The sequence below is a fragment of the Malania oleifera genome, chromosome 4 (genome assembly GCF_029873635.1).
Source record: "Malania oleifera isolate guangnan ecotype guangnan chromosome 4, ASM2987363v1, whole genome shotgun sequence".
Taxonomy (NCBI): Eukaryota; Viridiplantae; Streptophyta; class Magnoliopsida; order Santalales; family Ximeniaceae; genus Malania; species Malania oleifera.
Window position 1 is genome coordinate 20,257,646 of NC_080420.1, and position 72,089 is coordinate 20,329,734.

The 72,089-nt window shown below is 35.7% G+C and overlaps 1 protein-coding gene across 2 annotated transcripts; it reads left to right on the forward strand.

Annotated features, from left to right (window-relative positions):
* Positions 1-3,819: 3,819 nt before the first annotated feature.
* On the forward strand, positions 3,820-57,518 carry LOC131153564 (glutamine--tRNA ligase). 2 transcript variants are annotated; one of them, XM_058105952.1, is made up of 23 exons: positions 3,820-4,175; positions 13,720-13,770; positions 14,025-14,096; positions 14,265-14,364; positions 23,814-23,909; positions 35,489-35,550; positions 35,678-35,779; positions 35,882-35,980; positions 39,469-39,621; positions 39,706-39,761; positions 50,312-50,402; positions 50,486-50,572; positions 51,302-51,499; positions 51,590-51,688; positions 54,437-54,568; positions 54,659-54,795; positions 54,918-55,017; positions 55,088-55,183; positions 55,415-55,515; positions 55,598-55,703; positions 55,794-55,883; positions 55,977-56,106; positions 57,251-57,518. In XM_058105952.1, the coding sequence occupies exons 1-23, from the start codon at positions 4,041-4,043 to the stop codon at positions 57,343-57,345; spliced, it is 2,388 nt and encodes a 795-aa protein (XP_057961935.1). In that variant the 5' UTR covers positions 3,820-4,040; the 3' UTR covers positions 57,346-57,518. The 2 variants fall into 2 exon arrangements, with proteins under 2 accessions (XP_057961935.1, XP_057961934.1); XM_058105951.1 differs by having other exon boundaries at positions 54,437-54,795.
* The last annotated feature ends 14,571 nt before the right edge of the window (positions 57,519-72,089 follow it).

A 72,089-nucleotide genomic window follows, 5' to 3' on the forward strand; every position in this document is an offset into this window, starting at 1 on the left:
GTTGTACTAGAAAAAAGTATTGCATATTCTACAAAGTGTATGAACTTCATTGCGTGTAAGCTATATTACTATAATGCCGAATTCTAAATTATGCATTATCTTAGGGGGAGCCTTGTTAGGCGTAACCCATTTTTGCTCATGTGTGTCATCATCAATAAGGGGGAGATTATTAGCTCTATGAGTCCAATTCTATTTTGATAATGACAAATCACTTAGTATTTGACTTGTGCAATTGAGTTTGTGAACAAGATCATGATTTAGAATGCATGAACAGTAAACTTGATATGGAAGCCATGAGGAACCTAAAGTACATATCAATTGGCTCAATCCATGACACTAGAAGAATTAAGAGGAAGAAGAAGCAAGCTTCAAGTTCAAGATCTTCAATGGGAATGAGTAATTAGAATTGAATGTATTTACATAAGTCATGATATAATTCGAAACTCAAACATTCCCTAACTGACCTAAGGACTCATGCATTTTATGAAAAATTCATTTACATTAGTTATATGTTGAATGAGTTTTTAGATGCAAGTTTTAGAGGTCTCGTCAACGAACCTCATGGCCTCGTTGACAAACGTATGAAGGTCACTTGGCGATGAATAGTTTTCTCTCGTTGACGAAAAAAATACCGAGAGCCCAAAAAGTTCAGATAGTGCTCTCATTGATGAACTCATGACCTCGTTGACGAACGAGTGTTGTACACTCGTCGACGAACGTACCCATTCGTCGACGAAGGTCGCGGGGTAGAACGATGTTTTAGCGCGGACACAGACGTAAATATGATATTTTAAATGATCCAACGACTAGAAATTGTTTAGATGATGAGATTGCTTATATACACCAACCCTAAACCCTAGAAGAATACTTTTTGCCTATCTCTTGAGAGCCTTGAACACATTGCATCAATCTTTGGCATACTTTTGACAGTTTTGATTCTTGGCTAAGAACTCTTGCCTGCAATCCAAGGAATTCATATTTGTTTGGGCATTCGTATCTTCAAGATCCAAGCGAATACACGCACATCTTCTGTTAATCTAAGTTTGATCTTGAGGTTTGGAAAAATATTTTATTGAGTATTCAATCTTTTATTAAACGATTGTCTTCTCCATTATTTGTTTATCTAAAAAGAATAAGAAACCTATTTTTCTATAGTTATTTATTTAAAATTTTTTTTGGGAATAGCATCCTAAAGCTTAAATTCTCATGACACTTAAAGTCATATATATATTTTAAATTTTTTATTCAAAAAGATTTATGTTATTGGTGCAAAAGGTACTTGAAAAATAGTGTTTAAATCTTTGTAATATTCAAGGACACATTCTTTATTCAAAGATTTAAATTTTATAAATTACTCGATAGCAATAACTTAGATATACGTCTTTATTCAAGACTATTTTTACAAGGGATCTTAATTTATATTTTTGCATAAAGTATTCTAAAATCAAACCCTAAGTTCTCCAAAGTATTTATTTATAAAAATTATTGTTTAGAAGATATTGATTAAAGGGTAAATTTATGAAGCATCTCATTCTTCATATAAAGATCATATTGTTACATACATATTGAGCTTCAAGTTTTTTTATCATATGATTATGTATTAGGATTTGCCTTGTACTCACTAGTTTTGTTAAAAGCATTTTGAGTTGTTGCAGAAATTGTATTTATTATGTTGTATTCACGGTTCGAGCTATGAACCGGGGTTGAGGAGGAAGTTACGCCTCTTGTAAGCAGTAGATTGTAAAAGAAACTTTGTCCTAGTTAAAATAGCGGATTTTTAGTGGAATCCTTGAGTGGGGTGCTCAAGGCAATGACGTAGGCTGGGGTGGGCTGAACCTCGTAAAAATCGTGTTTGCCTTCTCTCTTCCCTTAACTCTTTTTAATTTCTGCTACATTTAAATTATCTTTTTATTGTGTATGAGTTGAACATTTGGTAAGTTTGTGAGTAATTTGGTAAAATTGCATACTTAATAAAGATACACATTAAACTGATTAATTGTGAAACATTAAACTAGTTGTTAAGTGGCTTGCAAGTTTGTAATTGATAGTTTTCAAAAATAGAATTTGGAAGATTTAATTTTAAAAATACCCAATTCACCCTCCTCTTGGGATAACACCGAAATTCACACACACACACACACACACACACATATATATATATATATATATATATATATATATATATATATATCATGGTTTGTAAATAGCATATAAATAGGCTTGATTCGTGCATGTGGTCTGTGTATAGGAAATATGTATGCTAATCTTTACAAGATGTAGGTATGTGTGTATGACATACATGTGAAGGTGTATGTGCAATACCTATAGATATGCATGCAATGGTGCAAATGTGGGATTATATGCATATAAATTATGGTTTGCAAGGGCCTTATTTTTGAATATGCTCAATGTGCATGGATGTGTACGTGGTGTTGACAAATGTGGATATGCTCGTTTATATTACAGTAGTGTTTTTTTTTTATATGTATCTTTAGTTTATCTTTATTGAAAATCTAAAAAAAAATAAAAATCTGAAAAAAAATCTCAAAAAATAAAAAGTTGAGTTTAGTCCATTGGTTCTCACAACCTATTTTTGTTTGATGATGCAATAAATGGGAGAATTCTACGTTATAGTGCTTTCTCCCCTTTATCCCTAGGTATGACAGAAGTCCTAACCTTTGAGAATTGTATGATTTGGGAGGGACTAGGGTTCCATTCAACAAAATTAGACCAAACAAATCATGTTTATTTCATTTGGTGTCAACCTTCTTTTCATCAAATATATTTTCAAAAATCTCAAAAATATTATGTTTTTTGATGTTTTCCTCGATCTTAAAAGGTCGATGATGAAGTCTTAGATTTCTAAAACTTATGCATTTCACTACATTTTCCAATTTCAAATTTCACTTTTCAAATTTCATTTATTTGTGAATTTAGAAGATTTCCGATAGGCGTGAACTTGTATGTTAGCCTTGTATGATAATGTAAAACAAAGCCGAGAAAACAAGACAGAAAGGTAGTAGAAAAAAAAAATCATAGGGAATTAAACATTGTTAATCGATATGTCAACATAGTGGTGAATAGCAATATCCGAATATTTGAATGAACACCTTATACACAAATTAAAGTTATAGATAAAACACAAACATCTAGGAGGATAAGAGAAATAGAATAAAATGTGAGGGTTTTGTCGTCTCCATTATTGCACTAGTTTCATTTAGCAGTAACCTTGATCACGCATCATTAATTTATGGCAACATCGCAACGGTCATTGTTGTCTTGGGCTATGACTAAAGCAATACTGGCAACTCCTAGGCTACCTTCTCTTTAACGTGCCACCTCCTTTACCTAAAGTCTCATTGCTAAGGTATGTGTATGCTTAGGGTGTACCACCAAAAGTGATCCACACGAGTTTGGTCAAGAAATACACAAAGAATTTCGCATACATTTCAAGGAGAATTTAGTGGATCCAATATCAATGTAGAATCTCATAAATAACAAGTTCTAACTCATACTTGCATTAAAACATTACTAAAATATTAAATTATATGAATCAAATATTTTTTCTTATGAAAATTTTCACTAACCCAAAGTGCCTTTGGTGATTGTTTCTATGAACTTTTTTTTTGGTTGGGTTTGGGATATCTTTGTGAAGAGGGAGTTAGGTTAAATAATTTTTTTCCTTTTTATATAATTTTTGGTTAAATTTAAATTTATAAAATTTTAAAATTATTTAGATCCTTAAAATTTAAATTTAAATAAATTTTAATAAAATTTATATTATATTTTATTTAAATTCAATACAAATTAAATCCAAACCTGGGACATTGACTTTGTCTTTGGAGACAAACTCGATCAAACTCGTTACAAAGTATTTTTGAAAATTAATAAATGTCTGAAGAATCTTTACACCTCCAAAGCTAACATATTCTCTATTCTGAGGTTTTAGGGTTTTATGACAGTGTCTCCTTCCTCTTGCGCAGACTAATAATCCAATCCTAGGCAATCTGATTATTCGAAACTCGAAGGGATTTTCAAATATGGGGGTGAAGGATGGGAATGCCGAGGAGAACCCTCTGGACCTTTTTCTGAAGATTGGCTTAGACGAGCGCACTGCTCGCAACACCATCGCCAACACTAAGGTTACCAATAATCTTACGGCTGTCATCCACGAGGTATTTGGTTTCTTCATCGTTTCCTTACTGTTTGCTCGCTTAGAAAAAGGAGTAAAATGTGAAGATAGAAAATTTAGTACTTGTGTTTCTGTTTGTGTTGAATTGGTAGAAAAGAGACAAGGGGAAGCAAACTAGCTAAGCGTTGAGCTATTCTTCTGAAAAAACTCTGGGTTTTGAGATTTCCCGCGAACCAAAAAAAGTAGTACTTATAGGGGCCGTATGGTATCACGGCAAAAAAAAAAAAAAAAAAAGAAGGAAAAATGTAATTGAAAGCCAGAGGTGAATTAGGAACTAGAAAGAAGTTAAGAAAACTAAAACCCATTTGAACGCATGTTCATTTCTGTTCTTGGATCAGGCAACAGCTGACAAAATATGACGAACTGTGAAAATGCAGAAGAAAATGTTTAATTTTGCTTAATTACTATATGTTTAGACTCACTTTTCAGTGCTCCAAGAACAATCCTATTGTATATCATGGTTGAAGAATAATAAAAACATTTTTTTGATTGACTTCTGTTATTTTTTCTGAAACTTTATGAATTTTATTATGTTGCAGCTTAATAAGGACTGTTTTTTTTTTTGACTGGGCAAGATTGCTGGAAAAAGCTACCATTGATTCTGGCAAGCAGTTTTCCTGATTGAGTTAATTGAGTGTATTTTTTGTTTTGCTTCAGGGGGTATGTGAGGCATTACGAGTAACCATAAATTCTTAAGTCTTTTTTTTAGCGATAGAGTTAATCAAAGATGTGGAAATTTCATTTTACTTTAGGGAGAGAATGTGAGGCAAGAGAGGTTGAAGTTAGTTATTTCGTTTATTAATTTAATATGGGTCTTATTTTAAAGCTGAAAGAAGGGTATTTAACCTATATTCTTTGAAAATGGTTCTGTTTGTTTAATGTTCACAGGGAGATGGACTTTTACCTGATTTTGGATGTAAAGGAACTTCAATTGCTGATTAACCGAATGGATGCGTTCTGGTATGGGCTTTGTCATGTAGACAAAGGTTCTGGGGTCAACATTAATAAGGTTTGAAGGAGGGTTTTTTCATTCTTAAATTGTTCAATAATGGGGATCATTTGTTGTGCCTGGAAAAAATGGGATCATTTGTTGTGCCTGGAAAAAATTTAAGGAAAGAGGCACGATTAACTTTGTTAGGATACCAGATGGAAGTGAAGTGGCAGGTTGACGGAGCTTTTCGAGAATTTTGTCTGGGGTTTTGATTGTTAGGAAAGAAGAGGTGAAAATCAATGTTGGATTTTTTTTTTTTTTTTCTGTCGGGATTTTTTTGAGGAACATTGGAAGCTGTAAGAAATCAAGGTCGTTTTTTCCAGCTTATATCTTATGCTGACACTTTGTGTCATTCTCCAGTGAAGAATTTCATCGGGAGAGTTCTCTTTGAAATTTGTGGCTGCAATGGAATGATAAGGGTTTCTTACTTGATCAATTGATGTCAGAGGATGGTTTAGTTGAGAGGGTGAGTATTTAAGTTCTCGTAAAATTTTTGAGGGGTCTACTGATGGCATGTTATCTATTGGGAGATGGTGTTTTGTTTGGGCAAGAGGAAGTGGAGGATGAAAGACTTGGAAGCTCCTCTTAAGTAGCACAGGTTGGTGTTCGCCAAGGTCTTAAATTTTGATTTCGACTCAACTTTTGAAGCTCCAAAAGTGCAGAAATTTCAACAGAAATTTTGATTTCGATGTCAATTTTGATTTCGATTTGAAAAAATAATGAAATCAGTTTTAAAGCATTAATTCTTTTATGAAACTTTAGAAATGGTTAATAGGCGTAATAATATAAGTTTTAGGACTAATATATTACAAGTTAAATACATCTATGTTGTGTATGAGGTGAAAATTTGTAATATAATGCGTGCATCAAACATATTTGTAAGATAATGTGCATTACACATATTAAGTTAACACAATAAAATTCTAAATCATTTAAATATTATTTATTATACAACGAATGATAATTTAGACATGAATGGTTAGATAAAATGTTGTTGTAGGTATATTTTTTTTCATATAACTTAAAAAGTCCTCATAATAATCTTTTTGTTTCAATAAAAAAATAAAATAAATTAAGAGAGAAATTTCCCTTTGCTCGTAAATCTCTCATTTGAATTCCGAGGAATTTCATTCTTTAGTTTAAGTTTTAACAAGTTTCGCTAAAATTTTGAGATTTCGATAAATTTCAGATGATTTGTTTCAACAGAAATTATGTAAAACAGAAATTGATTGCCATTTCGATTTCGAACGTGATAGAAATAAAAAAATTGAAAGACTTTTGTGAAATTTGAGACTATGGTGTTCACCATTTGAAGATTAAGAAGACCAATTAGAACATGTGAGGCTCTTGGCCTTTATTTCTCATTTGGAACGTTGTCCTGCTGCTATCCTTACTCTGTCTGGCTCTGAAATGGATGTGGATAAGGCTGAGACTGAATCGAACATGGAATACACACAGGGCTTACATTCTGAAAAAGTTATTTTTACCCATTCCTAGCATGTTTGAAATTACTAATAATAACTTGTGCCAAAGAGAGGAATCTAATAAGGAAGAAATCTTAGCTATTAACTCTTTGGGGAGTGAGAGGACAGCCCAGACCTGCAAGAACCCTTCAAGGTGATGGGTTTAAAGTTGGTCCTTTAGGGAAGGATTTGAGTTGGTTGTCAAATAAGTTAGCTAACTCTACTAATTATGTGTATTTTTTTTTTTTGAAAGGGGGGGGGGGGGGTTGGGGTCGGTTATAGGTAAGGGGAATAAATTATTTAAAATATGAAGATAATTATTTGGAAAGTAAGGGGCTTAGGGGATGTGAGGAAGAGAGGGTTTATTAAGGAAGCTTTGGGTAGAATTCGTCTTGATAGTGTTCTCATTTAGGAAACTAAACTTGTGAAGGTATATATATTTTATTTGTTTTCCTTTGGGTGGTGGTGGTGGTTAGGGGTATTTGGGAGGGGGGATGCAAGGAGTGGGAGCAATAGGGGGATTTAATTATTTGGACACTCACTCCATTTGTAAGATAGTAGGGTTTTTTTCTTTTTTTTTCCTTTATTTGTGTTAGATATTAAATGTAGGAGTCAATGGTGGGTTACATCTGTGTATAGTCCTAAGCCAGTGTTAGGTCATATTTTTGGGATGGACTACATGCTGCTTTTGGGTTATGTTTTTAGGTTTTAATGTGGTGGAGTTTCCTTGGGGGCAAATAGGGTAGGTAGGCTTTCTTCTAGCATGATTAATTTTGACAAGGAGTGTGGTTTAAGAGACACTTTTATTTTTCTTGGTCTGTGGGTGGTGGTGGTGGTGAGTTGTCCTAGATTCTAATCTTGTGGCAATTGGGAATACGGATTTTCAAACCCTTCTCAAATGGTTTTTGTAGGCTTGTGTCATACCATTTTCCTATTTTGTTAGAGTCTAGAATGGTTAAGTGGGGTCATATTTAGGTTTGAAAATGTGTGGTTGCATATAAATATTTTCTCCATTTGGTGATGGATACTTGGGTCTTGGAATGAGGAGGATGATAGGGGTTGTATGGGTTAAGTTTAAAAGAAAGCCCAAGAAGTTGAAGGAATTCGTGAGAAGTAGAGTATTGAATTTTTCTTGGTTTTGTTGTTGTTTTGTTGTTTATCAGAATATATATATATATAGATATATTTTAAAAACACATCTTTTTGAGAGATTTGGTATTATTGGATGGGAAAGAGGGGGAAAAGGAATTTGTTGGTGGAGATGAGGTTAAGAAGGTGGGTTTAAAAAATAAGTTAAGAGGAGGTAAATTTTTTTAGGGAAGCGAGGAGTTGGAGGCAAAAGAAAAAATATAAGTGGGCTAGGGAGGGTGGTTGTAAGACTAAATTATTTCATTCTTTGGCTAATGGCGGGAGGAAGAGTGCTATTAGGTAGTTGGAAGTAAGGGAGGGAGAGGTTATTTTGATCCTGTTGTTGTAGTTATGGAGTTTACTAATTTTTTTATAAACCTTTTTTTTTAAGGAGGATGAAGGTAGGCCAATAATAGAGACATTGGAGTTGAATCCCATCTTTGTGGATCAGAAGTCTTGGTTGGACAAACCTTTTTAAATAAAGTGAGGTCAGGAAGGTTGTGTGTGGAATGTGGATGGATAGGGATAAGGCTCTATGATTTTAGTATGGCTTTTTTTTAGTATCGTGGAGATGTGAATAGAGTGGATTTAATGAAGATTTTTGAGGTTTTCTTTAATGGAGTCTTGGGGTAAGAGTATTGACTTCACTTTCACTACTATGGTGCCTAAGAAAAGTATATTTATTAATGTTGCTGATTTTCAGTCTATTAGTTTGGTTCTTAGTGTGCATAGGTGCATGTGAATAGGCTGAGTTTAGTAATAGGACATACTATTTCTCCAACTCAAAGTGCTTTTGTTGGGGAAAGGCAAATTGTGGATGCCAATTTAGTAAGCTAATGAAGTTGTGGAGGATGTGAGAAGTAAAAGGGAGGTATTGTGTTCAAATTGGATTTTGAAAATGTTTACGATTAGGTTGGTTGGAATTTTTCGATAAGGTTCTGGAGAGCCAACACTTTTTTATGTGGAAGATTTGGATAAGGAGTTGTTTGTCTAATGTTTCATTCTCTATTATTAATTGGGGTGTCTAGATCGTGGTTTAAGGCTTTGAGGGGGTGTTAGGCAAGGATATCTATTGTCCCTAGTCTTGTTTTTCTTGGTAGTAATCGTTTGAGAAGAATGATTGATAGGGCGACTGATAGAGGGTTTGTTAGAGGTATTGAGGTGGGTAGTGATAGGGTCATATCATCTTCAGTTTGATAGAGGGCTTGGTATCCTTATCCAAGGAACCACTCAAGTGTCTAACCTAGTGGAGTCTCACAACTCAACAACCCTTGATCCAACTAAGCTCATCATTGATGAAGCTGGACTCAAACGGTAAGGGAAATAACTCACATTCCACCAGCACTGAGAGTAATTCTAATCCCTATAGCATAATCGGGGTTTAAGGTGACATCACCTAATTGTATAGCCTACGACCAAGAAGGGCGTACACCCAAAACTCTAGGCAAAGAGTCTCGTGTGATCTTATTCCCAAATGGATTGTTTGTGGTAGGTCTGTATTCGAGTCGAGTTGAGTTGACATAGTAAAATACTTGATCTCAACTCGACTCGACTCGACCCGAAAATGTTAAGCTCGAAACTCGAATTGAACTTGATTGATTTCAAAATTGTTAAATTTGAACTTGACTCGGCTACAAGTTCATAAAACTCGAACTCGACTTGATTATAAATTAATATTAAATACATATATAATTGACTCACTTACACGGTTACACCCATAATCTGTGGGGCTCCCAATCTCACACAGAAGCCCAAGACACCCCTTGAGGATGTCAAGGTGCGCCGTTGAGCGCATTGGGTTGGGTGATGAAATGATCATATCATCTTCAGCTTGCTGATGGCGCTTTCTTTTCCTTCATTATTAATTTCTTGATTTTTCAAGTTTAATCTTATCTTTAATATTCCTCCATATTTGGCTGAAATTATATTTCATATATTCTATTTTATTCCTACTTATCCTAAAACCTCTAGAATCTATAGTTATTCTCCATATTTTTAACTTAGATTCTACTCTACTGCTGCTTTCAATAATCAAAACAATATCATCAGCAAACAACATACACCATGGGATCTCATTTTGGATATTCCTAGTAAGTTCATCAATTAGTAGAGTGAAAAGATAAAGGCTAAACGTAGAACCTTGATGTACACCTATTGTGATTCGAGATTCTCTAGATTCTTCTCCTGCAGGCCTAATGCTAGTCGTTATTATATCATACATATCCTTAATGACATCAGTATATCTACTGCATATTCCTTTGTTTTTTGTTTTTTTCCTAAAACCCACCAAAGAATTTATGTAGGTGCTATCACAACCTTTCTCTAAGTCAATAAAAACCATTTGCAAGTCCCTTTTCTTTTCCCTGAACTTTTCCATTAGCCTTTTTAAAAGATAAATAACTTATGTTGTTGATTTCCTGCAGTTTCATTTTTGGACACAAGTTTGTTTTTTCAGTAGTTATTAAAATTTTGAATGCCACCTTTGTCTTCTTGTATAGGTATTAACATGTTTTTTTCTTCCATTCCTTCGACTTTTTGGTTTTTACCATGATGTTGAATAGATTATTTAACTATATGTTTCCATTATCCTCTAAACATTTCTAAACTTCAAGTGGGATGTTATCCGGTCCTATAGATTTCATCCCACTTTTTTTCTTTTTTAAAGTCATCTTAACGTCAGTGACTCTAATTTTGTGAGTAAATATCATATTTTCTTTTGGCTTTTCTCATGCACTTCTAAGTTCAATCTTTCAATTAAATTTTCATTAAATGACTAATTAAAGTGTCTTCACCACCTCTCTTTTATGTCTTGTTCTATAACCAAGATATCATCAATCTCATCTTTTATACATATTACATTACCAAAATCTGTACACTTTCTTTCTCTAGTTCTAGAAAGTTTATAATGTCTCTCCCTTTCTTTTGTTTCTAGTCTAGCATATAAATTATCATAAACTCTATGTTTAGCATCACTAATGATTTTTTTTTTCGCATCTTTTTTTTGCCTCTTTGTACTTTTCAAGGTTTTTATGTTTTTTCAAATTTTCCCTTGATCATGTGAATTGGTGGAGAAGGATTCATGTAGAAACCCAACTAGTGGGACTTAAGGTGTCTTGTTATTATTGTTATTGTATCGTAGCGAGTTTTTAAAAATGTGCTTACCATTTTGCAGCTTTTTTGAGTGTTTCAAGGTTAAAAGTTAATTCAGGGAACATCGGATAGCTGGTATTAATTTGGGTGTGGGCAGCTTTTTGGAGTTGGTTTCTTTGGCAGGTTGTGCTACATTTGATTGGCCTATACGTATTTAAGGTTCCCTTGAGTGGTAATCTTAAGTTGGTGGGTTTTTGGGCCCCTAGTGGTAGAGAAGGTGGCTATGTGTCTAGATGGGTGGAAAGGTGCTCTTTTTTCGTTAGTTGGTCGTGTCACACTTATTTAGTGTTGTATTTCTGGCATCTGCTCTATTTTTTGTCCATTTCTAAAGTTCTTGTGTAGGTTGCTAGGTCTATAGAGAGGATAATGAGAGGCTTCTTTTGGTGCCAGGTGGGGGGAGTAGAAGGATCATTTGGTTTGCTGGGAGGTGGTGTGTTGGTCTAAAAAGGAGGGATGGCTGTGTTTATGGAATTTGGTATCTAAAAACATTGCCTCGATTGTTAATGGTTATGGAAGTTTCCTTTAGATGAGAACTCTCACTGGCATAAAATAATTAATGGTAAAAGTTGGGCTTAAATCATCTTTTGAGAATCCTTGGAGATGTATATCTCAATTTTATCGACAATTTGTAGTACAAAATTTTGGTGGGTAATAGGCTTTGCATTTGTTTTTGGGAAGACCCATGGTTGGGAGACACTATTCTTTCATTGTTGTTTCCTCATCTGTAGTGTATTTTTTGGTTACATAATGAGTTCCTTTCTTCTTTTTAGTTTCTAATGGGGAGAATTTTTTTTGGGATTTCCACTTTCGTAGAGCTAGAGAGGTGCTTGAGCTTTGTGAGGAAGCGAAGTTTGGAGTTTTTGGGGTTTTTTCTTGCTAAGTTCTTTGGTGGGTTCTACAAAAGAGGGAGCATGGAGTAGATATACTAAGGTCATTAAGGGCATGTATGATAGAGTAACGATTAGCGTTATGACTATTGGAGGGGAGTCTAGAGATTTCCAATCACAATAGGTGTATATCAAGGTTCTACTTTGAGTCATTGTCTTTTTTGCTTTAGTGATTAATGAACTCACTAGGAATATTCAAAATGAGATCCCTTGATGTGTGTTGTTTGCAGATGATATTGTTTGGTTGATGGAAGTAGAAGTGAAGTGGAATTTAAGTTAGAACTTTGGAGTACTGCTTTATATTTTGAAAGTTTTAGGATAAGTAGAAATAAGATAAAATATATGAAATGTAATTTTGGTAATGTTAGGAGTAGTAGTGATAAGATCAAACTTGATAATCAAGAAATTAATAGCACTAGTAGATCTTGATATCTTGGATCTATTATGCAATTGGAAGGAGAAATTGATGAGGACGTAATACGTAGACTTAAAGTAGGATGGATAAAATGGAAGAGTGCGTCAGGTGTGTTGTGTGATCATAGAATACCCTTAAAATTAAAAGGAAAGTTCCATAAGATGGTTATGAAGCTAGCTATGCTTTATGTTCAGAATGTTGTGTAACTAATAAACAACATGTACAAAAAGTAAAAGTTGCTAAAATGTGAATGTTTGGGTGGATTAGTGGTATAACATTAAAAGATAAATTAAGGTACGATATATGTACAATAAACTAAGCATAGCACTGGTTGAAGACAAGGTAATGGAGGCACGACTTAGATGGTTTAAGCATTTGAAATGCAGGCCAAGCAGCGTACTTACGAGGAGGAGTGAGTTATTGTTTGATAGTAAAAGGGGTAGGGGTAGACCTAAAATAACCTAGAATGAGGTAGTGAGGAAGGACTTAATAATTCTTAAGTTAGTGGAGGATAATGCCTTCGATTGAGTGAATTGCTGGAAGGGGTTCATGTAGCTGACCCCACCTGTTTTGAAAATTTGGGAAAATTTTCCGTTTTCCCCCCCTCTATTTCTTAGTATTTGGAAGTACAATTATCCTCTAAAAAAGGGCTTTTATTTAGTTGTTCTTAATTGAGTTAACATTGACATTTTGTTGCAGAGTAGGCGGCCTTCTAAGGCTTTATTCCCGGCTGTGTGCATTCTTTGTTTTGATAGTTCTGAATCTACCTCTCATTCATTTTTGTATTGTACTTTATCCTGGAGGAAGGGGGTAGACTCCTTGGTGTTATTAAAGAAAGTTGAAGTTTGTCTAGAGTTGGAGGATGATATGTTGGCCATTTCTTTTTCAGGCTTTGGCAATATTAAAAACAGATCATCCCTTTTGGTAGGTAAGGAACACCTCTATTTTAAAGGGAAACAAGGATTCTTGGTCTTTGGTTTGGGATAAGATTCAGTATCAACTTCATTATGGGCTGTTGCCTCTGGCTGTTTCAAGGGTTTGTTTCTTCAGGATGTTCAGTGTGATTGATGTGTTGTTTCATATTTTTTTGTCTTCCTATTTTTGCTCTTTTGTTCTTTTTAGGAGGATGTTTTTATTTAGTTATATTTTAAATTCTCATGGCCATTTTGCTTTAATTTTGTAACTAAATTGTGTATTAATGAATTAATCCCCCAAAAAAGAATTTCTGATAGTAAGTATTGTCACAACTGGTTGCCAACAACTGAAAACCACACGTTGTTATCACCTTTTTCTTCATTGTATTGTAACGAAACAGTTAGCAGAAATGATACCAAAACTAACACTTTCTTTTTCCTTCAATTCTTCATCACTAAGTGTGTGCTTTTATCTCTCTTATTAGTTAGGCTCCAATTCCTTTTTGATTTTATATGTGCTTGTTTATTATTGTATTGTCTATCCTCCTAGCCATGGTGCTTTTCATTTTTTGTTTTCAGGCAAATGTCACTAGCGGATGCAATCGGACTATTGGAAATCTTCTGTACTCAGTAAGCTGATTCAGTAATTCATTTCTTGTTGCTTTTGCTTGCTTTTGGGAAATAGGACCTGAAAGTTCTTTAATTATCATATATGATTTTTGCAATTATGGGGAAATTCTATCATTGCTTTGAGTAAATTCATTCCTTTGCCACTGAAGTTTATTTGCTTAATAGAAGAAGAACAAAATTATGTAGTATTAGCCAAGGACATTTTCTACATTTGGCATTCTTCTGTGACATTGTTGAATGACTTATGTGCGCAGGTTGCTACAAAATTCCCAGCAAATGCCCTTGTACATCGCCCTGTGTTACTGCAATATGTTGTCTCATCAAAGGTTTAGACAATAAACTTCTTAAATTGTTAATCTCTCTGTTTGGAATTGTTTGTGGTTTTTTGTAGCACTTCTTTTAAAATACTATATTGACCAGTCACTTAGTGATGCTTGTGCATTCAACTCGGGATTGTCTGAAGATCTTTTGTTCTTGTTTTCTTGTATTTGCAGATCAAAACTCCAGCTCAGTTGGAAGCTGCATTTTCTTTCTTTTCCAATACTGGTTTGGAGAATTTTAAGTTAAATGAATTTGAAGAAGCATGTGGCATAGGTGTGCTGTTGGCTATTTTAAGTTAATTTGCCCTGTGGTTATGACTTCTAGTTTATTCTGATTTCATTACTCCAGTGGCAGTTTTAATTTGCACCTGTCTTCTCTCCCTTTTGCTTGGTCCAATCCATAGTTATAGAAAATGCTGATGATGGCTTAGAACTGTATTGATATGAATGTTCTGAGACATGTCAAGTTTTTTCCTGGGTGACTAATTCTAGCTATCTGAAGTTTTAACTGCTTGCGTTTGGCTTAATATTATTGTTAGTAAAAATAGAGCATTAATGCTTTATAATTTTCCGTGAGTCATTTTTAATTTCGCTGTGGAAAAAATATTTTATAAATTTGGAAATGTCTCAACAAGCTCTTAAATATATTTGGCGTTGCACATATTTTGCTTATTGCAATTCATCTTTGGATAAGAAAGTCCCAGTCCTTAAAAACTAAGAGAAAGCATTCTTAAAAAAATTAGCATTAATTAAGATTATATGAATTAACATTACGTTATATTTGGAAATATAGCTTTGGATCTATGTGAATTTGGATTAAACTCAATGCAAATTTGTATTCCGCTTTATTTCAATCTATATAAATCCAAATCTAAGGTTCAATGGCTATGCAGCCTATGCTCGATCCCAAACACAGGATTAGGACATTTATTTTAACTAGGTTGAGACTTGATCCTAAAATATTTTGGGCGGGACTGCAATTTGCTTTATATGCTAATTAAGAATATTTTTTTTTTCTTGCAACACATTAAGTAATTTTTCATAATTAAGAAGTTTCAGTGGTTAGTTAAATTCTACTCATGTGTCCCTTTGGATATTACTCACAAGAATAATATTAAATAATTGAAGATAATTGGGTAAAATATAAACACAACTTGAAACAACTGAAATAAACAACTTCCAATCAACATGCTGCCTCACACAAGCAAATTCTACACCTACATAACAACTGAATAATTCAGTTTAAGTACACACCACTTTGTTATAAAATTATACACCTACGTAACAACTGAATAATTCAGTTTAAGTACACACTACTTTGTCATATGATTTAGTATTTTTTAATGTTAAATAAATTGAAACTATGACCTCTAAGTGGTGGCAATATTACCTCAGACATAAAAGAAAGCACAGGAAGCTGCAAATATGAGTGGAGGCAATATGTTGCAAATAATGTTAAAAAGGACAAAAATGTGGATGACAAAAAAAAACAACTGTTATGCAAATCTAAGAAGAAAAAGCCACTTACCAGTAATTCATAGGGCATAAGATGAGAAAACAAAGAAGTGTTCCTAGAATAAGGGCTAAGCTTAACAGATGAACAAAGCCCAAAAATTATAATTTTTGTTCCTCCCCACCCTTACAAAAAAAAAAAAAAAAAAAAAACTAGAGAGATAAAAGAAAGCACAAGAAGCTGCAAAATATGAACGGAGAAAAAGGTAAGTTTCTTTTGCTGCAATAGTTGGGGATACTCTGATTTCCATCAATTCACTTATGATGTTTAAATAGGTTTAAAAATTGATATGATATAAATCAAGTAAATGCTAAATTTGTCATTGTTCCAAAATTATAAATTACCTTTTGAAACAAAAGAAAAAAAAAGTATCAAACTAGAGTTAGTCTATAGAACATGATTTTGTCAATTAACTGAACTCGTCCTTAATTTAACAAAATTTGTAATTGACAATTAATATAGTATACTTGAGACTATCAGTTGAACTTGACATTACACCTATGTTACTCTCTCTCTATTAAAAAGTCTACCATTTGAAAAGACCAACATACTGAAATATTTTGTTTTGACTCATAAGAATTTAGGCATATGGTTTTGAGAGCTAAAAGGATTAAGTACAAACATCTCTCCAATGAAGTTGCTCAATTTCATGTTGACACGAGGGTTAATATTATTCCTATGCGAAATTTAAAATCTATGCGAAATAAATAGAATTTGCATGCTATTTGTATCAAAATTAATTATTTAACCTAAGGTAATCTGCTTCCAACTTGTAAAATTATAAAAATAATTTCAATAATGTAAGGAGGAGTAGTGGAGAGAAGATTAAACTTGATAATCAAGAAATTAATAGCACTTGTGGATTTCGATATCTTGGATCTATTTTGCAAGCGGAAGGGGAATTTAAAGAGAATGTAATACAGAGTTAAAGCAGGTTGGGTGAAATGGAAGAGTGCGTCAGATGTGTTGTGTGATCACGGAATATCTTTAAAATTAAAAGGAAAGTTCTAGTAAGACGGCTAAAAGGCCAGCTATGCTTTATGGTTCAGAATGTTAGGCAACTAGGAAACATAAAGCATAAAAAGTGAAAGTTGCTGAAATGCGAATGTTAAGGTGGATGAGTGGTATAATATTAAAAGATAAACTAAGGAATGAGCATATATGCAATAAACTAGGCATAACATCAGTTGAAGACAAGATAAAGGAGGGGTGACGTAGATGGTTTGAGCATTTGAAACACAGGCCTAGTAGCGCATCTTGTGATGAGGAGTGAGCTACTTACTGTTTCTGGCATGAATATGGGTAGGGGTAGACCTAAAATAACTTGGAATGAGGTAGTGAGGATGTATGTAGTAGATCTTAAATCTAGTAGAGGAAAATGCTCTTGATTGGGTGAATTAACGGAAATGGATTCATGTAGCTAACCCCACCTAGTGGGACTTTAGGCCTCTTGTTATTGTTGTTTGCTAGAAATTTGACATACAAACCATGTACATCTTATAAAATTAAATAATAAAAATAAAATAAAATTTATAATTATATTAAATTTCTATCTATTAGTGAAAAAATATAGTACATATTTATAGTACTCTTTCTTTAGTGTCTTTGGAGTGCCTTCTTTTCTTATTTTGGTGAAACCTGGGTGCCACCTCGGGCTGTGGGTGACATTTTTCTTGTGAGATTTTGGGGTTTTGGAAAGAGCAGGAAGGGAGAGGCGCTGTGGCGTAGTGCAGTGTTTCTATTTTGTGACCTTATGGATCGTAAGGAATTGTGAGAACCTTCAATGATCACATAAATTTCCTGGTTTTGTTGTGCGATAGAGAGCCCATTCTTTCTGGTATTTTAGGGGTTTGCTGCTGCCTGATCTTCCTAGGGATTGGCTTGCAGCGCTTATGTAATTTTCCCTGTTGTTTTTCATTTTGTTCTTGAGGACCATCTTGTTCTCTCTTTACTATACTATTTGCTTCATTGTTAATATGATTTTTTTCTTTTATCACAAAACTCTTTCTTTGATGAGTTAGGAGGTGTTTTTGGCCAGTGCAGTCCGTGTTTGCTGGTGGTGATAGGATTTTAATGTTATTTGCAGCTCTAGAGATAAATTGTGGGGGGTCAAAGATCTCTACGAGTATGAGGAGGTTTGTCTTCTTCATTCGGAACTGCAGGTCCAAGGACACCTTTAAGTAATGGCTAGTTTACTTAGATGGGGAGATGGACAGGCTTCCTCTCGCATTAACAGATTCTTGTTTACCAATATGCGGGAAGAGACTTTTCCACATCTAGTGCATGAGACCCTTGCTAGATCTTCCTCTGACCATTGTCCTCCACTTCTTTAGTCCAATCCAATGCAATTGGGTACCATCCCTTTTCGTTTTAAGAACATGTTGTTAATGCACCCCTCCTTTTGTGAGTGGGGAGAGTGTCAGGCTTAGGTGGGAAAGTTTTAAATTGGCGAAAAAACTGAAGCAGGTTAAGGTGAAGTTGGAACATGGAATAAAGAGATCTTTGGGATTACTAAAGAGACCAAAAACGTCATTTTCTTTGAAAATTTTGGGTTGGATAAGTCTGAGGGGTGCTGTGTGTTTAGGTAAGGAGGCAAAGGGTAGGGGGGGTCTACTCTTTGCAATGAATTGGACTATTGGAGGTGTTGAGGGAGGACATATAGTTGGTGCTAGAAAGCGAGCTTGAAATGGGTCAAGTAGGGGGCTTGCAATTCTAGAATAAAGAGACAAAAAGGAACGTAACTTGCATATTTTTTCAGTGAAGAAGATTCCATATTGGTTGGTGTGGAAGAAAGTTCTTTTTTATGGCTTCTTTGTGGTGTGTGCGCAATGGAAATTTTAAGGGGATGCATTTAATAGATGTTCAATGGGATTGGAAGTTTCTTCTAAGGGCATGCTGATTTGAATTTGCTGAATTTTTTGTGTTTCATTTTTTATGTTTTGTTTTGTTTTGGGGATTCCTAGATTTTATTAAAGTGATGTCTAATGATTTTCCTTTTTCTATAATAAAAAAGGAAAAAAACATCATTTTTTTTTTATAAAAAAATTGTTGGGTTGGATAGGTTTGAGGAGTCTGATATGTTAAGATGAAGAGAAAAAGGCGAGGACGCTTGCTCTTTGCAATGAGTTGGAGGTGGACATGAGTAGGCACTAAGGGGATTGCAATTCTGACTCTATTTTATTTTATATTTTTTTTGGCACGTGGGAAGAGGAGGAGGGAATGTTTTATTAAGGAGTTGGAATATGTTGAGAGTGCACTCTAAAATTGTGGCAAAGATTACCACTTTTTACACACGTGTTTATTGTTGAGCTCCCAAAGTGATTGAAGGTGAGGGCCCTTGATTGGAGCCCCAATTATGCTGAGTTCAGCTTAGTGTCTTTAGAGACCCCTTGAGGATGAAGAGATTAAAAAAAGGTGTTTGAATCGAGCAGGGAGATAGTGGTTTCACAATGGCCATATTCCAGAGAATTGGGAGGCCTTTCAAGAAGAAATCTCGAGGTTTTTCGAGGAGTATCGTTGTAATGGGTTGGTGGGTAATAGTGTGGATTCTACCTTCATAGCCCTAATCCTCAAGAAGGAGAGATCTGTGACAATGAGGGACTTTAGGCCTATTAGCCTTGTCACTAGTATCTACAAGTTTCTCTTGAAGGTCTTTGCCAAGAGACTGCGAGAAGTCTTGGGGGACATAGGGACCATGGTGCAATCAATGTTTTTTCGGGATAGAAATATTTTAGATGCTCTGCTTGTGGTCAATGACGTGGTGGAGAATGTGAGGAGGGGTAGAAATTTTTTTTTTTTTTTTTGCCCTTTTTAAGCTTGATTTCAGGAAAGCTTATGATATGTATGGTAAATTGGAGATTTTTAGACAAATGATGGGTTAGAAAAGTTTTAGAGAGGTGCAGGGAAAGTGGATAAGAGGTTGCTTGATTTCGACCTAGTAGTTATTGTCAATGGTCAACTTAGAGAGTGGTTCGGGGTTACTTAGGGGCTTCACACCAAATTGGTTAATCTTTTTGCTCAATATTATAAAACAATTGAAATATTGCTAAATCATCAATTCACTTGGTAAATCTTTTTGATCCGAATCTGTCAATCACAAGATATTGAACCTATTAGATTGAGTTAGACTTGGTTGGTTTGAAACCCCGAAACAACTATTATTTTATTGTTTCCTTACATGATTGCCTTCCAGTCCTCTACATTTGTTTGAGAAAGACGCTAAAGCATAACTTTAGGTCTTCTGTTGCATTCACAAAACCATTCTTCACTCTTGGAGGGAGGGGTGTAAGTCAGCTAAGGTGGTACTAGTGTTTTTTTGTGTTGTTAAAATTGTTGATTTTTTTAGTAGTTTGCTCAATTATTTCTTCTTTCTTTTTATTAGAGAAAGGATAAACATGAAATTGGATATTTTTTTTGGTTAAATTGTTAATAAACACCAAAAGTTTAGTTCTTTATTATTTTTCTTGATCCTTCCTTTAAACAACAGAGTTTAGTTTTCTATCAAATTTTCTTCTCTTCTTACCTTTGCTTTTTGTTTAGAGAGAAGATACACATGAAAATGATTTTTATTGTAAAAATTTGGAACATAGTTTACTATTTTTCTGTACATATGTTTGTATATGCTTGTCATTTGCAATTTTTTTTTGGAAATTTAAAATAAATCTTATGATTCGATTTGATTCTCGATTCTTAATTCCCAAAATTCGGATTCTGATTCAAGATTTGAATCACAATTTGACAACTATGGCAGATACCTTGAACACTCAAGCGCGTTAGGGCTTGGGGTGGTCTTAGGTCTTTGTGTGGAGAGGGAAGAAGTGGAGGTGCGTGATTTAGAGAGCTTTAAAACCAAGGTGGGTTGTGTTTTGAGTGGCTGTTTTCTTATCTTAATCTCCTTTTTGGGGGCAATCCAAACTTTGTTGCCTTGTGGTGGGTATAAAATTGGAGGGTCTAAGAGGGCATATTTGTCCTTGGGGATTGTGTCACACTCATTAGTGTCTCACTTTCCAACATCTCTATTTACTTCCTTCGCATTTTTAGAGTGCCCTCGAATGTTGCGAAGGCTCTAGAGAGGCTAATGCACAATTTTCTCTAGTCGGGTTGTGGGGAGGGAACGAGAGACTTGCTAGTTAGATAGGAGGTTGTTAGAAGGCCCAAATTTGGAGGGGGCTAGACCTGGGACTTAGCAATTTTTATCCGAAAAAATCTCTCTAATTGGTAAATGGTTGTGCAGGTTTTGTTGGAAGTTGATTCCCCATTGCGAGGTGATTAAAGGTAAATATGAACTCCATTGAAATGAGCTGGGGACTAGGGGAATAGGCATTATTTCTCATGCTTGGATGCTTGTTTCTTAGGGCGCCAATTCTTTCCTCTCACTCGTATCAAAGTGGGTAATGACATTGGGGTTTGCTTTTGGGAGGATGTTTGGGTGAGTGAGGACTCTTTTTGAGCTAATGGTGCCTTGTTTGTTTCAGTGTTCTTTTCATAATGCGCTTACCGGTTCCTTCTTTTCTTCGAAGGAGGGCTCTCTTTCGTTCGATTTCCACGTTTTTAGTAATACCAATGAAAGAGAGAATAATGAGCTTGCGCACCTTCCTTTTTTTGTGGTGGATCACTTTGCTCCTGTCAATATTGAAGATGAAAGGGTTTGGGAGGGCGATTCATCAGGTACATGTTCTTCAAAATGTTTACTTTCCTCCATCCTAAAAACCCTTTCTCCCAGTTTTTGTCCTTGGAACCACATCATTTGGAAGGTTAAGGTCCCTTTGAATTTAGACCTTCATTTGGGTTGTGACCCTGAACAGGATTAATATGCCTGATTGTTAGGGACAAGAAGGCCCTACGTGTCTCTCAATCCAGACAATCTGACATGTACCTAGAGTGGCGTGAGTCCAGAAGAACAAATTCTCACCTTTCAAGGTGGCAATCAACTTGTAAAGAATGCACTCTTCTCTTGCTTTGGTGAAACTTGCTTGTGAGAAATTGGGGTTTTGCCTTTAGATAGAAAGGGCTGCGTTTTATGGTGTGGCATGGTTTTTGCTATGCTATGGACTTCTTGGATTGAGAGGAATGCAAGAACTTTCAAGCGTCATACGACTTCTTGCTTGTTATGGGATAGATTGGTGTTTTTTGCTTCTCTTTGGGTCTATTTGTTTGGATTTTTTTGGGGTTCATCACCATCCATTGAAGGGATTGGAAGGCAGCACTATTGTAATTTTTTCAGTTGTTGCTCTTTGTTCTTACTTCTTAGAGGTCACCTTGTCCTCATTTTATTGCAAATTAATTTGGTCCTTAATAAATTTTCTCGTGTAAAAAAAATGAGTTTACATAAAATAAGATTCATTGGGGATGATTTTTTTTTATAAAAGTATACATAGAGACCATATTCTAAAATTAGAATTGAATAGACTAGTGCTACATGTTATAAGCATCATATTTTAGTTAATGCAAAGAAAAATATAATGTAGAATACTTAAATATTGTTTACTTGTAATCACTTGCAACCATGTGATGAATTTACTAGCCTATGTTGTGATAGATTGCCCCGTTCCCCCTTTTTTTGAAAATTTTGGTGGCATTTGTGCATATAGTTTATGAAACTGCATGGTTTTATAATTTTTGGCTTTTAATCTGGTTGCTCATAAGCGTGTCACAAACGGCCTGCCTTGACCTAATGGTAAGGTTGTGTTACATTCGAACCTGAAGGTCAGAAGTCCAAGCCATAGTAACAATCTCTCCCAATGTTATAAAAGGCGAAGGCGAAAGGTGAGGCGTGTTGGGCCATAAGTCTTTTGAGATTTTATTTTTAGATAAAAATATGAGAATAAATTACATATTTTAAAAACAAATAAAAAATTAAGAAAATCACAAATATAATGTAAAAAAAAAAATCAAATATAATTTGCAAACTACTTGTTGGACATTCAAGAAAATTGCCAACTTAAAATCATTACATAAATCATGAGAAGAAATAGCTATAACATTACAAAGTTCAAATTATTTTTCTAGATCTAAGATACAACTAAATTGTTTTGGAAAGGTTGAGAGTCAAGAGTTTTAGAAATCAACTCATACTATGACATTCCTTTTATATAAACATGGAGCTAATATTTTCTAGCCAAATCTTACTTGAGAATCACACACCCAAAATGCGTAAGCCTCAAGTAAAAAGGCGAAAAAGGCATGCCTTTTGTGCAAATGCGTAAGCTTCAGTGTGTAATGTGTTAGCCTTCTTGAGATTTGGTATTTTAGATTAAGCCTCAAGGCGTTTTAGGCATGCCTTGCCTTAAGGCTTGATTAAGCCTTTTAAAACATTGATCTCTCCAAGCATGGATGTAAGACTACTTACATCATGCCCTCCCTACACATTGCATGGCATGGGAGATTTTATGCCCTGGATGTTTCATTTTACGTCTTTTATCTGCTTGTTTTTGTTGGCGTGGAGCTGGAAATCATAATTTGATTGTGTTTGAACCATCATTGTCATTGGGGGCTAATTAAATCTTGCATGAAAATTTTGTTAGTCATTCATATGAAGTACATACTGATGGAGAGAACCCTAACTGCTGTTGCTTACTGGGATAAACTACCATCTTTTGATTGGTTCATATTGGAAGCTATGCCATTCCATATAGCTCACCATGTATGAGTGCCTGGGTTTTGATTTTTTCATGAATTATTTTTCTTGCAGTCTTGTAAGGTTTGGTTGTGTTGGTTTCCTTCAAAGCAAGTTAATGACTCCATTGTTTGCCTTGAAATTTTCTTTCTAAACATGAAAATATTTTGATGGTCAATTGTCTATTTATTGAGGAGATGCCTCTGCTCAATGGGACATGTTTGAATTGCTGTTGTTGGTAGTAGGGATGACGTGCCATGGAATACATTGTCACTATTTGAACATGAAACCTTCTTTTTATTAAACAATTAAATGTTAAATTTAGCGTATAAATTTTGGAAATTGAATTCATAACTTATTCGTTGCCTATATTAATTGCTGCTTTCCATGTGTAAAGTCAATTGGGTTGACGTAAGCTTGTTCTGCCTAATATTGCGCTTATTATATATAATTAGAACTTTTCATAATATGAACACTTTTTACTTTGACCTGTGGAAAAAAATTGCATCCTTGTGAATTGTGTTGGCATGTTGTTCTGTTCCCATCTAGAGTTTTATGTTCTGATAATGTGGATTTTTTTTTTATTTGCAAGCAGGGGTTGATGTTTCTACTGAAGATATTCAACACACAGTCAATGAGATTTTTGAAGAGAAGAAGAATTCAATTTTGGAGCAACGCTATCGAACAAATGGTTTGTTTGTGTGTGTACGTGCATGCGCGCTCGTTTTTTTTTTTTTTTTTCGGATTAGTGTGGAGTTGCTGCTTATAATGTTGATTGATTTTTCTTTTCTTTTTTGCTTATTTTTTATGCTTTTCGTTATACACTAGATGGTAGTTATATTTGGCTTTGGAGGTTGTTTTATTGTTATTGAAGATGATGGGATTTGGATCCTCTGATTTAATTTCATGGTTGGAGCATTTTTTGCACTTTTTTGGTGCATTATTTTTTAGAACCCTATTGTTTCTACTCAGTGAACACCCCCATATGTTTCTATATTTTTTTGTACATATGCATGTACATACAAATGTGCGTCATTATTTTTCTGGAACTTAGATGCTTATAGCCCATATGCCTGCCTATGGTTATATTAACACTTCACCTAAAAGCTTAAGCTATTAGGTTGTGGGCCAACAGTGTATATCAAGCTTTAAAAATTCTGTTAGGAGGTTGCACACTACTGAAAGTTAAACTGTAAATCCTGGTTTGATGTTGCTCGAACTTAACCAGCTGTGACTTTGCTTGAACTGTTTAACTCAATGTCTCATGCTTTTAGTCTGGATTTCCTTGTATAAATGGAAGATATTTTGAACTGGTTATTTTTTCAAATAACCGATATTTTGTTCATTCATGCATCCTCTCATTTATTATCAATCTGTTATAGAGTCCCCCTTGTCTCTCTCTCTCTCGCTCCCTCCCTCTCCCTTTCTTCCAACCTATGTGTGCATGTTATTGATACCTTAGTGATTTTCTCACTAATGCATTTGAAAAATCATGTTTGAAACCCCCTTCCTTTTTCTCCTCTTACAAGATGCTGACCTTCATATCTCCTTGAATGCTATTATTGCGCTTGCAGTCTGACTGCATTTTTATCATGATTTACTATTATCATTATTATTATATATTACTATTATTCTTATTTTAATCCAACGATAATTTTTGCATTCGGTTTGCCATGTATGGTTTTATAACAATTTTCTATGGACAACATTCTACATGGTCCTTGAGAGTTTCCCCTTCTCCCAAGGCCATTCGGTTGTGACTATGAGCGTACAAAAGTTTATAACATTTTTGTTTGGTAGACAAAGAAGAGAGATCATTAAAGAAGAAAGTATGTACAGAAAGGAAAATATAGAATCCTCCTAAGGAGAGTGGAAACTAAAAATACTATAAAATAAAGCAAATAAGGTTGATTTAATCAAATTATTAAAGGAGCTTCTATTCTTGTCTCATGATTAGTGGGGAGTGCTATCTTTATAGGATTTTTTTTGTAAGTTTGTTATTTTTATTTTTATTTTTATTTTGATAAGTTAATTGGCTTCGATGTTGTTTATAGAACAAATTCTGTGAATAGCCCCAAAAGTTCTGCCTGGCCAAACCTAATCAGGGCATAATGCTGCTTCTGAAAATTGCTCTTTTTTTTTTTGTGATTTATTATTAACATTTGTCGAGACTGGACACTTCTGTGGCATGTGATATGGTGCTCTTTCGAGCTTTTGATTGCTATTACTACTGCTGCTGCTGCTATTATTATTGATAGTAGTAGTAGATAAGACCTGGTTGGTTATTATGATACTAATGAACTTTACCTTTTCTGTTTTGACTGATTGTGTGAGAAAATCATTTTGGATTGCTACCCTTCGTGCCCTTGAATCAACCACATGTTGATGTCATTGTAATATGGACATATTTATGTGAATGTCAGTTGCAGTGCATTGACTGTCACGGATCTTCTGGTTAAACTGTTAAATTAGGATGGCTTCAGTGATCTTTGTACTTCAGGAAGGAGTTCCTTATGAGTCTATGACCCAGATGTTTTTTTTTTTTTTTTTCCATAGCAAATAGGTAGTAATTATAGGCAGTAGTTATGAATTCTTTAATGTCTCCTATTTTTAATTTCTCTCCTCTATCAAGAAGGTGGATGCCTAACCCTTCTCTTTGTTATTCTCTCACTCTCTCAATAAATCTTCTTTTTATCGCAAGAACGAAGCTCAAGGGTTCGCCATGTTCACGGAGGACGATAATCCTGAAGGTTCCTGCAGTTTTTTGAGAAAGTTTGAAGATTAACTTAGAGTGGTTGATATATGCTGTAGAATGGGGGGTTCTATTTTCTTTTTCGTAGAGTCCAAGACTTTTGAATTCTCAGTTGAGGAGGGTGGTTCTTATGTCATGTTACGCATTTTTGAGCGAAATCGACACTCTCTCCGATCAGTTTGCATGGGCAAAGAGAGTGCAAAATGTTTGCTAGATAGTGTGGAGGAGCCAATGTCCAATGTAATTCCTGGTAATTTTGCACGAACAATCAGAGATGGTGAGAAAGTATTTATTTTGCAATTGGGATCCAATGCACATGGTTGTTTTTTAATGATCTCGGAACTTATCCATGGCCGTCAGAAAGGATTTCTGGTGGTGCCAGAAGGAAAACTTGGCAGTGGGTGGAGAGGGTTTGGATTTCATCTTTGGAAAGCCATTGCTCCTAAGACGTTAGCTAGCAAACAGTCCTTAGCCAGCAAAAAGACATCCAAAATTTTTTTGTTGGCAGCGGTGGAGGGGGGTTGGAGAGACGATGGTGGTAGCAAGAATGGAAAGCAATTAATGCCATATTCTCAAAATTCAAAATTGAGAAATTATAGCCACGATATACGTGATTTGAGTACTGGGAAGGAACAGGCAAAATCAAAGGCTAATGTTTCGGTGGAACTTACTGAGAACGTTAGAAGTAACACAAATGTATCTCTGAATATAAGCCTCAGATTACATAGTGGGCCGGGTGGAGAATGGGAGGTAATATGGTCCAAAGTTACTCAAGCTCAGGAAATGGGATGTACAGAGAAGATCAAGGAAAACAATAAAAGTTTTAAGCCCAAAGCTCCCTTCAAGCCAAAGCCCAAGCCCATCTCAGTCTGGCGGCGCAAACCAACACAAGCCCTTCAAAACAATAAGACCTAGACTCCAGAATCGTCATCTTCAGCCTTGGGGAGTTCAGCAAGAAGGGGCAATGCTATGGTTTTCGATTCAAAGCGATCTGAAGTTGATCACCGAAGTGCGTCGATGCTTGCTCAGTCGATGAAATCTTCCAATGACATCAAGACTGACAGTATCAGCATCGATGAGCCCAATAATGAGCTCTTAGGCTCCGACGAGATTGATACAGAGCACTTAGGCTATGATGAGGCCGGTAAAGAGTCCCTTGGCACCGGTGAGTCAGCAAACACAGCCGATGGTGAGGAAAACTTGCAGCGAGACATCCAGTTGATTCTTCAAGAACATTCAGGAAATATTTTCAGGAAGTGGGGAAATTCTGAGCAGTGGGTTGCTGAGCTACCTAACGAGAGGGGTTTGTCACCTTTAGTAGTGGAACCACTAGCCTATTCTTTACCCTTGACTATGGAAGGACAGGAAGTTGTGGATGTGGAGAGTCCAGTGAGGGAAGTACCTTATTCCGAGTGGTTCCAAAGAAGATTTAAAGGGTTTGAAAAATTTCTGGCCATGTCCTTACAAGGTTTGGAAAATCAAGTAACCACTTTTTTGCTTATGGTTGAGGCTGAATTACACCGTAGGGCTACTTCCGAAAAAAATGCACGTGACTTGAAGAGAACTGGTGCGAAAGGTTTAAGAGAACTGAAAGGTTTATTCAGTTTGAAAGGTTTATTCAGTTCAATTAATTATGGTTCTACTTCATCTAGGGGCAGTGGAATTAATAGGGAGGGGGCTCTCTCCGCTTCTAAATGAATCTGAAAATACTTTCTTGGAATATTAGAGGATTGAATGAGGTTGAGAAGAGGCTTCAGATTCGTAATTTGTTGCGTACATGGAAACCTGATATTGTATGTTTGCAAGAGACTAAACTTGAATGGATTACTAGAGGAATTGTCCGAAGTATATGGAGTTGTCCTTATGTAGACTGGTTGTATTTGGGTTCAAAAGGTGCTTCTGCAGGTATCGTTCTGATGTGGGATCGAAGGGTAGTGGAAAAGGTGGAGGAAGCAGTGGGGTATTTTTCTGTTTCATGCAAATTTAAAAATGTTGGTGATTAATTTGAGTGGGCTTTCACAGGTGTTTATGGGCCAAATTTGAACAAGAGGTGTAGGAAAATGTGGGAGGAGCTGGCAGGGCTGATTTGTTGGTGGGATTCGCCATGGTGCCTAGGTGGTGATTTTAATATTATTCGTTTCTCATCAGAAAGACTAGGGGCTGTAAGTTATACATGGGCTATGCATGAATTTTTGGATTTTATCTCTTTTCATGGGCTGATGGATATATCTATGGAAGGAGGCCTTTACACCTGGTCCAATTCTTCCTCCGCTTCGAGAATAGATCGGTTTCTTTTCTCTCCGTTCTTGGCGGATCACTTCACTCAATTTTCATAGAGAAGGCTGTCCAGAATACTTTCTGTTCACTACCCAATTCTGTTGGAGAGGGGGTGTCATCGGAGAGGTAGAACTCCTTTTCGCTTTGAAAATATGTGGTTAAGGGTGGAGAACTTTGTTGATAAAGTGAAGGAGTGGTGGGCATCCTATTCGTTCCAAGGAAATCTTAGTTTCATACTAGCTAAGAAATTGGCAGCATTGAAGTTGGATTTAAAAAAGTTGAACGAGGAGGAATTTGGGAATGTCATTGTTAAGATACAGGAACGTTGGAACAAATTGAATGACTTGGATGTTAGAGAGGAAACTCATCCTTTAACAGCTGAGGAAAAGTTAGAACAAGCTACTCTCCGCACCAATATTGAAAAGATCACTCTTTTAGAAGAGATTAGTTGGAGGCAGAAAGTCTAGGGTGTTACATTTGAAGGAGGGGGATGCAAATACCAAAATTTTCCATGTCTTCCAATCAAGGTATGATTGCCGATTACATCACTCAATTTTTCATGAATTTATACTCTGAGCAACAAGTTAGTCGATCATTCCCAGAAGTCTTAGTATTTCCAAGAATATCCGGTGAGAATGCAGATTTGCTAGATAGACCATTTGAGGTGGCGGAAATTTTTGATGTCATACAAAATTTTAATGGTGATAAATCGCCTGGACCATATGGATTTACAATGGCTTTCTTTCAAGTTTGCTGGGGGATTCTCAAACCTGACCTTATGGCTGTGTTCCATCATTTTTTCGCTAAAGGCCAGTTTGAGAAAAGCCTGAATGCTACTTTCATCACTCTCATTCCTAAAAAAAATGAAGCAATTGAAGTAAAGGATTTTCGCCCTATTAGTCTTGTTGGGAGGGTTTATAAGATCATTGCTAAGGTTTTAGCCCCCAGACTTCGCATGGTTATGGAAGATATAATTTCAACTTCACAGAATGCTTTTGTGAGGAACAGGCATATTCTTGACCCTGTACTTATTGCTAATGAATGCCTTGATAGTAAATTGAAAACTGGGGTGCTAGGGCTACTTTGCAAATTAGATGTTGAGAAGGCTTTTGATCATGTAAATTGGGGTTTTCTTATGAAGTTACTAGAACGGGATGGGTTCTTTGCCAAATGGAGGCGGTGGATTTTCTTTTGTATATCTACAGTTCGTTTCTCCATTCTGATAAGTGGCACTCCTTGTGGGTTTTTTGAGAGCTCTAGGGGGTTAAGACAAGGTGACCCATTGTCTCTTTGTTGTTTGTCTTGGTTATGGAAGCCCTGGCGAGAATGTTGGATAAAGCTGTCGATGATGGTCACATGTCAGGCTTTGGTGTGGGGCGTATAGAGGGAAGAGCTTTTGTGGTGACTCATATTCTCTTTGCGGATGATACTCTAATTTTTTGTGACACTGATCTGGATCAGATTTTGTTTCTCTGTGTGATTCTTATGTGGTTTGAGGCGGTCTCTGGTTTAAAGATAAATTTGGGCCAGTCAGAGTTGGTTCCTGCTGGTACGGTGTTTAATTTTGATTTATTCTAGCACGTCCTTGGTTGTAAACAAGGTAATCTTCCTATGAAATATTTGGGTCTTCCTTTGGGAGCCAAATTCAAGGATAAGACAATATGGAATCCAATTTTGGAGAAGATAGAATGAAGGTTAGCTGGGTGGAAATGTTTGTACTTATCTAAGGGAGGTAGAGTTACGTTAATTAAAAACACTCTATCTAATTTACCCACTTACTTTCTATCTTTATTTCCTATTCCTGCTGCTGTGGCTAACCATATTGAGAAACTTCAAAGCAATTTTTTATTGGGTGGCATTGGTGATGAACCAAAATTCCATTTGGTTAAATGGGATACTGTTTGCTCTCCCATTTCTTCGGGTGGTTTGGGGATAAGGAAGGTAAGACAGTTTAATGAAGCTTTGCTTGGGAAGTGGTTATGGAGATTTGGGATGGAGAAGGCTGCTTTTTGGAGGCAAGTGATAGAGGTGAAATATGGCTGTGAATGGGGTGGTTGGTGTACTAGGCCTGTTAATGGTCCACATGGTGTTGGCTTGTGGAAAAATATTAGTCGGGGATGGCCTTCTTTTTCTGGCCACGTTCTATACGATATTGGAAACGGGTCTAAGATGAAATTTTGGCAAGACCATTGGTGTGGTGAGACGTCTCTTGCAGTCAGCTATCCTGATTTTTATAGATTTTGCCGAGATAAAGAAGCTAGCGTGGCTGAGCTTATGAAGTTTGATTATGGAGTCTTGTTTTGGGATGTAAGTTTCTTTAGAGGTATGCATCTTCGGGAATTAGAAGCCTTGACTGGTTTTATGGATACCATATATGGTGCATTGGTGAAGGGGTTCAGTGAGGATAAGATGTGCTGGAAATCTGATAGAGAGAAGGGCTTCTTGGTTAAAGGTTATTATGGTATTTTAATGGGCTCCAAAGATTGTGGCTTTCCTTGGAAAAGTATTTGGAAACAGAAAATTCCATCTAGAGTAGCTTTTTTTGTTTGGACTGCTGCTTTAGCGAAATGCTTAACGATTGACAATTTACGAAAAAGAAAGGTTTGGATATTGGATTGGTGCTACATGTGCAAGTGTAGTAATGAGATGGTTGATCGTCGTTTTATTCATTGTCCGGTTGCAATGGACTTGTGGGTTATGGTGTTGGATTTGTTTGGAGTGAGCTGGGTTATGCCGCAATCTGTAGTGGGACTTCTAGCATGTTGGCAAGGCAGATTTGGTCGTTGTCGAAATGGGTTTATTTGGTTGATAGTTCCTCATTGTTTATTGTGGTGTCTTTGGAGGGAGAGAAATAGTAGGTGTTTTGAAGATAAGGAAAGATCCATTTCAGACCTGAAGCTATTTTTATTTACAACTTTGATGGATTGGTTGGCTGCTTTGCGAAACCAATCATTTTCTTCTGTTTTTGAGTTACTAATTTCTGTTTTTTATTTGTTTACCCCTTGTACACTCCTTGTGTATTTGGCGTTCATTTTGTTATCAATAAACTTATTACTTATCGAAAAAAAAAAAATAATATATAGATTATAGACTGATATTTTTTCTATTCGTGTCAGGAAGCATTCTTAAAATTGCAAACATCTTTTCACTTTTTTTAATAAATAGGAATATGAAATTTTTCAAAATATTTTTTCCTTTTGGATTTGAAGGAAAGAGTGTTGCAGTGCTGAATCAGTGAAGCATCCGTTTATACTATCTAGAAATCAGTCCACTCTTTGCCTTGTTAGTTGCAACATTACCTAATAATATTGGTATCTAAGTGTCATTATTATGGTTAGTTAAAATGTGTCATTTCCTAAGTCCAAAATTACTTACAAAGTTCATTCACGAGTCACATTCCAAAGTTCATTTGTAAGGTCTTTTGAGTCTAGAAAAGTTAAAAACAGCTATAGTCATGAATTGTAATTTTCCTAGGCACGTTTAATGTGCAAAACTGTCGTTTACTTAGATTTAAATTAAGTCTAGATAACGAAGAGGGCAGTAGAGATATATATATATATATATATATATTTTTTTTTTTCATTTTCTGATCACCAATGAGCCCCGTAGTCTATTTTGATTACACATGCTACATCAAAGGGCTTGCAAATACACACTCAACTTACATTTGGTTTGTGAAATGTCTATTCGTAGGAATAGAATGGTGATAGTATAGGAAATTGATAGCCTACAAAAATAAATTGTGTTGTCATCACGACAATGCAAAAATTTTATTAATCTATAACATGGAATGGATAAGGAATAGCTATTCCCATGGGAATGTTTATTCCTATCCTATTCAATGTTGGATTGAATAGCACAACCTTTTGTATTGCTGGCTTTTTTCTGAATTATTGTATTTATATGCAATTTTTATTAATTCCTGCCTTATTCCATTCTATTCTAAGGAATTGACATTCTGCGAGCCAAATGTAACCTTCCGTGTTACGGATTTAAAGCTGGAGTGATGTTGTAAACATCACTTTCTGTGTCTGTTGTGCAGTTGGTCATTATTTACTTCAGTGTCTAGGCTGTAAAGCTATGTTGAAAACGTCATCTTATGGGTATATATGCTCAGAAATGTTATTGTCTGAGCCTCTGAGGCATACATTATTTTATTAAGGAAATCAATCTCCAACATTTTATCCATTTATACAACAAAAACAACAAAACCAAGCAGGCTATATGAATCCTTTTCCGCCAATTTATGCGATCATGGACCATTTTTTTTGATAGGTTCAAGGATATTAAATCCTTACTCACTATCTTCTCCCAAGTTATTTTAGGTCTATGCCTACCCCTTCTACTGCCCTCCACAGTAAATAAGTCACTCTTCCTCACAAGTGCACTATTTGGCCTAAGTTGCAAGTGTCCATATCATTTGAGTCGTCCCTCCCTTATCTTATCTTCTATAGGAGCTATACCTAACTTACCTTTTTTGTGAGATTTGAGATATCGTGCTTCTCATTCCAATAGAAAATTATTTCAGTGGAATATTTTTATAAATCATCAGGCCTTGCACATGAATATGGGAGTATTTTTAATAACACTTTTGTTTCTAAATCGCCAGGTATTGAATATGTTCTATGTTGTGTAAATATTCATGTACATACAGATGCACATCATTACGTTTCCCCCCCTTTCTTTCTGGTTCTTAGATGCCTATGGTTGAGCTGGAGAAGCAATTTAATTTTGTTAGGCAAAAGCGGAATCATAAATCCTTGGTTTGACTTCACTTGAACTGAACCTGATCTGACTTTTTTGCAAGAGATATATATTAGCTTAGATTGGATAAAAAAAGGATACCAATCTGATTGAACTGTTTAATCCAATGTCTCATCATTCTTTCAGTCTTGATTTTCCTTTTACTATATTTTTGGTTATTTATACATCTCTCATCTATCGTCATGTGGTTTAGTGTCCCATTTATTTCTGCATGTGTGTGTGCAACACACAACTAACTAATTTCTCTTAGTGTCCCATATATTTCTGCATGTGTTGTGTGCGTGTGTGATACATTGCTAATTTCTGCCTAAAACATTTCAAAAGCTATGTTAAATGCCCCTTTCTTTCTCTTCCCTATCTTACCAACATGTTGACATGCATATCTTCTTGAATGCGACCTATCGCTCTTGCAACCTGATTGCATTATTTTTACAATAATAATTTTTATTTTTTCAATCCAACAGTTAGAGCTTTCCCCCCTATGTTTGGTTAACATAATTTTATAACAAGTCCCCTTCTTTAAGATATTCCAGAGAGTCCTGAAGAATTTCCACCTTTTCCGAGGCCATTCAGTTGTCATTCTGTGCATTCAAGTTTATTACAGACTTGAGAGGGTAGATTACATCAAATTATTAAATAAGCGTCTAGTCTTGGGTCTTGATTAGTTTAAAGATCCATCTAATTGGTTTTTATTGTTTATTTTGATGAGTTAGTTTTTATGTTTAGAAAGTAGCTTTGTGAATGCTGCCAAAAGCTGTGTCTGCCTTGCCAAACCTAATCTGGCAGAATGCTGCTTCTGAAAGATGTTCTTTTTAAGATCTATTATTAAAATGTATGGGGATTAGACACTTTTGGGGCATGTGTCACTGTGAATATTAATTGTCACTTTTTTATTAAATGAATTCACTAACTCAGGCTCCTCTGTTCCTAGACTGATTTGCATACAAGCATATGACAATGAGGCTCAGGAATCAGGAGTTGAGATGCCTCTTACCCATTCTTATTTGGGAACACAACCACTTTTGTCTTTGAATCTAAGACACATTTTATGTGAATACCAGTTGAGGTGGCATTGACTGTTGCAGATCTTCCTGTTAAAGTAGGATGATGTAGTTGATCGTTATACTCAGGGAAGGAGTTTCTTTGAAAATTTATTTCATATTTTTTTCTGTTACATATTTTTTATCCAATTCGTTCTAAAGAAATGGAAAGTGTAACACTAGATGTATTTCTTTTTTCAAATTGCCTCATGTGCTGCTCTGGTCTAAGAGCCAATGTTTTCTCCATGGTAAAATCAGTAATAATCTTAATATTTTCTAATATATATTGGACTGTATTGTTTTTCATACCTGTGTTGGGAGAACATTTGTTAATTGCAAAGATGTTTCTACTTTTTTTAATAGAAAGGAACTCGCAAAATATTTTTTATATTTATAGGGTTTTTTTTTTTTTGGGGGGTGGGGGGGAGAGGTGAGAAAGAGAGAGCTTGTAAATTAGAATCAATGTTTTGGAAAACTTGGATGGTAAGGGAAACGTGGGAGCGGTGTTGTAAGTATGTTGTGTACTCTCCGTCTCTCATAGAGAGGATTTAGTCATTATCATTTTTGTTGTCTTTATTGTTGTTATTTTTATTTTTATTATTATTTTTGTGTAGACTGCAAAGCTATGCTGAAAATGCCTTCTTATGGTTTTGTATATCCTTACATAGATTTACAAATGTTAGTGTCACAGCCTTGAACTATTTTATTAGGGGAACAACTGCAGCATGTGATCTTTAAATTATTGATTTAAATGGTGAAGACTTGAGGTGATGCACTAGAGTTCTTTTCTGCAAGCTTGAAGATGCTTCTTGTAAATTATTTCAAAGAAGAGGGATAATTTTGAGACGGATTGCACACCGCCCTGAGGGTGTTGGTGTAGTTGTGTTAATAACTCATCTATGTTCCCATCTTTATTATAAATTGCAAATTCCTAAGGAAGTCAATTAAAAAAAAAAAAAAAAAAAAATTTACGATGGTCGGCCATATTCCTCTTCCCTTAGTAATACAGATTTATTCAAATGATTTCAATTATTGTTTGAAAAAGTATGCAATGTTTGTAGTTAATTTTGTGAACATTGAGTACTGCAAAACAGCGGCTAAGATATGATTTGTTCAGGCTGTACTTGAAAACCACTTTAACATTGAGTAAAATTTATAACCAACTCTCTATGCACTGCATTGCATTTTCCTGGAACAATTCAGGCGATGGGGGTGCCATACCCGGAGGCTGAGCATCTCATTGGCATCATACATATTATAAAACAATCCCTTGTAAGATATTGTAAGCAATGTCTGCAACCAAAAGATTTTTTTTGTCCTTGCCTGGAACATGTACAGAAAAATCTTAGCATGGTTTATTCATTTCCCATCCCAGCCTTTTTTATCATCCTTTCTGGTAGTATACCTTTATCCTTATAAGTTGACATTTTTCTGTAGTTGGTGATTTATTTGGACATGTGCGGAAGAGGCAACCATGGGCTGATCCAAAGATTGTCAAGGTGATGGTCCTCTTCTCTTCTGTCTCCACCGTTTTCATTTTTTTTAACATGAGCTATATCTGAAAAGCTGAAAAGTGTAAATATATTATTTTTGCTTCTGTTCTTGCCATGCCAATTACTGTAACAGCAACTTATTGATGCAAAGTTATACAAATTACTTGGTGAGAGGACTGCCGCGGATGATGAAAAGCTGTCAAAAAAGAAGAAGGAGAAGTCTGTTAAAGTTGAGGTGAGGCACAGTTGCATTGTCCTTAGATCTTGCCTGCACCTTTTTTAATTTATATATGTGGTAAGATTATCTTCTCCATTTGCTTGGCTTTTGTCCATTTAGGCACAAAGTGTTGCTGTGAATGCCTCTACTCCGGTGCAATCATCTGAAGAGGAACTGAATCCTTTTCTGATATTCCCTCAGCCAGAGGAAAATTTCAAGGTGCACCTTTTTCTAGTTTTCCTTTTTTGTTGTATTTTTACTGTATTACACGTTCGACACTTAACTCCTTCTATCCTTGAGTTTACTTTCTCCATGATTTTATTTTGTTCTTTGGCATCATTAATGCATTTCATTTAAATACATGTTGCATTCAAATAATTTATGATGACAAAATTGCATTTCAATGGCGTATATTGTGAGAAGCTATGTTGTGTCGCAGACCTCTGGATATTGTGCTAACATATCATCGGGCTTTAACATTTTGTCTTGAAGCCTATTCCTGTTATTATTCGCCGTAGCTTTGCCTGTATCAATCGACTAATGTTCTATGCATCTTATTATTCATTTTTATTCATATCTCCACAAGTATATTTTCATATTTTTCTATGCTTATATTGAGCCCATGCACATTCAAAATTGAAATTCCACTTTAAATTTTTGTAATTTCATGCCCAATATTTAAAACCCAAATTTGTAATTTATTGGACCTTAAAAGGCATTTTAGGCCTAAAATTAGGAATGAGCAAGCATTTTAGGCCTAAAAATTAGGAATGAATAAGTTTTCACCTAAAAAATCAAGTTTTCAAGCCTATAAGCTTCATAGGAAAGTAAAGAAGGTAGAAATGAGCAAGATTGGATGTGGAGCAGTGCAGCTCTGCCAGAGTAGTGCATGCAGCGGAGTGTGGCCCTTAGCAAGATATGAGTGTTGCTCAGTTCAGTGGATTGCGATGTGCACCCTGTTAACTTTGTGTGTGCACCCTAATTTCCTATATGATGCTCTTTCATGCACATTTGCCCAAAATGGGGCTATTGGTTTAAGAGAGCTCTAATTTTGACCCTAAAGCAATCTTTGAATTATTTTGGACCCTTTGGATGTTCTTATTTCCTCCAAGGAAAAATCTTACTCCAGTAAATTTTATTTGTCTATGAACAAAAACTTGGGTGCCTCTTTTGGTGGGGAGGGAGAAAAGGAGGGGAAGGAGTGAGGGAGAATGCTTTTGTGAAGAGTGTAAAAAATTTAGAGACTGCTGAAATTGTGTTGTAGAAAAAAAATTAAGATTTCTTTAATAAAAGGATCTGTCAAGACAAATTTCTTAAGCGAGTGTGCCCATGCTCCATGGGTTTTGATTTTTTATTTCTCATGGGATAATGGGTATGAGCATGCCTAGGATCTATTTTGATATATATGATTTGGACATGATTTTCTTTTTATTGCAATAGAATGATTGATTGCATGATTGGGGGTATATCAATTATGATTGAACTATGTGGATGATAAAAGTATGCCCTTTAATTGATGTATCAATCTATTTTTTAAAATTTTGTTTTATTTTTATTTTTATTTTTATTTTGGCCCCTTCTTTATAGGGCTTTTAAACTACTAATTGTTTGGCTCTCCATTCAAGAAGGAGATATTTTGGCTACTTGGGATTTCCCAAGTGCAAGCCCATGGCCAAATCATCCTCAAGTGTTCTAGAATTATACTTCAATCCACTTTTGATTTGATTGATTCTCCATGATTTTCTCAGCTAAAACCTTTCACATTGGCTTAGGTGTCAGAACCATGATTTACAAGTTGCTTATTTTTTACTTCCATGTAGGTTTAGGTGTCAAGCCATGGTCCAAGAATATGTGCTTAATGTACTTAAAAGTTCTTTTTTTCTTTTTTTTTTTAATTGTTTGAATGAATTTTCATGCTTGACAGATTATTATGATTACATGTCTGGTCTGGTGGTTACTGGTGATTATTTGGTGTTATTATTGGATATAGTTATTTTATATTAAGTGCTTGGTTGTTCTTTTAAAGTAATTTTAAAATATGACGACTCCATTCTTAAATAGAGGTATCTATTTCCAAAATCATTTTAATTTGGAACGATGCCTAGGTTTATAAAATTAAGTTCCATGGTTGAGGGGTAATGATCTAGTAGGATTCCTGTGACTTTGGTATATGTGGTTTTTAAGCTTGAAATACATTGTTGGCTCAAAGCCTAATAGCTTAAGCTTTTAGGTAAAGTGGTAATCTAACATGGTATTAGAGCACGTTAGCAAGAAGTCTTGGGTTCTAGTCTTGTTGCCTGCATTTAATGTGTCACATTTAAAAATTATTGTATTCCACATGATGAGTGTTATTTTTCATTTATTTATCTCTCAATGTGCTATCAGGCTGCACATGCTGGAGAGTGTTAAATACATTGTTGGCCAACAACTTAATAGCTTAAGCTTTTAGGTAAAGTGGCAATCTAACATGTTGATTTGAGGTAGTGACCTATAATGGGGGACATGAGGCTCCTACTACCAAATTTTTTGTAATATAGATGTGATAGTCCTCCACGTTGCTGGTTAATTAATTTATTGGCATTTAACTTGAATTATTTAGGAATTGTGGCAGTTATAATTTCTAATTTGCTTGGAAAGGAGTAAAAATCATTTATCCATTTTTTTCTAAAATCAATTTTCAACAATTAGAAAGATCCATTAAATGTATATTTTTCAAAATTCATTATTTTCCTAAGGACTTTTTCAAGAAAAAAAATGAAAAACAAACAATTAAAATTTTTTGTTTTGATTGGGTATGGGCAAGGTCTTAAATTTCGATTTTGACTCAAATTTCGAAGCTCCAATAGAACAGAAATTTCGACTGAAATTTCGCTTTTGATGTCAATTTTGATTTCAATTTGAAAAAATAACAAAAATTAGTAGTAAAACATGGAATTCTTTGTGAAACTTTATAAATGATTAACAAACATAATAATATAAGTTTTTGGACTAATATATTACAAATTAAATACATCTATGTTTTGTATGAGATGGAAAAGTTGTAAAATAGTAGGTATGTGTATCAAACATATTTGTAGATAATGTATATTAAACATATTCAGTTAATGCAAATGAAATTCATAAATCATTTAAATATTATTATCGTTCAAATAATGATAGTTTAGACATGAATGGTTAAATAAAATGTTACTGTAAGTTTATTTTTTCATATAAATTTAAAAGTACTTGTAATAATCTTTTGTTTTGATAAAATAAATTAAGAGAGAAATTTCACTTCACTCCTAAATCTCTTATTTGAATTCCAACGAAATTTCGTTATATAGTTAAAATTTCGACAAGTTTCGCTAAAATTTCAAAATTTCAATAAATTTTGGATGATTCATTGAGATTTCGACGGAAATTATGCAAGATAGAAATCGACTGCCATTTCAATTTTGAGGGTGACGGAAATTGAAAATTTTGACAGAAATTTCGACAATTTTGTGGAAATTTAAGACCATGGGTATGGGTGGTGTCCACAAATTCTTTAGCTTGCTTTTGATTTTAACTTGCATCTTGAGTGAGTTTGTGAGGTATTCCTTCATGGTATGCTTGCTTTTGCTTCCATCCTTGCACATTCAATTCCCCCATTAAACCCACAAAAAATGCATATTCTTATTTAAATGAAGAACTTTATGATGACTAGATGAGTTTTGTTTGGACTTTAGGTGCATACTGAAATATTTTTCAGTGATCGCCCTGTGCTGAGGGTGTGCAATTCGAAGGAAATGCTTGATAAGCATTTGAAAGCTACAGGAGGAAAAGTATTCACTCGTTTTCCACCTGAACCAAATGGATATTTGCATATTGGTCATGCCAAGGTAACTACAGCTTATTGAGTTATTGCTTGAGATCCACAATATACTCTGTTAGTGTTTGATACTCATGTGATGACAATTTTTCAGGCAATGTTTGTTAGTTTTGGCCTGGCAAAAGAGAGAGATGGATGCTGCTACCTGAGGTGAGCATTGGTATTTTGAGCTTCTTTAGTTTTATCACATGGCTATTAGGCTTCATTTGGCACCACTTACGGATAGCACTGAATCAAAAGAAATACTGAACTTAATCCTTGTCTCTGTATTATTCAAATCATGGTTGTGGCATGATTTGCCTACCTCACATAGTGGGACTTAATGCATGATAATTCAATGGTCTGCACATGTAAACACAACAGACTGAGATGGTGAAAATATGTCAAATTGCTAACCTGTGTCATCAAGCTGCATTTGAAAATCATTTTCGATATGTTTTGTTATCCTGTAGTATTTGTATTTATTATGATTTTGGCCAATGTGATAGCCAACAAATACCAGGTGGTACATGAGTACATTTGCATGACTTGAAGAAAAACTCAGTTCTTAATTTAGGTGAGGATTTAGAGTTACTGTGGCATGGAAGAACCATCCGACTCCTTGACTTTATTAGGTCTCCCTATGGTTCAAAATATAAGTCACTTTACAAGTTGGCTGAAATGTTGACGAGGAAGTGTCCTAGCTAGATAACTACTTTTAACTTTTATGAAAACACATCAAAATGCTGAGATGTCAATGACTTGTTATTTGATGCATGCAAATGGTTTCACACTATTTTTTAATGTTTTGAATTTGAACAATCTTCCAATATGTTAGTAAGACATTATGTTATACTTTAAAATCAGGGCCAGATGGCATCAAGGATTCAAAATATGATTGAAATTTTCACCATATTGACTGGAGCATAGTTGCACAAAGTGGGTGTGAAATCCTGAGTGGGGGTGCTTGTGTGCGAGAAGCAGAGAATCAGAAGAGTTGAAGGGTAGATGCATCTAGGAAGCATTTACATGAATTATCTATATATATATTTTTTGATCATAAAGGAAACTTTTATTAGAGAAAAACTAGGCACCGAGAAGAAACAACAGAAAACTAAAACAAACACACCAGTTACTGAAGCACATCCAAGAAATCAAGAATAATAGAGAAGTTCCTCTCAGGCATCCACTATGCCAGCTAGAGATCAAAGAAATCCAGTTATCTTTGACATCCTGCAAAGAAGACACTGTCCCATCGAAAGCCCCTTTTTGTTCCTTTCTTTCCAGATCACCCAAAATATAGCAAGGGGAATGAGGGAAAGGGCTCTCCTTTTGAGCTTGTTGGCGCAGATCCCTTTCCAAGCCCAAATCTCACTCTCAACTGAAGCTGCAATGATCTATTTCTGATTTGACCAAGGAAATGACCAAGTTCCAGAGTTTCCTGGTCGAGGGGCAGTGAAGTAGGATCTGATCCACAGATTCTGCTTCTTTGAGGTATAGGAAACACCTATTCATGGTAGAGAAGTCCTTTCTTTGAAGGTTATCAAGGGTGAGGATCTTCCCTAGGAGGTGGAAAAAGCCATCTTGGAGGGGGGGCCGCTGTTTTCCAAATGGGCTTCCAAGGAAAAGAGCTGATGCACTCCATTGGGCAGCTAAGGTGATTTATAATAGGAATTGACTGAAAGTTCCCTCCTTGCCCAGGGACCACTTGGGAATATTGGAGGAGGCCTGGCTCTGAATACTGTAAAGGTTGCTGTAAAAATCAATAAGAGCATCAATCTCCCACCTAAAACATACCTGATCAGGGGAATGTTCCAAACAGTCCCAAGGATTGAGTGTTCCCAGTGTTGGCAAATGATGGCATTTTTTTTTAATTGTAGGAAAGTCCATAAATAGAAGGGAATGAAGCGCTAAATTGCGAGAAAAGAAGTTCTCCCACCTGCTTCTGATGAATTTCCAGACAGTTGTATTATAGTCATCGGTTACCACTCTAGAGGCCCAGTCATTGTGGTGAAGGCCTTATTTAGAAGCAATGACTGCTTGCTAGAAATAATTTTTCTCAGACATGAACCTCCAAAGCCACTTCCCCAAGAGTGGCTTGTTAGAAGTAAGAAGGGATCTAAGGCCAAGATTCCCTTTTGCATGGGTGTTAAACAACCCCCCATCTCAATAGATATTTGAATTCCTCTCTTGTGTTCCCCCAAAGGAATCTCCTTTTATTGCCCCTTCCAAACAATTAGCAGATGATATTTGATCTTTTGTGTTCCCCCAAAAGAATCTTCTTTGAGTGCCCCTTCCAATCAATTAGCCACTGCACTAGGGATTGGAAACAGAGACATAAATGAACTGGTAGATTGGCTAAGGGGCTTTTGATAAGGAGTCTACCACCCTTGGAAGGATACCTCATTTTCCAACAAGCCAGTTTCCTTTCAAATCTGCCAATTATAGGATCCCAGACAGCACACCCTTGTCTTTAAATTTGGCTCCTAGAGGGAAGTCTAGATAAGAAATAAGGAAGCTTCCAAGATTGCAGCGTAGAATGACTGCAAGGAGGGTTCAAGGTCCATAGGGATGATAACACTCTTGCTCAAATTCGCCTTCAGACCTGTGATTGCTTCAAACCCAAGGAGGATGCATCTAAGGCTAAGAATTTGTTCAAGTTCTTCCTTGCAGAAAATAATTGTATCATCTGCAAAAAGGAGACGGGAGACTACAAAATTATAACTGCTCCTTCCAATGTTAAGCCCCACCTTCATTTGCCTTGGTTATCAGATGGATTAGAACCTCCATAACCAAGATAAACAAGAGGGGGGAGAGGGGGTCTCCTTGCTCAAATGATGTGAAGATCTGAAGAACTTTGTAGGGAAGCCATTAATCAACACAGAGAATGATGCGCTGATCCATTTACACCAAATTTCCTCAAAACCCAACCTTCTGAGGATAAAAAGCAGACAGTTTCCAATTCACATGGTCAAGGGCCTTTTCATATCCAATTTACAAGCTAGTCCACTTCTTTTCCCTCCCTTTAAATAGGTATCCACGACCTCATCTGCTTGCCAAAAAGGCATTGTGGTGCTTCCCAACCACTTATGAGATTGCCAATTTGAGCCTGGCTGCTGGAACATCGGAGAGGAGTTTATACAATCTACCAACCATGCTGATGGGATGAGAGTCTTTGATGCTTAAAGCTCCTCTTTTAGGGATCAGAAGGACAAAGCTTGAATTGTGATGCTGATCACAAATCTGCCAGAGCTGTGAAAGTCTTTAGAGACTCCAACAATGTCTTTCTTAAGAAGCTCTTTTTGCCCTTGAAAGAATGCCATATTAAAACTGTCAGGTCTTGGGGTCTTGTCCCCAATGCAGCTCTTGGGAGCTGAAAAATTTTCCTCTTTCTCAAAGGGTCTCTCATGCCATCGAGCTGTGGAGAAGTTCGTATTTTTGAACAAGATATGATTAACAGTTGGTCTCCAAGGTTCCTTCTCAGTATATGGATTTTTGTAGAAACTGCAAATACCCATTTTATTATCTCCCTCCTCCTCAAGGAGCACTTCCACCTTTGCCAACAAATTATATGGTTGGTGTGCATTAGCCATGCGGTGGGAAAAACTGGTGTTCCAGGCTATCTCTTCTGACTTAATCATGACAACAAATGCTTTTTGGAGGGCTACTTGTTTGCTCAATCTTCCGCATTTAGGCTCCCTCTAAGCTCCTGGTTGTCGAGCTCTTTTATGCCACACAATCTCATTTTTCCTTGGAGTGATATTGCCAAGGAAATTTTTGTCCACCACTTCATTTTTTATTTTATCAATTTTAATTTAGAGGCGGCCACATAATGGCCTTCCCTTCAAAAAACATGTTAAGCTACCAATTCTTAACCTTTGTGGTTAAGCCACTTGTTCTCAAAATGGAACGGGGTTGGTCCCACCCGATTCCTCCTCTGTCAAGTAAGATGGGAAAGTGATCCAAAATGGGCCCAGGGACTAAGGATTGTGGTTAGCAATATGTCGATCCTTGAGTGAGAGGTGTGATGCAGGGGCAGTATCAAGGTTTTCCAGCCATGGAGAAATTGGAAGAGAGGAAAAGGGGGGGGGGGGGGGGGAGGGGAAGAGGAGATACTAGGGGGTAAACTCACGTTTAATTCAATTCAAATTCATCAACAACTACCAAATCATGGCTTTCACACTATTTATAAGAAAGCCTCTTTACATAAATTACACATAAACCGCTAAAACTACATTGCATTCCAAATGTACCACTACTTTACACAAATATTACAAATAACCCTCAAATACACATAATCCTATACTAATTAAAACTAAACACCCTTAATAAACTACTAACTTAAACTCACAATTCCTAAATCCTACTCTTCTTAATTATTCTCCAGCAAGTATCCTCCCAAGGTCTTGCTTCTTGTCTTACATCAACTTCTACCCCAGTTAGGAAAAATTCAGCTTCGAATTTCGAATTTTGGAGGATCAAAAGGAAGTAGCAAACTTGGATTCTTTGAAAGCTAGTGCTTGAGTGATACAAGAAACCACGATCCTTTGGCAGCGTCGAGAGTTGGCATCAATAAGCATGTTGGGAATGACAAACTCTACAATAGGAATGTTTGAAGGACTTTGGTTGTCTTAAAAAACATTCATTTCCTTCCTTGTATTGTCTTCAAGCTGAGTATTTATGACTGATTCTTTGTCTTGGTTCATTGGTAGAGCGGACTTCAAAATGATTTTCTTCCCATTATAGTGAAATACGTGTTCTCATGTCCTTGAGTCACACCAAAATCATCCAACCAAGGAGTTTTGAAGGACTTTGGATGTCTTCGAACACATTCATTTCCTTCCTTGTATTGCTTTCAAGCTGAGTATTTATGACTGATTCTTTGTCTTGATTCATTGGTAGAGCAGACTTCAAAACAATTTTCTTCCCATTATAATGAAAGACATATGTGTTCTCATGTCCTTGAGTCACACCTAAATCATCCAATCGAGTACATGGCCAATCGTCATAGGTAGAATATCACAAAAAAAATTATCCAAATATTCACCCATTTGGATGGGAACCAAACATCTTTCATAAACATGTACAATAGAGTTATCAACCCAAAACATCTCATGGGGCTCTGAGCCAAGTTCCAGATGAAGCTGCATTTGAGCAACTCCATTTATAGAAACCAAATCCATTGAACATTTTCCATCAATAATGATTTTGCAAACCTTTTCTCCACATTTGTGAAAGGTGTTGAAGAGCTTGAAATTGTACCCAAGGTATGATAAAATGACATTCCTTTTTTCCTATAATTTTTCACCATGTGGTTGAATTTATGGATATATATGCTGCAACATTGATATCACCAACAACCCTCCAACACAATTTTCGACAAGCCTTACTCCCAATTTCTCAAAAACTATCTTCAATTTTCCTTGATATTGATTGTCCTGCTGAAATGAAACAAATTCACAAAAACTCACAAATTACAGCAACAAAACCTGATTTTCAGTGCTGGAGGCTGGAGTGACAATTTCTGGGGTTCTGGCGAAAAATGTCCACAATCAAAATATCTTCTTGCCGCTCAAAATATCACAGAGAAAATCTAAAATATTGTGGTTGGGCAATTTCTCGTGAGACTGGAAACAGGAGATGCTGGCAGACGCTCTCGCTCGCAGTTGCCGGCGCCTCCGGTGATGACTTTTCAGGCAAGGGTAGATCAGGGGGTGCGGAATACAGTGGTGGTGGCTTGTATGTCAAAAGAACTCCAGCAATGGTGGATTTTGAACGGGTCGGCAGCTGGAGAAGTTTGGCTGGCACATGGGGGTCCTACGGTGGTTAGACAGCAATGAAAATTTTGAGGGGAAGGGTTGCGGGGGGTTCTGTTTTTAGTGGTATGGGTGGATTTGCAGGATGGTGGCTGGAAGGTGGTGTTTGAAGAAATGAGGACACGGCTCGAACTTTCTAAAAAGTTCTGAAACTGCAGAATTGCTTTTTGGTTTTTTTTTTTTTTTTTTAATACTGAAATTTCAGAATAGAAACTAAGAGATGAGAGAGTAACTGAGAAGGGAAAACTCACATTCAATTCAATTCAAATAAACCCCTAAAACTACATTCATAAACCTCTAAAACTTCATTACATTACAAACATACCTCTACTTTACATAAATATTTGAAAAGTGTTCAATTCATCTCACATTCAATTCAATTCAAATTCATTAACTACTGCCTAAGTCATGGCTTTCACACACTATTTATAAGAAAGCCTCTTTACATAAATTACACATAAACCGCTAAAACTACATTACATTACAGACATACCCTATTTATAAGAAAGCTTCTTTACATAAATTATACATAAACCCCTAAAACTACATTACTAACATACCTCTACTTTACATAAATATTACAAATAATCCCCAAACACACATAATTCTATTCTAATTAATACTAAACGCACATAATAAACTACTAACTTTACCTCACAATTCCTTAACCCTACACTTCTTAATTATTCTCCAGCAAGGATCCTCCCAAGGTCTTGCTTCTTGTCCTACATCAAGGCGAACTCTCTTGAGTTAGACCACATGAAAGAGCCTCCGATAAGGGGGAAGTCAATGAGGCCAAAATCATTCATGAAGTCATGAAACAGCTGCATACTGGAGGAGTCCGAGGAAGTGCCACTTCATTCATGAGGATACAAAATTAAGTTGAAATCCCCGACAATAACCTATGGGACCTCCCATTTCTTCTAATTTCCATGGGCTCTTTCAAGAAGAGATGCCTGGAAGGCCCTTTGTCAGGACCACAAACCTTGGTGAAATTGCATGAGAAGTTGTCTTCCAAAGTTCTGAATAGGCAGGATACCAAGAAAGAATTAATGGAATGTTCTAATAATTCCACAACTAAAACTTCCATATGATGAGAATCCCTCCTGCTGTGCCTGCAGCTTTTAAAGCAATCCATCCACAGTTTTTTGAACCCAATAAGCTATTTACCAACCAGTGGTTTAGAGATTTGACCTTGGTTTCCTGAAAACAGATATCCCAACTCCAATCTTTGAGAAATGATCTAATAACTACTCTTTTGATCTTGTCATTTAGACTCCTCATGTTTCAAGAGATTATTTTTCTCAACATAAGTTCGCAAAATGCCTGCTGCTACTAGAAGCTTCCATTTCTGAAACTCTCTGATTTTTCATAGTTAACAGAAAATTCCAATCTTTTCAGCTCCCTATTTGTGCCTTTCTTGCTGCTGCTGCTCTGATGCTTTTTCTCACAAACCAACCCTTCATCTCTTCTCTTTTTTTCAACTTCCTCAAAGAAACACAAAGCTTTTTTATCAAAACCTTCAAAGTAAACAGCAATTGCTTTGCTCAATAAATTCATTTTGCTGAGAACCTAGTTTGAAACCTTCAATTTGAAGCTGGGACTGGCAAGATCCAGTTTATTTAAATTGGGAACTGATTGACCGGGGTCTGCAACAATCAAAGAATAAGGCTCCTCAATAGGGATTAATGCCAGCTTGTCCTCCTGATTCCAAGGCAGTCAAGGCTTTGCCCTTGGATGAACTTTGGAGGATGTACATGATGAGGGATAGGGGCACTAAAAAGTAGCTTGGGGATAAGGCCAAGAGACTCAAACTTTGTTGACTGTAAGTTGGCCAGAGAGTCACTACGAGCAGCACTCACAAAGGAGTGCTTGTCTCCACTTGTCTCCGACATCTGCAACTTGGAGATGGAAAAGCTCAGATAGACGCCGCAATAAGGTCAGGTGCAGGAAACTGGCAGCTAAGAAGGGGTGGCTTGTATTTCCAACTAGGGAGGAAGCTTCACTGAAACCTTTAACTTCTCCAAACTAGACCTGGAATGAGCAGGGGTGTCCAGGGAGATTCTTCTGCCTAGCTCCGGCATGGCAACGAAGAGTTTGAACCACTCTTTTGAGCCAAGGCTCTCTGGGAAGGCTACTGACCTCCATTGCTCATCTCTGTTAGGGCTAGAAATCTGCCAAATCTGTTCTTTTGAAGATCGAGCAGAAGGGTCTTCTCCTTTGCTCTGGTACATCTCTTCCAAGAAGAGGGAAGACCCCCCTCCTCCTTGCAGCAATCCTAGAACTTCTTGAGCACCAAGAGGAGCCATTCAATGCCCCCTCTCTTCAGGTAGATGGAAGTTCTTCTTCCCTTTTGATTCTCAGTAATCGGGAGGAGATTGATTCTACCCCCTTCAATTGCAAGGTCGAGCAACTTTCACTTGATGAAGACAGCGGCTCCCCCATATTCTCTCATGGTGATGCCTGGTGTCACCAGGCACGATGATGATGGCTGCCCTCCTGGTGGAGGAGGCACAATGATGCACGAGTCGTTGTAATATCACATTTTAACTTCCATCTCTATATATCACTAATTATAATAATTAGGCATATATCCTACCCAAAATATTTTGAGATTTTTAATTACATAAGCTAGGCTTTATTATGACAAGAGCGAGGTCCTATTATGATGGAGTGAGGTTTTACCAATGTTTGTGCTAGAACTTACAAATCAAGGTTCTAAGTTGGAAGCACCACCTATTAAGGAGGATCTACATCAATGCGCCTTTCTAGAGGGCCACGATCTGTAACGTGCAAGAGTGAGGGTGCTGAGATGTCTGAAATGAAATATATGCAAGTTCACACACATACCATTTTGTAATATGTATGTGATACTTAAGAACATAGTTCTTGTGCCTATATAAAAAAAGGCTTAAGGGCATAGTTGTCAAAATCAAATGATTCTCAATTGAAATCATAAAATTCAATTTAGTTCACTTGCCTGCCTATTTTAATCTAGTAGGTGAATCGAAGTATGCAAGAATTTACCGTTGCATGATTACCGATTCAAATTTTTTTTTTGATAAACACTGATTTGGATATGAGGTCCTTGATTCAATATGGAGCTAAGTCTAACTCAGTTCCACCAGATCTAATTTGTTGAAATATTTGAGTCAAATATGACTATTTTAACAGACTAATAAATTTTTCACTATTTTGGATAGAAAAATATTTCGACAGACTAATAAATTTACTATTTTTAGTAGAAAAATGCCTCAAAACCTTTTCCAAGGGCCCCTAGGATTTCAATAAATAACATTGTTCTACTATATTTCTTTTGATATCCATGTATGCGTGTTAAAAAAAACTTAGGTTTTGGAAACCTTTTTTAAAGATTTTGAAATTCCAGTCTCAGAATAATTTTATCTGGACTACAGATTTTTTGAAGTTTTGATATTTCAAGGGCGAGTTATTTTCACTTTTTATTTGGTTAGTTAACGAATCTATTTAGAAGAAAGATAATATAAAATGAAGAGGACAGAACATTCTCCAAGCAACCGAAAATGCACTAAAGAAAAGCTATTAGAGCACAAAATAAACGTAGCAGATATTAAATAAGTGTTGTACATTTGATAATTTGACATGTATGTATCCATATCAGGGCACATGAGACCATTCAATGTTGGCTAATATATTCCAAACTTTATTGTGTTTTTCTTGTTTTGCATGTACATGTAACTTACAATTGATGTTCAGAATTTAATAACCCTTAATCTAATAGAGGAAAACGCTCTCAATCGGGTGAATTGACTGAAAAGGATTCATGTAGCGGACCCCACCTAGTGGGACTTAAGGCTTGTAATTGTCGTTGTTATGGTTGTATCCATATCAGGGCACATGACCATTCAATATTGGCTAAGATATTCCAAAATTTAGTGTGTTTTTCTTGTTTTACATGTACATGTAACTTACAACTAATGTTCAGAATTTTTATTTGATCTTATGATTTGATTGGATTCTCAATTCTCAAACACGAAATTAAAACTTATATTCATGATTCAGATCTTAATTAGCAACTGTGCTCGAGAATCTCTCTTCAACCAATGAGTGTCAGTGACAAAGTGGGGCTGGGGGTTGGTGGGTTGTAGGTAGTGGTTGGAATCACAAGTATATATATATTGTATGCAGTAATAATTGTTAGAGATTTAAGAGTAATAGAGGCATATAATAGATCTCTTTAGCTTGTGAACATATAGTGATGTTCTGGATGATCCATGCCTTTTGACAGTTTGAGAACTGTTTGAAATCTAAGAGAATTCCCAATGTGGGTAGCGTGATATATTATTAAGTTGTTTAATGTTAATGCCTTTTATATAGGCTGGGTAGGCGTGTTGCTGGGACATCAAATTTGAAGGATGTGAGAGGGCTTAGGTTGAAATGTAATATAAAGGCAAGTTGAAGAATAACAGAGGAAGCCTGAAGGCCCTGAACAGCAAGGATATAGCAATGCAGAAAATAGTCTGAGCCAATTATACTTTGCATGTGATGCACTTTATATTTGTTTTTTGTCTTGTTTTGTTGTGTTTTTTCCTTGTTTTGGTGGTTGAAGGGCTGGGAGGCAGTTGGGGTTGTCACTTCTAAGTTAGTTGGCCTTAAAAAAACCTACCTATCTCTTATTGCGTCAATTTACTTGGTTTGTTGCTTAATGGATGGTCCAGGAATTCCTCCCATGTGCATGCAGGAAGGCGCTAACATGAGAACTGAATGTTGTAAATTAGCTTTCACCAAGAATAGGATCTATTTAGGTTTTTAATTGCAAGAAATGACTGGATTTGATATTTTAAACCACCTTTTATCCACTGTAAAAGGTAAAATAAAAGTAGTTGATGTCATGTCTGAGTAGAGCTCCACTTGTGGTTCTGTCAGGTATGATGATACAAATCCTGAAGCTGAAAAGAAAGAATATATTGATCATATTGAAGAAATTGTCCAATGGATGGGTTGGAAGCCTTTTAAGGTATAATTTTCACCGTACACCACATCAGTAGGTTGATTTTTGCCTTACCTCCTTTCAAGAATTGATCTGTTTTACTTTTGCAGATTACTTACACTAGTGATTATTTCCAAGATCTGTATGATCTGGCAGTGGAGCTGATACGGCGAGGCCATGCATATGTTGATCACCAGGTTGAACACCTATTTTCCCTACTTCTTCTGTATGCTAATTAGCCCAGAACAAAGTACTGTTTCTCAAACTCATCTACTAGTTATGTAGGATTATTTGGTAAGTGTTTATTGACCTGTCAATATTCCTGTACGTAATTTGTTTTTTTTTCAATTGTCGGTACTGGGTATTGCCCTTTTTTCATGAATTCTCTATCGTGGACACATCATTTGCCAAGATGCATATAATTTCTTTTTTTAACTGTGGGTACTGGGTACTGCACATTCTACTATATGTTATAACCCTTTTTTCATTAATTCTCTACCATAGACGCATCATTTATCAAGTTTACTTGAGGATATAGGTCACTGTTGGCAGAAAATGCTTTCTATTATTTACTTTTTAGAATCTCATTGGATCTTTTTTATTTTTTGTCATTTGGAAATTTGGAATCCTTTTGATTGTTGCTCATTTAATAATTTCTTCTTCAGCATTTATTTCGGTTCCTTTTAAATTTCATTTTTCTAGAAATTATTTTTGCAATTATTTTTGCGTAAAATCTTGGATCCAAAAATCAATTCTAATTTGTAGATTAGGCTTTTGACTTGTCGCTGTTGACCTGCTAAAACACTGCATGTGGCATGGTTGATGATATGGTTGATTACTAGTGATTGCTTTACTTGATATTATTGTGTAATGACCCTATCTGTTTGTTTAAAACTTTACTTACTCTTGTGAAGTATTTATTCTAGACACCTGAAGAGATAAAAGAGTACAGGGAAAAGAAGATGAACAGTCCATGGCGGGATAGGCCTGTGGCGGAATCACTCAAACTATTTGATGAAATGAGACGCGGGATGATTGAAGAAGGCAAAGCAACACTTAGGATGAAGCAAGACATGCAGAGTGATAATTTTAATATGTATGACCTCATTGCCTATCGAATCAAGGCAAGTCTGTATCCATAACTATATATATATATATAAAATATAAACTCAAGAAGCTTCTCATGTTCATTTTTTTGTCTTTGTGTTGTGCAGTTTACTCCTCATCCACATGCTGGAGACAAGTGGTGTATTTATCCTAGTTATGATTATGCTCACTGCATTGTCGATTCTCTTGAAAATATCACTCATTCGGTATTTTCCCCAAGTGCTCTCTACTCATTGCAGTTGTGTTAGTTGAACTTTCATTATTCTAGGTATTTGAGAATATGTATTTGTGTTTGTTAACATCCAAATGTACAAGCATCTTGCTTCTAGACTCTTAACAGATTTGGTGATTTGGGAAGAAAAGAACAAAAATTAGATCTTCCTCAAAATCACCCATTTTGATTGCATTCTATGAGAAATGGGGAGAAAGGGTGAGGAATAGGGGAAGGATGAATCTTTTAATACTGACACTGAAGATGTTCATCAAAATAAAAAGAACTATAATGGAAATACTGCCTCTTTTTTTTTTCTTAATTTTCATTCTTCTTATTCAAGCAAAAGCAGGAAAAAATACCTGTTAAAGCTTGATATACATTGTTGGCCCGCAACCTAATAGCTTAAGCTTTTAGGTAAAGTTGTAATCTAACATGGTATCAGAGCTGGTTACCAGGAGGTCTTGGGTTCTAGTTTTGTTGCCTACATTTATTGTATGGTGTTTAAAACATTATTGTGTTCCCTATCCCGTGTGTTATTTGTCGTGTGTGTTCCTCTCCAAGTGCTGTTGGGCTGCATGTGCAGGGTAGTATTAAAGCTTGATATGCATTGTTGACCCATAACATAATAGCTTAAGCTTTTAGGTAAAGTCGTAATCTAATATTACCATTCTTTTTTTCCTCACTAACGAACATGCTGTTGAAGTTACATCTATAAATTATAGCACTTCTTTTAGCTTGAGTTTGTAAATTGGTACTAGTTGCTCGTATGCCTTGGGAAGATTTTATTACGAGTCCGAGTTATTGACCTTGGTAATCCTATTTAGGTTAATAGTTGTGAAAATCACGTGGTTGGTTCACTAGCCTATTGGTTTAAATCTAATACATGAATCTTAAAAAAAAATGACCATTAATCTTACAATTTTTTATTTGAATCATCAATTAATTGAGTATTCGCATACAACCAAGATACAACAATTTAAAAATCCAAAAGTTCACATATTTTTTATTGCAAAAAAACCTCAAAACCTTTTCCAAGGGCCTTCAACATCAAAATGAACAAAATCCTTCTAATTATACCTCTCTTATGAATTGTGTTCAATTTTTTTTCCTAAACTTTTTTCCTGGGAAGAGTTTGACAATCGATGAAATCATACATAGATGTGTATGTATGTATATTAGCACTCATGATCATTCAATTTTCATCAATATATTTTATTTTAAATGTATTTTGTTTGTATGGTATATATACAGTGATTGTACAACAGTTTTAAAAATTTTTCGCTGAATACTATTTGATTTGATTCCCGATTTTTAGTTCATAAAATTATGATTTTGGTTCACTGTTTGAATCTAATTCGACAACCATGCTTAGATCATATCCAAGCCAGGTAGAAGAGTGGTTATTATTCTTCAATATCTAATCTGAGTAGAAGAGAAATGGTTATTCTAATGCTATTCATGGTTTTTGACACTCTAGATTTATTTGCTTTTCCTCCAATGAAATGAAACTAGTTAAAAATTTTCTAAGAACCCAAGAAAAATTTTCAATTTTGAGATCATTTTGTTATATAGGCTGGGTATGTGAGTGTGTGCACGTGTGATGTGTGAATGTAGATGTACATATTTGGAGGCTGTGTCTTAGCTTTGTCATTCATATTTTCCTGTGGGTAATATATCTTTAAGGTGAGTGATTTCAAATTTGACTTATCTTTGTTCAAGAAGTTTTATTATACGTTTAAGTGCATGACTTGAAACAAATTATCTTTCTGTTTGTAATTTTTTGGTTTCTTAAAGTGCTGTGAGGAATTTATGTGTGAATGATAGATGGAACTTTTGGACTGAATACTTTAATTAAGCTTAAACAAAAAAAATCTAAAATTGGAATTTCTTTTCTATTGGGTAGAACAGGTCCTTAAAGTGAAGTGATGCCTGTGTTGATCACACATTCTTTATTGAATAACAACACTTCTTGGACTCTTGTGTTAAACGTGCTTTAGTCTTGTGCCGTTGTGCATATGGTTATACATGCATGCATTTGTGGACAATCAACTGATGCTTGTGTTTGGTAAGCTTAAAACAGAGGATATATTGGGGATGTGCTTGCTGGATTGGATTCATATGTCATCTGAACTACATGGGTGTCGTCAATCAGCCTTTTGGTTTCGGCCTGTGTTTTATGACAATTATTGATATTTATTCTGTAGCATGATTTTATAATTGGACTTTTGGAATATTACAGAATTTTATATTTTGTGTGAGTCAGTTGGGCCTGGTTGTCAAATTCTTTAATTCACAAGCAATTCCAATTTTTTTCTTAGCTTGGGACTTGATGACATTGGTTGACTAGCTTCGATTGTCACAGGCAATAGAACATTTACATGATTGTGCATGCACATGCTTCATTTCTGTTTGTGATTTTTAATCCTGGTTGATTTGCAATAAATTAGAGGTCACAACTCAAAAGTGATTTCTTTTTCTTGGCTTGTAGAGAGCTCATATTGCATATTGCTTTTTTTTTTTTGCCCCCTCAGTTCAATTTCAGTTCAAGCTCATATGACATGAGACTTATAATGCCCGACCTTTTCTTTATTGAAGATTTTACTATTTTAGAATTGAGTGGAAGGATGATCCCATAAATGCACTCATTCTCCTTTTCATGCCGTGTGAGGTTACTGCCATTGATTGCATCTTGATAATTAGTAGTGCTGAGTTCCATAATTTCTGATTTGTTCTTCTGCAGCTGTGCACTCTTGAATTTGAGACACGCCGTGCTTCATACTACTGGTTGCTACATGCACTGGGCATTTATCAACCCTATGTCTGGGAATATTCACGGTTGAATGTCACTAACACTGTGATGTCAAAGCGTAAGGTGAAACAATATTCTCAATGCTTTTGTAGAAGTTTAAAGTTCAAACCTGTCTTGTGTTCTCTGATATTTGACTATGTTGTGCTATTGCAGTTGAATCGACTGGTGACAGAAAAGTGGGTTGATGGTTGGGATGATCCTCGTCTTATGACCCTAGCTGGTTTACGACGCAGAGGAGTGACCCCAACCTCAATCAATGCTTTTGTTCGAGGAATTGGTATCACTAGAAGGTAGAGAACATGTGCATGGGTGTGCGTATTTGTGAAAACCTTTGTATATTTAATTAGTATATGAAACTGGATTTTTATCACATCATAGTATTTTGATTTATTGTCGTTGCCTTGTGCTACAGTGACTGTAGCATGATACGTTTGGACCGCCTGGAGTATCACATTAGAGAAGAGCTTAACAAAACGGCACCTCGTACAATGGTTGTGATACATCCACTCAAGGTGTGTTCCTTGCTTGAATCCTTGATGCAGGAGCCAATTTGTCTGCATGACTAAAAGTTCTGTGTTTCAGGTGGTTATTACAAACCTAGAAGCTGACTCAGCGATGGCTGTTGATGCAAAGAAATGGCCTGATGCTCAAGTGGGTGATGCATCAGCAATTTATAAGGTGAGACTGATATTTATATTTGGTGTTTCAAAGTTCATTTGTCCAAAACTAATATGGTAGCTAGTGGCATGTATTGGATAATTTGCACCAGCTTCCACCGTTGGGCTTTTTCCTTGGGAATCAAATTCTTCCATAAACTTTGGTTATATTGCTGTTGCTTTCAAACCAATGCTTCTTGTAGTGTTGGACACTTATTAGTAGAGTATTTTACATTTGCTGCTATCACTTTAGGTTCCCTTTTCAAAAGTTGTATACATTGAAACCACTGATTTTCGGATGAAAGATTCAAAGGATTACTATGGGCTCGCTCCTGGTAAAACCGTGCTACTCAGGTTTGTATAGAATTTAAATTTGAATTGAGGAGTCATTCAAGATCTGTGAACATAACACCCAAAATTCTCTTTTTGCATGCAGATATGCGTTCCCTATAAAGTGCACAGAAGTTATTCACGGTGATGATAATGAGAGTGTTGTGGAGATTCGGGCTGAGTACGATCCTCACAAGAAGACAAAGCCGAAGGTTTTTGGTCATGCTGTGATTGACAGTCTTTTCTTTTAGGATGCAAATTTTAGTTCTTGCAATGTCAGTCTACTTTTATATATATTGCAGGGTGTTCTTCATTGGGTTGCAGAACCTTCCCCTGGGGTTGAACCACTTAAGGTGGAAGTTAGATTGTTCGACAAACTCTTCCTTTCTGAGGTTGGCAGTCATTTCTTCTTCTGTGAATATTTATTTCTTTTATTAGTGAATTTTTTTTTTGAATACTTACCGGTTTTCTGATAATTATGTCAGAATCCTGCGGAACTTGATGATTGGCTCGCTGATCTAAACCCACAATCCAAAGTGGTGATTCCAGAAGCATATGCTGTATCTTCTCTTAAAAATGCTATAGCGGGAGACAGGTTTCAGTTTGAACGGCTTGGTATGATTCAGCACCTTCTCATAGGTTTCTTAGATGGATGTACAAATGACCTTTAACTCACACGTTGCATGGCACAAATGCAATTATTTATATATTACATGGCTTGCCAACCTTTAAGGATGCTTAGCATTGCTTAATCCATGATGTGAATCCAGGCAATAAGAATGTGTTGTATTTTCTTGGAACTGTATCTATTGAGCAGGAAGAAGGGAAAACCCCACCTAGGCTGCCACAGAAGTCCTCTGTAGTCTTGGGTTCAAGACATCCTTACTCCTAGGCCAATGCACGGCCTGCAGTGTTTTGGATAATCATTTGAAATGCTTTTTACTTGAATTTTTGTGCCTAGCAAGAATAGTATTGATTTAATTTGGACCCATAAAGGAGTCTGGGTGAGCAGCTATCGGTGGTCCAATGTGTGACATAGAGGTTGGACGGTTAACTATTTAAAATCTAAAATACATTTATACATCCAAAATTTTGAATACACTACATTTTTAGATTTCATATATAAATATTTTTATATGTTTGATTATATTTTATTTACTTTTTATATTTATTTATTTATATTATATATATATATTTGTCAATAATCCAAATAGGCTTTCCTCATATGCTAGATACAGCTGTTTACTGAGCTTGTCTATTTACTTTTAGATATGACAAGGCACCAATGGTGTGGTGGTGGTGGACTGAATTCTTGGAGGCAATAGTAGGGGGGAACTGTTTAACATGAAAAATTAACTGCCTGTCTGATAAGAAATTTGTGCATTTGTTGAATTTCATGGTTTAAAAAATGCGTACATGGTTCATTTCCTCATCCCATGAATGGGTTATGCCTGCATGTTTGTGTGTGTATCCACTTGTTGTAGCTTGGGGTTTAAATTTCCTTTTACTTATATTACTAATTTACTCCTGGATTGTCTTGTTCCACTACCCCCGTATTATGAATTTAGCACTTTCTCTGGATCCTGTTAGGGAAAAGCTTGAAAACGCTCTAGGAATCCATTTTGAATCAACTTCCACCATTCTCTTGTTTCTTTACCAAATACACACAAAATTTTGATGTACCTCTATTTTACTTTTTCGAGTTTAAATGTATGCTTTTGTATCTGTTTTTGTTTTAACTCCCCTTGTTTCATTTCAGGTTATTTTGTAGCAGACAAGGACTCCAAGTCTGGTAAACTTGTCTTCAACAGGACAGTCACACTAAGAGATAGCTATGGTAAAGGTGGGAAATAAATGGACGCATGTGGGTGTGCTGTGAACATTTTGTACTTGTATAAAACATATAATTGGCTTCTTAAAAAGGTTATTGATAATTTTTATCATAGAATATTGTAAATTCATATATTTTTTAGGAGAAAACAATTGAAAATGATTTCCATCTTTTTTGTGGAAATTAGTTCGGAAAAGGCTCTTTAGCGCGTAAGCCCGAGGGGTGGAATTCTTATTTTCCTTTTCCTTTTTTGGTTTTGTCTTTTTTATGCTCTGATTTGTTTTGCATTTTGAGTGGTGAAGATAATAATGGCAAAGCCCTGATGAGGTAAGGGAAGGGGCATGAATAAAAATGGTTGTAGTTGGGAACATACATTCCCACTTCTCTTGTGCAATGCCTTCCAACTAGAGAATCAGAGCCTAGATCCATGCCATGTAAGGAAAAGGAAAATTTAAAATATTGAAGATGAACGACAGAAGAAAAGGGACTAAAGAAGGCTACCATTGAGAGCATAGGGAGAGTCTCGCCCAAGAGTTAAAGACACAAGAAGATATTAGATATATCCGATCTATCACCAAACATGTTGGTATATTAGGATCAATATGGTTTCAATACTTGTCTATAATTTCATCAAGTTGGATACTTATAATTAGTTTTTGTTTGTTCAAACTAAATATATGTTAAAATTATGTCGGTTTTGGTGTGCCAATCAGCATGTTTGGTGGTATGCGCATGTACTTAATAATTTTTAGTTAAGACAGTTGACAGTCATAGAAGGGAGCATAAGGGTTTAGTTTCGGCCTTGGGGACTTTGTCTTACTTGTTTGAATTCAATACAGTGCATGTAATTACATTTAGTTATGTAAACGAACCACTAAAACATAGCCACATGTATTTATTGTCAATTTTTGATTTATAATTATGTATTTATATGTTTATGATATATATAAAATATATATTATAAACAAATACATGTATTAGATGTATTAGTTCCATTCACGGCAAAAATGAGAAATTGAAATTTTCAGTCATATTGGAGGATGAATTAAACCAAGCTTATCCTTGTTAGAACTAAAATTGGATCGATCAATTTGGTTTGATTCAACATCTTGTAGCAAAACCAAACTAAAAACAAGCCAAACCTTTTTAAAAATCATTTATAGCTAAACATGTTAAGCTATTGCATGCAACTTGGAGGATGAATTGAATCAAACTGATCCTTGTTAGAATTGAAATTGAATTTACCAATTTAATTTGATTTTGTTGAGAATTCCACTTGTGAGCTTGTCTTATATTGAAAAATTAGAGTGGATGATGGATACTTATAGCTTTTGGGTCAAGTTGGTGTTCGTCCATGTGTATCAAGCCGACCAATGGACTCCTCCAGTTCTAACAAGTGGTATCAAAATTGATGGTTCGTAACTCTGGGTGATCGACATTATAAAAAAAAAGTCAAGACGTGAAAATAATTCTCCTAACATGCTAACAGTTGGAGGACCAAGTGTGTGGCTGATGCCAATAAGGATCATCTAGGTTGAGGATGGATCCGAATACGGTCAAAACATGAGAGGTAGGATTGGTTTGGAGGCATGTCATGTAAGGTGCTAGTAGTAAGACTCACTTGAGCAACTGTTGGGGAATTGGATTTACTCCCATAAGGGAAACGGTTTTCATTCAAGGGGGAGTAGTTGGAAATCACAAGTGAGGGGGAGATTGTTAAAATTTCACTTGTGAGCTTGTCCCATATTGAAAAATTAGAGTGGCTAATGAGTGCTTATATATATGATTGGACCTAAGACCCAATAGATTTAAGCTTTTGGGTTAAGTTGGTGTTCACCTATGTGTATCAAGCCCACCCATGGACTCCTTCAGTTCTAACAGATTCAACATCTGGTAATGAAACCAAACGAAACCAAACTTTATTAAAAATTTTCCATGGCCAAACTGGCAAAGCTATTGCATACAACTTGGAGGGTCAACTGACCAAAACTAATCCTTATTAGAATTGAAACGGAATCGATCAATTTGGTTTGATTCAACATCTAGTAATAAAACCAAACCAAACCAAACCAAAATTTATTAAAAATCCTCCATAGCCAAATTGGCTAAGCTGCATGCAACTCGCTAGATCAACTAAACCAAACTAATCTTTATTAGAATTGAAACTGAATCAACCAATTTGATTTGATTCAACATCTTGTGATGAAACCAAACCAAACCAAACTTCTTTAAAAATCTTCCATAGCCAAATTGGCCAAATTGTTGCATGTAGCTCACATGATGAGCTAAACCAAACTTATCTTTGTTAGAACTGAAACTGAATCAACCAATTTGGTTTGTTTCAACATCTTGTAATGAAATCAAACCAAACTCTTTTAAAAATCCTCCATAGCCAAATTGGTTAAGTTGCTACATGCAACTCGAAGGATGAACTGAACTAAACTAATCCTTATTAGAATTGAAACTAAATTGACTAATTTGGTTTGATTCAACATTTAGCAATTAAATCAAACCAGATCAAACTTTTTTTAAAATCCTCCATAACCAAATTGACTAAACTACTGCATGCAACTTGGAGGATGGGCTAAACCAAATTAACCCTTATTAGAACTGAAGTTGAATAAACCAACTTGGTTTGATTCAACATCTTGTAATGAAACCAAACCAAACTAAACTTTTTTACAAATCCTCCATAGCCAAACTGGTTAAGCTGTTGCATGCAACTCACCAGTTTGGTTTAGTTTTTCCAAGTTAGATCGATGCGCACAATCCTAGTTGCCACAACTTTAGTTTGGTAACCATTAATTATGAACATTAAAAAATATAAACAAAAAAAATCATAAACAAGTGAACTGAAAAACTAAAATAAACAAATTGATTAACAAAATTCTTGAACCAATCCTTGGGATCAGTTCAATTTTCAAATATTTTTTTAATGGCCTAAAATTATTATATATAGAGTTTATTTATTTTTATTTTCTGGGTTGTCTTGAAAGTTCTAGGGTCATTGAAACTCATTTCCATTGCATTTGTATTAGATGGGATCTTTAATTTCCCATATGTACTGAAACATACTAGCGTATTAACTAACTATTAGCTATTGAGGTTGAAGAATTGTTAAAAAAGTGCAATTACAGAAAGTCTCAAAATTTTTTTGGTAGTAATCTCGAAGACCGCATCTGGCATCTCGAGTTGTATTTCAGCTAAGACAAGGAGTGGGTTGTGAGAGTCCTACGCTCCTATGTCAGATAGGGTAATGCATTTTCAGGAATGTTACATCATTAATTTTTTGGGGTGCATTAAGAAAGGATTACATTAGAAGGGCAGAAAGTTCAAAACTTCGGAAGGCTGAAGGCATTTGCAGGAGCTCCATCCCTATGTGACCATTCTCCTTGAAACAAGTAGCTGGGTGACACCCTAAAACTAAAATTGAGTCCTCTCTAGATGGGATCACGCCTGGTATAGGGTACTACCCTAAACGAGAAACTGTAGTGGTACAGATGCTTGGACTAGGGCAATAACTAATTGATAAATGCTTTTTTGGGGTTGTGATAAGGAGCCTTTCACTTCAAGGTCCCACCCCCCACAGAAAGGGGCAGTCCATGCAACAGTAAGGTCTTTTGGGGCTGGCTGTAGAATTTTGGTCCTAAAGGGCCAATGAGAGAGGCCACGAACCCTCGTCCAGAAAAAAAGTACAGCCCTTTTGCTGTCAGAGTTCGGTCTCTTCACGCATAATATCTGATGGAGAAAGAATGACATGACTGAAATTTGGAAGGGGGGGTATCTAGGCAGCTTTCAGGTTTGAAGGTTCCAACCTCGCTTCATGACTTTTTTTTTTTGAAAAATCCTATTTTGCCACACGTTCCTTTACTACTTTTCTATTATTATTTTTGTGGGATTTATGTATTAAATCTGATATGACTAAGGGGGAAAGATTGGGGGGGGGGGGGGGGGTGTGTGGTAGCGGAGTCTGTAAAAAAAGCATAAGAAACCTCCATGAGATTGATGTGGTAGCCTATGATGGTCTAATCTATCTATCAAATCAAACTATCTCCATTCTTATTTCAACATGCAAAAGGAATGGATGGCTCGCAGCGACGTGTTTTTGGGTTTATATTTTATCGAGCTTTCTTTTATAATTACATTTCAGGTGAGCACAAATGCTATTATATATATGCACGTACGCACTAAAGGGTAAAGGCACATTCAAATCTGAAAGTCATGGGTTCAAATTATGGAAACATTCACTTTAAATTTAGAGATAATACTGCATATATCTTGCCCTCTCAAGACCTTTGATAGTGTGGAAGTCTTGTACATCAGGTGTTACGTATGTAAATCGACGATAAAATTATTCTTTTGTAACTTATTGGTCATATGTTCAAATTCAAGCAAACTGTGTGCATTGTGACACCCAATAAGGATCAACGGTAAAGTTGTTACTTTACGACCAATTTGATCATAGATTCAAACAGGAAGTAGAATTGCACACGCTTTGACACCTCTTTCCTTATCCTTACAAAGAGTAGAGCTTGTGAGATGTATGTTGAATTTAATAATAATTTTTTTGGATACATGGAAACAATAAAATATATGTTGGTCAAAGAGAAATGGGATTGGGTGGTGCAATAATAGATGGGCAATTTGGCATTTTATTTGATGGTGTAGGACTACAAAACCCTGTGCAGCAGTCAACCCTTTATGGGATTTTCTTCTGATATTTTGTTTTCATCATTAAATTAGATGTTACTCAATTATCAGTCCAACGCCATAATGTTATCCAGCTTCGTGATGGTCAGGTTTATATTTATGGTTGTCTATTCCAGTTTTTTTTTTTAAACTAGTCATAGGTAGCACAAGATCTTACCTCTTTGAAATCACCTACCACTGATTTTGCCGCTGGTTGAGGACTCTTGAAGTTTTTCTTCCTTCTTTTGAACTTTGTTTATCTAATATTTTCTTCTTTCATACTACTCAGCTCACAACAAGCTAGCTGTGCAGCTAAAAAATATGAACATTTTTTTCGACAAAGAGGAAAAGCCTTGGTGTGCGAAGAGGGGCTGGAATTTTAAAAACTGAAGGAGTACTGATCATGAGCACAACTTTGCTAAAGCTGTCAAACACATTGTGCAGATTTTCATGTAGTGAGTCGCGTGGTTTTCATTTGCAATATTTGTCACTTCAAAGCAGAGTATGGACTTATAGCATGAGGGATAATTAGTATGCATTTATTTCTTAGTGAGACTTAGAAGGTTTTAAAGTTACATTAGATTAATTTTAGAGATTGAGAAATATTCTTTTTGTATATATTTAGGGGATTTGTAATCCCTTCAATTAAGAAAATTAGTTGAGATCTTTATTTTATTTACCTGCAATTTAGGATCTTGATATATTCTTGTAAAGTTGCATATAATGGTCCATTTTGACTATCGAAAATGAACTTGGAAGACACAATTTTTCAGAAAACTTATTTTTATCATCGTATCAAAGTAATGATTGTGTTGCCTTTGTACACCACTTCCGCCTACTCTGATCACACTATGTCTACATCTGTGATTGATTCCGCGGATCTTTTTTTCCTCCATCCTTCTGATCATCCTTGCATGATTCTTGTTCCAAAAATCTTAGATGGAACCAATTATGCTATGTGGAAGAGATCTATGCTGTAGAGTCTCAGTGCTAAAAACAAACTGGGGTTCATCAAATGAACAATTTTCACCCTAGATGAAAATGATCCAAAATACTTTTTATGGCAGCGTTGCAATGATATGATGCTTTCTTGGATATTTAACTCTCTAAGTGTTGACCTTATAGGTCACGCCCTGATTTTGATAATGACAAATACCTGTTATATCTAATGGGTGTTTGAAATTATGTGCAGGAACTCAAATTGATAGATCATAATGCACATAGAGAGAGTCAAGATTAAAGACCCAATTTTTATGTGTTGTATTTTATTTCATTTATGCAAAGGGTCTGTAATAGTAATTAGGTTTTATGGTTTATAATAAACACACACACATCACATGCATGATCTAATACGTAAGTTCAAACAAAAAATAATTAAACCAGGACCTAGAAATGACCTTAGGACACTCACTATGACACAAATATATGTTGGTCATTTGAGTAGGGTAATTGCATGTTTAAATAGGACTGAACTGCACAAAATGTGCATCTTCGGTCGACCGTACCCTAAGGTACAAATGCCCTCCGGTCGACCGAACTTGAACTGGGTCAACTGGTTGACCATAGTCTGGTCGACCGAACTTGAACTGGGTCAACTGGTTGACCATAGTCTGGTCGACCGAATTCCTATTGTTCATTTGGCTCTGGTCGGCTGAACCTCTTAGGAAGTCAACATTTTGACTTCCTGGTCGATTGAGAGAAAATTGCATTGCACCAACCGGGTCGACTGAGTTCCCACGTGTGGGAACTCAACAGTTTGGTCGACCGACAAAGTCAATTCAAATTGACCATAGTCGACCGAACCTCGTGAAAATTGAAAAATTGCCTTTGGACATATAAGTTCGGTTGACTGAGATCGCATTTCATTTCCAACCCGATCGATTGAACCCCAAGTACTTGGGTTAACTGAACTTGTCTTGGTCGACCGGTGCTCTCGGGTTGGACCTATTTTTTTACCGTGGTAAACTCGATTAAACAGGGTTAAAATAATTAAATAATATTAAAATTTTTCTAATTATTCCAACCATGTCTTTAACGATTATAATTCAGTGGAAGTCTATAAATACCCCTTCATTTGGAATAATTAGCAACTTGACTAGCAAACTTGATGAAATTCTCTCTTATTCTCAAAATTCCTACTACTCATTTTTAAGCTTCATACACTCAATCTTACCTTCCCATATTGCTGAAAATCATTTGTAAGTTGAATTGAGTGTTACTAAGGCTTGTTCTCCCAAGTGTTGTGATTGTATGTGATGATTTTTTTTGAGAGCCAAACTCAAGTATTCTTAGGGGACTTTGTAAATAAGTCTCTTCTAAGAAGACTTTTATTAAACTTCTGAGTATTGCATATTCATTGCAATATCTTATGAAGTTTGTATTTGTTTTTGGATTGCAAAATCTTTTCAAAACATTTTCAAATATCTTGTGTGATTTATCTTGACATACCCTTGAAAAGATATTTGTTTGTATGATAAAAATCTTTGTTGCAATGTTCATTGATTCATATGTCATTTTCTGAACACAACGATTAAACTTCTTTTGCAAACCAAACATATACATCTCTTGAGCTTTATACGATTGAGATAACCTGCTGGTTGAAACATTTAAGATTTGATTGATATCTTTGTTTGAGCATGTTAATTGAATATCTTGTGATACGAAGAGTATATTGCTTGAACTCTCATGCACAGATTACATTAGTAGCAAATCTTTATTTGAGAGCATATATTAAACCACATTGAGCTTACATATTATTTCGTATTTGTGGTGTATGTGATTGTGTGTAACTGGGTATATATCTGCTTTACATGATAGCATAATCATTGTACCAATATTATTTGATTGTAAAATCTGAGTGTTTCCAGCCGTGGCCTGAGGGGGCGGTAATCCAACCTGGTAAGGATTGGTTGTAAAGGTTGAGGTCAGCTTTGTGCTAATTGACCTGGTTTGTTTAGGTGCCGCTCCACCTGTTTAAGTGAGCAATTATAGTGGTAATCCTTGTACTTGTTAGCCAAGGTGGGGACGTAGGCAATTGGCCAAATCTCGATAACATTTCTGTGTGTCACTCTTACTTTACTGCTCTTTAGTGCTTGTATTGCTAATTAGATTGCTTTATTTAATTACTGGTACATATTACAACTGATTTACATTACTTGCACTAGATTGTCCATAGGGTTGTGAATATACTGCCGTTAGGAGATTTACCTAGGGCCTAAATTTAAAAATACCAATTCACGCCCCTCTTGGGATCACGGTAAAGCTAACACTAAGTCTCGAGCTTACAAACAACGTACTCTATGTTGAAACACCTTTAGAGATCTGGACAGATCTTCAAGAACGATTCTTTCAAGGTGATTTTTCCTATCATTATCAAACTCAATGATCAATTGTTGAAGTGAAACAAAATTAAGAATCAATTTTTTCTTACTATACAAAGATGAAAATGTTGTGGGATGAACTAACTACTTGCAGCCCTTCAATCATGCGTACTTGTGGAGGAAAAATAGATCTAAAAGAACAAAAAAGAAAAGGATTTGGTTGGGACAATTCCTTATGGGATTGAATGAGACATACTCTATAGTGCGAAGGCAAATCATGTTAATGCACTCTCTACCAACTATCAAAAAGGCATATTCACTTCTATGTGAATAAGAAAAGTAGTGAGGACTTATTGAGGCCAAGGGTACTGATCTCATTCATGCCATGAGTATCAAAACTTATGACAACTCTAAAGATTCATAGTATGATTCTCAATGACAACACAAACAGGGGTCAACGTCTCATTCGAAGTCACAAGGCACTAGAAAATATCTGCTATGTTCTTATTGTGAAGGCACAACTCGCAATGTGGATCGTTCTTACCACTTGAATGGATTCCCAATTGGTCACAAGCTCCATGGAAAAGATGTCCAGCCACCAAATCGAAGCTGAAAACTTATTGCGCATCAAACTATTGCCGAGATGCATCAAGACACAATCAAGATTCTATTAGAATAGACTTCCCAATTCACCTATGAAGAGATTGCCCAAATAAAAGTCTTTTTCTGTAATGGTAAAAATTCTGCTAGAGCAAACTATAAAGGTATCTCTGCCCCTTTTTACTCATCCTTTAGTGCACAAAAGGCAACCTTAAATCATTGGATTATTGATAGTGGTGCAACAAATCACATAGAAACTTCAATACATCTAATACCTCTCCTTTATCTTCTCAAGTAACCTTGCCCAATAGTGCATATTCTAAGATAACTGGCGTTGGCTCCACATATGTGACGCCCCGACCCGCCAAGTGGGGCCCGAGTGCCACGTGTTCCAATCACCTGTATCTGATACCATAATTAACATACACGCAGCGGCATATGAATAAATAACCTCAAATAAATACCAGAGTTCTATATAACAACCAAAAACCAACACTACAACATCCAAATATCTGTATCTACAACCAGCATTTAAAACGTAATTCTGTACAAATATATCTATACATATATCAGTATCTCACAATACCCCAAAAAGAAACTATCACAAACAGTCCCAGCCTAGGCCTTCAAACCCGGTCTCCAGAAGAACCTGAAAAATTGTTAATCCACTAGGGTGAGACACTTCTCAGTAAGGGTGGAATAAATTATACCAGTGTGTGACAAATGAGTTTTAATATTTATATCTAAAAATAAACTGCTTCTTATATAACATCAATAACAACTGAGAAAATGTACCATTAATAACATTCCCGACATCCAATATCACACACACATTCAATATGCACAAGTACATAATTTTTATGCAAGCGGAAGTCCCCAAGGATAGGGAAGATTACCCGCCCATACAAGTAGCTTCCCTCTGCTCTGGTACTAAAAACTACCTACTAGAGCACTCACCTTACTCAATAAGCCCTTAGGTGAAGTATTACCTTTTTGCTAGTCCACAGATAATTATTATTTTAAAGGCGAAGGTTTCCGAGGATCAGGATGTCTACCCGCCCATACAAGTAGCATCCCTTTGCACTGATACCAAGAAACTACCTAACAGAGCACTCGCCTTTCTCAGCAAGCCCCCGGTGGTATGTTTACCTCGCCGCATGCACACACATGCATTCACAATATGCTATACCATTATTTTTATGCTATAATTAAATTCACATGCACACAACACATCCACACAGGAATCATGCATCTCATACTTCATCTTCCAATGTCCTCAGTACGTGGCCCACACAGAGCAACTGCGTACATGTCAGTACGTGGCCCACACAGGCACCTACGTACTTCTTATCTACACGTGGCCCACACAGGGTACATAACATGGCCCACACAGGCGCCATTATCCACACAGGATATAACGTGGCCCACACAGGCACCACTACCCACACAGGGTATATAACATGGCCCACACAGGCGCCATTATATACCAGTATCCAATCCCCATGACCTACCCGTCATATATCAGTAGAACAAGCTCCTCGACCTGCCAATGTCCTACCCCATATAAATAACAATACGACGAGCTCCTCGACCTGCCAACGTCACATCATCATTTATATATAGGCAATATAACAACCTCCCCATGCCAACGTTATATTGAGATGCATACGAATAACCACACCAGTTAGTTCACACAGACGCATCAAATCATTTCCACACAGGAATCCAACAGATTAATGCATTCTCACACAGTAATTCAACAGATCAATATATTTCTACACAAAAGTCAAACATAACAACTCATTCATCATACCATAATCATTTCAAACACCCCCACATGCAAACCCAAATACCACAGTAATTCATATTCAATTTATTAGGAAAAATTACTTCCATGTCACACGAATTTCATATCATAAACAATTATCCCAAATATAACCTTAAACCAAATAATCATTTTTTTCTAGTAATCAGACTATTCTGAAAATCATATAAATAAATAATAAATTTCGTATGCTCGTAAATAATTGGTTCACTTTAATAAAATACTGATATAATTTTATTCCCCCTTACCTGATTCCCTGAATTACGCTTGCAGGGCTCCCAAACTTATACCCGTGATGCTCACCCGAACCCTGATTCAATCAATTCAATCCCAATAAAATATCATTTTAACATTTCCTAATTTATAATAATTAAATGATAATTAATTTCTAAATAACACATTTATCCTAATTTTGGAATATTTCTACAATAACCCCACGAGAATTTCACTCCGCTAGACTTGTAGAGAATCATCCATAGATTCTCGTGGTGGTGTCCGATCATCCATTTGGTTTAAAATTTAGGAAAAATTGAGATAAGAATGAGAATTTGGCTTACCCCACGAGATATTCCCACGTTACTCCTATGACAAATCCACTTCGGTAGATATGTCGGTGGCGAAGAATGGAGTTCGGTGATATCTTCGGATTTCCAATTGGGTGAGAATCGGCCGTAAAATCGTAGAAGAAAGAGGAGTGGAGAGTGAGAGAATATATTTAATTTTTTTCTTTCTCTTTCTTTCTTTCCTTTCTTATCTGTTCTGTGCGCGTGAATTTTTTTTTCTCCTTTTTCCTTCTGTTTTGTTCCAGCGAGAAAACTTACACACTATCGTTTTTTCTTTTCTTTTCTCTTTTTTTTTTCTTCTTTCCTTTATCCTTTCTTTCTCCTTTATCCATTCTTTAATATATACTTATATATACTTACTTATATATACTTTTATATATATATATATATATATCCAAAATCCTTAAATTTCTTAATTTAATTAATTTTCTTAATAATAATTAATTAATTAATAATAATTAATTTTTTTAATTAATAATTATTTTATTTATTTATTTATTTATTTATTTATTTTTTTGGGTCGTTACAACATAGCTCTTAGATCATATGCATGTTAAAAATATTGTATGTGCACTATCTTTCCATGTCAATTTACTATCAGTGAGTCAACTCACAGCTGCCATGAATTGTTCAATCCACTTCTTTCCCACTTTTTGTATATTGCAAGACCTAACTTCGAAGAACATGATTGGTTTGGGAAAGAAGCTTAATTGTAATGACCCCAAAATTATTACTATTTTTTTATTTTAAATTATCTTACTAAAATAAATACTATTCACTATAACGTCTCAAACCCAAAGTGGTACCGAGGATGCCTGTTATAAAACATACCATCTAAGCAGCGGAAAACATAAAAATACTTTAACCTTATTTACAATACCAGAGTTTCAGCATTTCCCAAAAATATACATGTACATCTCCCAAAAGAAATGCAATGTCCTAGGGACATACCGAAAAATACAACTTCCGACTCAAAAACTTACCCTGTAGTTAGGGCAGTACTAAAGTCCCCTTTATCTCGGAGCTCGCTCCGTATGTCTATCTCGATCATCTGAAATGTTTAGAATTCTGGGGTAAGACACCTTTCAGTAAGACGGAATAAATTACAACCAGTGTGTGGCAAATGAGTTTTACTTGAATAACATAATTATTAAATCAACTATGACTTTGATAACGTTTCAATGTAAAACATATTCCTATGCCTTTTAAAATAAGCTTTCTATTTGAACATACTTTTAACTGTAGTAGATAGTTCCTATTCTCTATAAAACTATATACATTTATTTATATAACTGTGAAAGCTTCCCTGGATGGATAACTGTATGCACGAATTAACCCCAAATGCTCGGGTTATGCGGCCCGTGGGCGGGACTTAACTCTGACTAGCCTACCAGGCTTAGTCAAACTATAACCTCTATAGTACGATTGTCCTCCTCAACCTGGACCTAACTACCAGGGAGCCTTCGTCTCTCCTTGGCACAATCAATTGAATAATCCACACTTTATCTGAGATGTGTGGTTGCACTATCTATAATGACCTGGAATTTAATATAATTAGGAAATATAATGAATAAAATGGATTAATGGGTAATAAGGGGAAAAAGGAAGGATATTAGAAGAAAACGCTAGCCTCGTTAACGAATGTCTTGTCCTCGTCGATGAGTGTCCTTCTAAAGCTCGTCGACGAATCCAGTTCCTCGTCGATGAAAGAATCCCAAGAGAGTATATTTTGGAACTTTGAATTTCATTGAAGAAGGTATCTTCTCGTTTACGAAGACTTTATAGTGCCTATCGACGAATCCATGTGTCTCGTCGACGAAGCCTTGCCTATAAATCAAGAGTTCTTCATTTTTCAGCTAGAAACTCGGGATTTCACTTTCCTCTCTTTCTCTAAATGATTTTCCCACCTTCTCTCTTCGATTTTGGGCTAGATTTGACCTGGTTTGATGATCCGAAACCACCAGGAGGTTCGTAGGATCATTCTCTACTAGGCTATAGGAGCTGATTGTTGGATTGAGGGTTTGAGAAACATCCCAAAATCAGGGTAAGTAAGTTATTTTGGGATTTTCTTAAGGAATAATGTTATTTGGAGCCTAGGAAGTAGTAAATAGGTGTTTTTCTTAAGATTTTCGTTAATTGGAATTTATTTAATTAAATAGGATTTTTGGATTCAGGGTCCAAGTGAACGCTGTGGGTATTAGTTCGAGGATCCTATTAGCGTAGCTTGAAAGTTAGGTAAAGGGGGAAATTTATGTATTAAATAAGGTTTTTCATGAATTAAAATGGATTATATGTTATTTATGTGGATATGTTTTTATGTGGGTTTAAAATGCCAACCATGTAAAGCCATGTTTTTTGAGCTTAGGAATGTTTATATAGCTATGTATATGTGAAAGTAATTGAATGAAAGTGAAAGGTATTTTCTGAGGAATTATGTAAGAAATGAAATGTATCTTCAACATATAAATGTTAAATGTGGGTTGGCCTATTTTACAGAAATATGTATGAACTTACTGTTCAATTGCGTGGCATGAGATTCTGTGTAAATGTATGTTAAATGTATGAGATGCAGGCTAAGCAAGTAAAGTATTGAGAATAAAATATGATATGGACAATGTTGCATGTGTATGTTAAATGCAACCATGTAAATGTAAAACAGCTGAAAGATAGCCATGTTAGCAGATTCTAGCGCATTTCTATGTGGACTAACTATAGCAGATTCTAGTGCATTTCTATGTGGACTAACAAATGATGGCTAAAGACTAGCTATAGTACGAAGGAATGAAATGAAAACGTTATGAAATGAAATGACAATGGAATGACCATGAAATGAAATGACAAATGTGAACGATGTAAATGGGAAAGAGTCACTTAAAGTGAAATGAAATGTAATGTTTAAAGCTATAAACATGAACAGATGTGTATGAATGAATAATGAAAGAAAGGAATAAAGTATTATGATATTAGAAGTATCTATGTATGTAGAACATATTACGATTGGGCGAGGCAAAATCTTCGTCTGAGAGCTTGCTGAGAAAGGCGAGTGCACTAATAGCTTTAGATGTAGCAGTAGTTGCATAACGTACTAGGGCAGAGGGAACCTATTTGTATGGGCGGGTAGATTTACCTATCCTTAGGGCCTTTGCTAGTAAACTTTTGTTGAATGCGTGAGTACGAGATCAAGTTAACACTTGAGGACTTACTGAGTAAGGTGAGTGCCCTGGTATGCTTTAGTCGTGACCTTAGGGTTACCTATGTATTAGAGCAGAGGGGTGCTACTTGTATGGGCGGGTAATCACTCCTATCCTTGGGTAATATTGTGGGCTAAATCTTTGCATGTGTATGATTAGGTTTAGAAAATGATTTCAGAGTTATGTTAATGATTTGCAAATGTATTAAAATGATACTATATACCTCATGTTAGCCACACATTGTTTTAATATGTGTGTTTGTTCCCTTACTGAGATGTGTCTCACTCGAATATAAATGTTTCTTTTTAGGACATCCTCGAAGTCGGGCTTAGGAGCTCGAGGATATTTTTTAGCCTTTTTGAGGACTATATAAGAAAGGGTATATGTTGATCATATTTTGGGGGTGTATATGTTTATGTTTTATGCCTTTATGTTTTAAGGATGATGAGAAAGTAATGGTTATGAAAATACTGTAATGTTTTGGAGATGTATGTATTTATGGAAATGCAAGTGATGGATGAATTTTATGGATTATAGGTAGAAAATAGTAAACTCTGGTATTACGGTATTATGGTAAAT

Excerpts from the sequence above, each read along its gene's own strand:
- LOC131153564 (XM_058105951.1), top strand. The coding sequence starts at position 4,041 with ATGGGGGTGAAGGATGGGAATGCCGAGGAGAACCCTCTGGACCTTTTT. Across the intron at positions 55,884-55,976 it reads ACAAACTCTTCCTTTCTGAG|AATCCTGCGGAACTTGATGA; the intron begins GTTGGCAGTCAT and ends TAATTATGTCAG. Across the intron at positions 56,107-57,250 it reads GTTTCAGTTTGAACGGCTTG|GTTATTTTGTAGCAGACAAG; the intron begins GTATGATTCAGC and ends GTTTCATTTCAG.